This window comes from Setaria italica, chromosome II (assembly GCF_000263155.2).
Source record: "Setaria italica strain Yugu1 chromosome II, Setaria_italica_v2.0, whole genome shotgun sequence".
Taxonomy (NCBI): Eukaryota; Viridiplantae; Streptophyta; class Magnoliopsida; order Poales; family Poaceae; genus Setaria; species Setaria italica.
The window spans coordinates 48,052,752-48,105,631 of NC_028451.1; the positions used below are offsets into that span (position 1 = coordinate 48,052,752).

Genomic DNA, 52,880 nt, shown 5'->3' on the forward strand with positions numbered 1-52,880 from the left:
CTATAGAGCCACGACGACCCCACGATCTCGAGCTCCGATCGGATCAATCGCACTCCGATCTGGTCTCTGACAAGCTCGTCGACGACTCGACGCGGAACACTTCTCGCGGCCCTCTCCCATCCACCGCAACGCTCCCTTTCTTCCTCCTACCCGTCCTCTTCCTCGAGTTCGCGGAAGTGGTTGGCCAACTCAGCCTCGTCCGGCCACCGACGGAAGCTACGAACTCGGTCCCCTTCCGCCGGCGTCGAGCTTTTCTCCGCCGTCGACATTACCAGCCACCGGACGCAGACGATGTATCCGATTTAGGGGGGTATATGTAAAATTAATCGCGATCCATTTTAGGGGTATATTTGTAAACTATTGGATCGCGATCCATTTCATAGGGTTTTATAAAAATATCCAGGGGTGCATACGTAAAATATTTATCCCCGATTTCGCCGTCCCGGCCCCCTTCCGCCCCGATCGCCATGGCGGCCCGTTCCAGCCGCCAATGCCGGCGGCTTCGATGGAGACAGCCGACTCCTCGCCGCGGAATAGGTAGCTGAACGCCGCCCTCTCCATGGCCCTTCTCGTTCACTAAAACCGCCTCCCTGGTACAGCCCCCGCCGTCGCGGGCTCGTCATCGCCGCCGCGCGCCTCCACCTGTAGCGCAAGGTCAGCCCTTCCCATGGCCGCATCTCTACCCGGAAAGCGCGAGATCCTCCGCCTCCGCGAGGAGCCGAAGGCTGAAGCTCATCCAAGGTGCGCGCGTGCTTGTTAGATTGGACGACTCACGATTCCCATTTGCCCGATTCCTGCAACTTGAGTGTGATGCTTAATCAGATGGGCATGCTGCGTGGTGCTGCGTATCTGATTATGCAAAAGCAATCCATCATTTAATCTGTTGCAGATTGCCAACAGGAGCAGCTATCTCGACTTTGTTTTCTGCTGGCTGCCTGCATCCTCGTTAGGTCCTGATTAAGCATTCATATTCAGATACTGCTCTGCTATACTAGGATGCATGGACTTGTGGCGCAATGGTTCACTCTCATGAGAAGCTGCGTATGGCATTGCGATTGACTGACATGAAGGCTTTGTTTCCATTTAGCTTGACTACTGGAAAAAAAAAAGTGCAGACAAAATGGTATGCCAATAGTTCATGAGGTCTGTTCCACAATGCTGTACATTTTGTCCCTTGGCTTGCCAGTTCATTTCTCAAAAGTACGGTTCAGTTTTGTACGAGAAAATGTATGTTCAGTTCAGTTATGCACTGGCTTACACATGTGACTGTCTACAACTCGCGCAATTGTTATAGTCGTATTCGCTAGTAAGCAATTCTCAAATAGGCATTCATGCAACGCAAACTGAAGAAGAGTTGACATCGCTGTACACCTAGAACGCCATGCCGGTGAAATTTCGCCTGACTCCTGAGTCCTCTTGAACTGCACAAGAAATGAAGAAACGATCACCATTCACCAGTGATCTGTTGATTCCCCACGAGGTGTCGGTCGCCGTTTGCTTTGGTTCCTTGATGCATGTTGCACGCTGTGGGGGAAAAGGAAAAAAAACGAAGGGGTCTAATATGTAGCTTGCCGCTAGGTTTACATGCCAGTACAGCAAGATGCAGTGGTATCCTGAAGCAGATTCCCTCTATCGCGCAAGCCATGCACGCCGTGAACATCAGGACCCTCATCCCTTACACGCTGGACGTGGAGGCGACGTTTTGCGATATATGGCTGGACATCGAGGCTGTAAGCGACGAGGGCCTGATTCTCACGGCGTGCATGGCCAGCGTCGTCGAGGAAATCACAGGAAACGCCGTGGGGGGACCAGTGGCACTGGCCGGTGTTAACAGATATGGTTGTATACGTTTTGGACTCGATGGAATCCTGAACCGTGGGGTTGTGATCTTAGGGCCGGCAATCTTAGGCCAACGGTTTGCTTAGAGATAGTTGATGTCCTGTTGTAATTCAAACATATGAAGCAAACGAGTCCTAAGTGATCACAAACGTACTCCTGTATATTTTTTTGTGAATTTCACCCCTTTATAAACACGTAACCGTGGTGAGTTAAGATAGGCAACCACATTTGCTCCTTTTCTTTCATGGTAATCAAAGCATCCTCTTCCTAAACATCCCAACACCCCAACCTCCTACGCGAGAAACATAAACTTCTGTGCGTTACCGGAAGCTCCTGCGCCAGCTCAATTTTCTGCACGTCAGCCAGGATAATTTTCTGCGACAGAAACAGAAATTCCTGCGCCAGCAACTTGCTTCCATGGCGTCGACATCAACTTCTGCCATGCCGGTGCTAAGAGTAGTCTCGGAGAAATTAACCTGAGATAATTATCTTCTATGGAAGGCTCAATTCCTTCCTGCTATATGAGGAGCTCAACTCATGGGGATTCTAGATGGATCTACGCCGGCGCCGCCCAAGACCTTGGAGGTGGTCAAGGAAGACGGCAAGAAGGAGATCATCCACAATGTTGAGTACAACTCCAGGATTGTGAGAGATCAGCAAGTGTTGAGCTACCTGCTAAATTTTCTCACCAAGGATGCTTTGGCGCCAGTAGCAACAGCAATTACGGCAGCAGAAGCTTGGGAGGTGCTGGAAAGAATGTTTTTGGCGCACTCCAAGGCGCGGATAGCAAATCTACGCGTCTTACTCTCCACAACAAAGAAGGGTAACATGTCCACTTCAGCTTATTTCACCAAGATGTGTTCTTTCAAAGATGAATTAGCCACTGTTGGGAAAATTATATACGACGATGAGATGGTTCACTTCATTCTAAACGGCCTTAATTTTGACTATAATCCTTTTGTATCTTCGATGCTTGGTCGTGTTGGCTTTCTCTCCTTAAGTGAGTTGTATTCCCAGCTACTTACTTATGATCAACATATGGAGATGTATCAAGAAGGAATCAGTTTTAGTCGTCAGCTAACATGATTGGTAGAGGACGTGGCTTTGGTGGACGTGGCCGTGGTGGTCGTGGACGTGGACGTGGTAGTGACTGTGGCTAAGGTGGTGGCCAACAGTACCAAGGTGGCCGTGGATCTAGCTCCTCCAGTTTAGCCAAGCAAGGTCCACGCAACAAAATAGTCTTGTCAAATTTGCAAGAAAGCGGGACATGAAGCATATCGTTGTTGGTATAGATATGATGAAGATGAGGATCATCAAAAGGTGGCAGGGGCAGCTACAACCAATTATGGCTATGACACAAATTGGTATGTAGACAGTGGAGCGTCTGATCATGTCACTAGTGCACTCGAGACTATGACAATGCATGATAAGTATACTGGACGAGATCAAGTACATGCAACTAATGGAACATGTATGAGAATTAGTAACATTGGTCATACAATTTTACATGCCCCTAGCAAAAGCATTATTCTGAAAAATATTCTTCATGTTCATAGTGCTAGTAAAAATCTAGTTTCCATCCATAAATTAACCCGAGACAATGATGCTTTCATAGAATTTCATCCAATTTTTTTTTAATAAAGGATCAGGAAATGAAGAAAGTCATCCATCAAGGTAGATCCCGAGGTGGTCTCTATCCTCTAGGGTCGCACCTACCTAAAGAAGGTTCCAGAAAACAAGTTTTTTCAGTCAATAAGCCCTCTACCACTCGGTGGCATAGTAGACTTGGTCATCCAGCTTTTTCCATAGCAGAGAGAATTTTTAGTTCAAATAAGCTTCCATGTGCTATTGAAAATAGTTCAGAGTCTATTTGTAATCCGTGTCAGATGGCCAAGAGCCATAAACTTCCATATCCTGTTTCAAATAGTGCATCTAAAGCTCCACTTGATCTTGTTCTTTCAAATGTATGGGGTCGGCGCCTCTATCCATTGGGCGCCATAGCTACTACGTTAGCTTTATTTATGATTTTAGCAAATAGACTTGGATCTATTTGCTTAAGAAAAAATCTGATGTGTTTCAAGTCTTTCAAGACTTTCAGCAGCTCATTGAAAAAAAATTTAGCTACAAGATTAAATCTCTTCAATCAGATTGGGGAGGAGAGTATGAGAAATTAGACTCCTTTTTTCTAACGAATAGGGATTACCCATCGAGTATCTTGCCCTCATGCACACCAACAAAACGGTGCAGCGAAAAGAAAGCATCATCATATAGTTGAGGTAGGCCTTGCTCTTCTCGCTAATGCATCCGTACCTTTGAAATATTGGGATCATGCCTTTCTTACAGCCACTTACCTCATTAATCTCCTTCCCAGTAAAGTCATAAATTATGATGTCCAAGTTGTGCGCCTCATACAAGAAACTCCAGATTATTCCTCCCTTCGAGTCTTTGGTTGTGCTTGTTGGCCAAATTTGCGACCATATAATTCTCGCAAGCTTGCTTTCCGCTCTCTTCGCTACGACTTCCTTGGTTATAGTGCCATGCATAAAGGTTTCAAGTGCTTTGATATTTTCACTGGTCGCATATATATCTCTAGAGATGTTATCTTTGATGAAGGCATTTTTCTCTTTGCACACCTCCATCCCAATGCAGGTGCCCAAATTCGCCAAGAAATTAACCTCCTTCCTTCACATTTGTTTAGCTATGGGGATGTAAGTTTTGTACCTAATGTTACTAATCCTCCTAGTGAAGGTGTTGACAGTTTGCAGGAACCGGTCGTGCCAAATTCTGGAGGAAACACCGAGCACAACAGTGCATATGCTCCTGTTTCAGCTACCAACAAAGTCTCGGCCACAGACCATCCTGGCGGTGCAGTCCAAACAAATTCACCGATAGCAGGTGCGTCTGTGCCAGGTGCGCCCTCATAGATGGATCCACCTGCGCTCGGGGCTTCCCAGGATTTTGCTTCGCCCGCTCCAGATTCGATGGGGGGGGGCAGACATTTTTCCCAACTGCACCTCTGGAGTCCGATCGCGCACCGCTGGTCTCCGTGCCGAACTCTGCTTATGCGCCGCGTGGCGAATCGAGCGGCTCGCCTTCACCTGTGGCTGGTGCGTCTCCGATAGCGCCTGGAGGATCTGTTGCGCCGGCTTCTGGATCATATGTGCCGGCACCTCAAGTTCCACCACCGGTTCAGCGACGCACACGTCTTCAGCATGGCATTGTCAAACCTAAGAGGTTCACAGGTGGGACTATCAAATATGGGATTTTTTGTGCTGATGGCTGCAATTTAATTGACTGCAAATGGGTTTTTAAAGTCAAAAAGAAAGCTGATAGAACAATTGATCGATACAAGGCACGACAAAGGATTTCGACAAAGATATGGAATTGATTACGAGGACACATTTAGTTTGGTGGTCAAGATTGCTACTGTGAGGCTTGTCTTATCTTTGACAGTTTCTAGAGATTGGTGTTTACGACAGTTGGATGTTCAGAATGCGTTCCTACACGGTGTTCTAGAAGAGGAGGTTTATATGAAACGACCTCCAGGGTTTGAGAAAGATGGCGCCCCACATCTAGTGTGCAAGCTTGATAAAGTTATTTATGGTCTTAAGCAAGCTCCACGTGCCTGGTATGCAAGGTTGAGTACTAAGTTAATTGCGCTTGGTTTTGTTGCTTCAAAATTAGATACGTCGTTGTTCATTTATCAAAAATCAGGAGTAACAATTTATATGCTCATATATGTTGATGATATCATTGTCACTAACTCTTCTAATGAAGCAATATTAGCTCTATTATTGGATCTGCGCAAGGACTTTGCTCTAAAAGATCTTGGTGACTTGCATTATTTTTTGTGTATTTAAGTTCAAAGAAGTAATGATGGTCTGTTACCCTCTCAAGAAAAGTATGCGCATAAAATTTTGATGCGTGTCGGCATGAATAAGTGCAAAGGTTGTACAACTCTGTTGTCCAGTTCAGAAAAACTCTCAAGCTTTGAGGGTGATTCGCTTGGTTTAGAAGATAGCACTCGTTATAGGAGCATTGTTGGGGCTTTGCAATATCTGACTCTCACTCGACCAGATCTTGCCTTTTTTGTGAATAAGGTATGTCAGTTTTTGCATGCACCAACTTCATTGGACTGCTGTTAAAAGAATTCTTCGTCATGTGCAATTTACGTTGAATATTGGGTTACATATTGCGAAATCAAGCTCTATGGTTTTGAGTGCTTTCTCTGATGCTGATTGGGCTGGTAATGTTGATGATAGAAAGTCTACTGGAGGATTTGCAATCTTTCTTGATCCTAATCTTATTTCCTGGAGTGCTAGAAAGCAGGCTACTGTATCTAGATCCAGTACGGAAGCAAAATACAAGTCTATGGCTAATGCTACAGCTGAGTTGATTTGGTTGGAGTCGTTACTGTTGGAACTTGGTATTCGGTTGGTGCAACCCCCTATTCTATGGTGCGACAATTTAGGAGCTACTTATCTTTTAGCTAATCCAGTTTTTCATGCAAGAGCTAAGCATATTGAAATTGACTTTCATTTTATTCAAGAGAGAGTAACTAAGAAGCAATTACAAATACAGTTTGTATCTACTCATGATCAAGTTGCAAATGGATTCACTAAAGCACTATCGGCTGGTAAGCTAGAAGAATTCAAGAGCAATCTAAATCTCAAGAGAAAGAGAAGTTTAGATTGAGGGAAGGTGTTAACAGATATGGTTGTATACGTTTTGGACTCGATGGAGTCCTGAACCGTGCGGTTGTGATCTTAGGGTTGGCAGTCTTAGGCCGGCGGTTTGCTTAGAGATAGTTGATGTCATGTTGTAATTCAAACATATGAAGCAAACGAGTCCTAGGTGATCACAATCGTACTCATATATATCTCTCGGTGAATTTCACGTCTTTATAAACACGTAACCAACACGTAACCGTGTGAGTCAAGATAGCCAACCACGATTCCTCCTTTTCTTTCAGCCGGTGGCCGCCGAGGAAGAAGAAGAGGCGCCAGAGCTGGTAGTGTTCATAGATGGCTGATGAGCAATGCTTATATAGACATCCATGGCCATGAGTTCTTGCAGCGCCAAACGGAAATCAGAGTGAAGAGCGCTGGACGGGACGTTCACGGGTAACAATAGGATCGGATCGCAGATCCTGTGCATGCGGATCGGAGGAGCAGGGGCTATAGCACACCAAAGTCGCCCGAGAGGCCGGGTCGAGCCGAGAACCCCGGAGATCCATCGGAGTGGGCCGCGCATCGCTACTAACAGCGCATTTCAGATGTTTCTCAAGTCAGAGATAAAATGGCAGCACGCATCTCATGTTCCTGAACCGCATGCGTCGACATTGCACGGCCCATCTGTTCTTCTGTCGCTCTACAGTCTGACGATGCAGTTGCGTCTACACAGCGCAACCGATGTACGCCTGACGGAACAAGATGAGGATATGTTCAGTGAGATGTAGGACACCTGGTACTTACTAGTAGACTGACACTGACGCTGCTTAAAAGCTGTTGACTGGAGAGCTCATGTCTCCAATCAATGGATATCGCCTTGCTCAAGTGCAGCTTCAGGTAAAAACGATGGATGGTGAACAGTCCCTTGACGGGCTGGTAGGTTGGCACGCATCGCCGGCAGATTTCAATTCCGAGCCCCAAAAGTCAAAAAGCCGTCTGGCACACATGACAATGAACCATTATGTCTGACGGAGTATTAGTGCTCTCCATTACCAACTCTGAACTTTCTTAAACAGGGATTTTAAAACGCAAGCCTTGATCCTCCCTCCGTGACCTTCACTGCGCAGAGAAGCTTCATCTCGATCCAATAAACATCTCGCCTGGCGATGCCCCTTGCAATTATCAAATTAAGCGCGCCTCACATGATCAGATTCGTTCCATTTCTCTGTATGGAATATAAAACTGCAAGAGGTGATAGCTGGTAGCACGTTGGTGGCATCAACTAAAGCACATGCGCATAATGTGCTAATAAGCTATGGAGGTGATGGGTGAAACATCAGTGTTGCTTCCAACATTAGGTGCTGACGAGTGAATGGAGCCCTCTGCTCTCCTCTCCTTTGTGGTGGTGGTGCTTCATCAGCTGGTTGTAAATGTAATAATTCATTCATAACTTCAGGAAGAAAGGGGCCAAAAGGGGATGTTCCTATTGGCGATTTGTGGTATCATAGTTATCATTGTCCAATTGGACCAAACCTATAGGTTGCTTCCTAGCTTTGCTGCATCCTCTGTAGTCTGTCGGTGTCTTCATGTACATCTTCAGTGTGCTGGAAGGATAGTAGCAGAAGCGGCTGGGCAGTTCCGTGGTTTGTTGCTGAATGGCATGAAGTAGGAGCCTTGCAACATACTCCTACACGCCTTTGCAGATGATAAATTGATAAGTGCAGCATTTGTATAGATGAAAAATCAGATCGTAAGGTGGAGATGCACAAGAGAAGGAAAGTGTCAGAGAAACTAGCTAAAAGTTCAGAAATGGTGTAACAGTTTCAGGACACAAGTGAATGCCTTGTTTCAAGAAATAAATAAAAGAGAACAAGCAGGTCCATGCTTTAAAAATGGACCTGACTGACTCAACATCCAAAGAAATTCAGAAACAGAGACCGCGCCTTTGTTTATTTACCTGAAGAAGATTTATTTACATAAATCAAAGAATTTTGAGATCTCGTAGCAATCGAATCTCCAAAGCATTACTAGTTTCTGACAATCAGCTTAGTATAATGTGGCGACCTCGGCCAAAAATAACAATAATAAAGTCTTGAGATATTGAGCTCGCTGTCAGCATCTGTCAATAGGGAACATATGAACGTACAGGACGGGGTCGTCGTAGCGAGGCATAGTTGGTGACCTAGTCTAGTGATCTGCAGTTCTATGCTGATGAACCATGAGGAAGGAAATAATTGAGGGACGTGGCCCAGTTCAAATCCCCATCACCGCTTCCCACCAACTTCATAACGGCCTAACACCCTTGTCTCTTTCTCAACTTGCGCTTTGCCTTTCTTGACCCTGCATCCATCAATCATGAAGCAAAAGGAGCAGGCAATGTTCAGTGACTTCAGCAGGATACAATGATCCTGAACTCTTTTTCAAGTCTCACAGTGTTGCAGCACATCTTCTTCAGCTTGGACAGAGGACGTGCTATTGGTCACGGTGAGTTGGAAAAGGATGGAGCATACAGCACGTATGATACCATCTCGTTTCGTTTCCTTTTTCAATCCATGCTACGAACTGGGGTACGGTGCTATCTAGCCACCATTGTTTATCTCTGAAGAACTCTCTGCAGCTTTTGCTGAATTTTCCAGATCGGACAGTCAGGCAATGATCCCCTGCCTAACTGTACTGCCAAACTTAGATCCACAGAAAGAGCAAAACACACAAGTTCTGGAGTAGCTCTACACACAAGATATTGTAATGCTAAATTACAACATGGACTTTCCAGGCTCCAGATCTGGAGAAGCAGCTCCACACACAGGCGATCGATGAGGCAACAACCGATCCTTTTACACAAAACCGGTGTGCATGCATGTTGGTGACACCAACCTGTATGTGTCTTTGCGAAAGCCTCATCACACTTGCCATTTATTGAATGTGGGAGGGTTTGGTCATAGTTCAGATGTTCCTGTTGAGGTAGCTCAGGCCTAACCGCCGATGAAGCATCGTGGAGATGTTCGGCGGTGGTGGTGTGCCGACACTGTCGTCGCCCTCGTTTTAATTTCCGGCGATGGATGGATGGTTCGCGTCTGGTCTCGTCGTCCAACCGGCAAGTTTCCCGGCGAGCTCTGACTTCACCGGGGACTTATATTAGCAGTTAGCATGCCCTACCGTTCCTGCAAGTTTGGCGTGTGGTAGGGGACGGGGTTGCCATCGTCGCAAGCCACATTTTCTTTCTGGTGCCTAATTTAATTCGCCGTGACAAATGGTAGACGAAACTGGAAAGCAGGGTCCCGTTCCGGCCTTCCGGGTCTACGAATTAATTAGGGCTCGTTTTCGTGCAGCTCGATCGCCTTTGCTTTTCTTGATCACCGTCCTTCAATCGTTCTTCTCCTGGAAAGCAATGCATAATTGCATTCGCTGAAAAGGTGTCTTTTTTTTTGTTGAAATGATATTTTCGTGGAAAAAATGTACTAAATTTTTGTTTGCGTGTTGCGAGCTTCGCAAGCACTTGAAGCGTACCACGTATGGATAGACTCGTGCATTGGCCTGTGGCCGACTTAGTTTCCCCGGTGGAAAGGCAACACGCCAACGTCCTGCAACGTGGAGCATGCCTTTTTTTTTCCTCTCTTTTGTGAATCATAAAGCTGATTGCTCCAGATGTTGTGGTTATGGAAGAGGCCGGGTGGTGTGGTGCGGTGTGGTTTCTTGTCACGCATGAAAGGTGAAACCCGTCGTGTGGCTGGATTACTGTTAACCGACTACACCGTTGGATGGGGTGTCCCTCTCGCCTTTTCGATAATACCACTGCCGTTCACCAAGCCATCAAGAGATAGAAAACGACTTTGCCTGCAGTTCACTGCTACGTTAGCGGAACCCTGACGGCAATCACCGGTACCCGTCCCGGCGCCAACTTCGGCGAGCTCGATCGCGTTCCCAAAACCAACGGAAAATCTGCACGCAACGCATGCACGTCCTCTCCGACGAGGCGGCGGCGGCGGCGACGGGTCGACTGTGGACGACGGATACATAATCGATCGACCGGTGGTGCGCGGATCCACTGGAAAGCAAAGCCCTCGAGCGCAGGACTCCCGTGCACGGATCTACCCGAATCCGACCAGCCTGCCCCGCCGCCGACGAGCGAACACGCGCGCGCCCTTCCAACCGCCTCAGGCCTCAGCTCGTGGCAGACGGATCCGCCCCGCCCGGTTTATTGTTTGGTCAATCCCGGACGCTGCCGAGAGCGCGGATCAAGGGATTAGATCGGGAGGCAGAAAAGGCCTACACGAGATCGAGACCAGAGCCCGGAGGCAAGCAGGTCGCAACTGCCACCAGTTCGCCTGTTGTTGACGTACGCTCATCAGCACTCAGCAGTTTGGTAGTCGCGATGGTCGCCAACTTATATCGGGCCAGAGAAACGTTGGAACACTCTGGGAACTACTAAGCCGTAGTAAAGCGCACCGTGCGTCTCGTCCTCTACACGTCAAAACAAGGCATCGAGACTCTTTCGGCTTCTTTGGTTGCGGTCCTGCCTGCCTGAACCACGCAGTGCTTCCAGGCGTTCGAACGCCTGGCGTTGGATTGAGTTGCCTGGCTCCGACATCTCCGACCGGGCTGAAACCAACATGCCTGCGCTTCGGGTTTTCTAAATACTTTATAAGCATGATTTTTCCCTAGGATTTTCGCGTTTTTTCAGAAAATACGGTTTGCTCCAAATATTTTTCAATAAAAACTCTAATGAAGCTATAATACTATCACATGCAGAGTTTGAATTCTCGACTCAGCACTTTTACTCGCAACCTTTTTGAATTTATTTCAGAATTTAACTAGCGGTATTTTTTTAGTGGTAGGTGACGTACCTGTCGATAGCGATGTGCGAGCGATGACTTTGCCAATCTTGAAGATTTGCCGATCCAGTCTCTCGGAGGTGCTCGTATTGATAGAATTAAGTGTGTGTATTCATGATAAGGTGGTTGAGTGTTCGTTTATGTGAAGTATGAGACCATCCAATTTTTTTGCTAACAGTAGTATGGGAAAACTGAAATTGCTATATATCCTCACGCGTGCTCACACGCGTGCATTCTGTCAGAACCTGCCAAACGTGAATGGGCAGGGCGGACCACATGGAGAATCGCACTATTCGAAACGTACTTGTCAAACACGCTGCGTACGTACAGAGATATTTCGTTTGCCCCTTACCTCGTATCCTGCCACGATACAGAGGGATCGGACGAGCTGGTCCTCCATCTCGATTCCCTCCGATCCATCTCCATCGATATACACACATGTCATCGTCGCTGTTGAAAGTATCACAGGCATTAGCTGTTCAGAGTTTAATTTTCTTCTATCATGGCATATTGACAGCGGGAAAGAACTGGTAAATATATATGCAGCAGAGACATTAGCTGTTCAGAGTTTTCTTCGTTCTGTCATGCTATATTGACAGCGGGGAAGAACTGGTAAATACAGCGCAGACATTAGCTTTGATGGGAAAGAAGAAAAGAACACCACCTAACATGAGCAATTCCAATTGGCAGAATAACAGTATCAAAAAAAAAAAAGAAAGAAAGACACGACTGGTAAATTATCTAGGCGTTTTGCAAGTCCTAACCACCTGACCGTTTAATTGCCATTCTTTGCTTAGAAAACTACAACTAAAGGATACTATTTCTATTTTTTTAAGACGTCCATAGCACGTTTTTCATTAAGAAGAGGAGGATTACAACGATGCTACTTTAGGAGAGACCCTAAAGCGCAGAGTTACAAGAACCACCACCCACGACAGGTAACACAAACACAACAGAAAAGAAAAGAAAACCACAACACCACCACACTAAACACGACCTAAGACGACCGATACTTGCAGGAGAGAAGGGCACTAAGAACACACGCACATCATTAATTGCCTCACAACCAGGAGCTAGCGGAGGCAGAGCGAGAAGGTCATGCAAGACGATACCTCCAAGGAGGAAGTGACGCCAACACCGCCACCGTCCGACTGTCCACGGAAGAGCAATTCAAGTCTTCACTTGGCGAAACCAAATGGATTTGGTAGCCAATACAACGCCCCCCCCAAGCGGGGTAAGCTATGTTAAAGGACGCAACTGTTGTTGGCATCGACGAATGTCAGGCAAAGCTTTCGCCAAAGACGCCTAAAACCATCTCCACGTAGCAGACCGTCGAGGCCTGGGTGAGAGGTAAAGCGATGGAATGGCAGCGAGCGATCCATGGCGACGACGATGAGAAATATCTATAGGCACCTTTGAGAAGAGGGAAGGCTCCAGACGACCATGGACGACCATGGGTGACCAAGAGGCGACCGTGATGACCCAACATCGATCCAAAACATGCTAGCAAGCAGTGGAGGAGCACGCCACCGCCGTCCGATGACCAAAATATCTACGACCAAGCTAGTGCAGCATCATCCGGAGAGAGGTGCCAGTAGATACGAGCGGCAGCACAGGCCTAGAACTCCCACCACCAGAGCGACCAAAGGGGGACAAAGGCCCCACGATCAGGGGCCCGGCAATGGGCACCTACACGACAAAGGATGGGCGGCGGAACAGGGGGCTCAAGGGCACCAGCGCCTACATGGGTAGCGCAACAAGTAGTGGCAGCGACGACGATAACGGCTCCCGAGGCTCGACGATGACGACCAGCGGTGGCAACGACATCTCCTGAGTCGCCCCAGCAGCCCGACGACCCGGTGAGACAACCTCCACGGCCCCTCACGGGCACCGGTAGCAGCCCCAAGGGCCACCGGCGGACGCCAGTGACAGGGAGCCGCCTTGGGGGAGGGGAAGGGGGCAGATCCGCGCCGTTGGGGGTGGATCCCCGCTGGCAGGGGGTGGATCCGGCAACGCCGGACCAGGCAGCGACGTACGCTGGCGACGACCGGCGGCAACGACGTTGGCAAGGGTGACCAAGCAATCGGTGGGGTGCAGTGGGAGAGGGAGAAAGGAGAGACGCGCAACGCCGGCCACTGCACTCCGTCGATGGTGAACGGCCCCTACCCACGTCCTTCTCGCGCCGCCGCATGGCGGTGGCGGTGCCAGGTAGGCTTGCGCGACCAGGCGACCGGGGAGGCGCACCCACGCGGCTGGCGACGGAGTCGACAGCGTTGGCGGGGCAGATCTAGGGTGGGGGGAGAAGATAGAGGGGACCGAGCTGGCCCGCCGCCGCCGCCGCCCTCTTCATCGCTCGCTGGGCTTCTGGCTCACAGCTCCAGTGGCAGGGGGGGCCGAGTGAGGCGGCCTCGCGGCAGGGAGGCGCATAGGCCGCCTGAGTCGCTCGGCTTAGCGACGTGGAGGCGAGAGATAACCGCTCCCCGAACTAAGGATACTATTTCTATGTAAAATAAGCACGTAGTAGTGTTAACTACTAGAAAATCACTAAACTTAGTAGAGCTATGATGCATAGTATGAAGGCAGTTGCTGGTATGGTGGGCACCACGACTCGGTCACTCACTCCATTAGACATTAGTAGTGGTACGATAATGCCCTAGTCAAAGCAACGACGTACGGGTGGCAGGTTCAGCAAATTCGCCCACATCGAGGGTCGAGCTGCGACGTGAGTGTGCGTGCTCGGCTGCTCGCCACCCGGGGGCGGGCGCCAATAACGGGTCCACGTGGGCGGCCCGATCGCGCCTTACTGCCCACGCGTCCGCCCGCGAGCCCACCAACCTCCGCGCCTCCTCCTCGTTCCTCAAATACTCTCGCCTCTCGACGACTCGCTCCCACGCAAAGCGAGCCGCGCTCCTCGGTTGCCACCGCATCGGCCATCGGATCGAGGGGCACCGCCGATTCAATTCGCCATTCACCACACGCGCGGGCGCCGGCGCGGGCCATGATGATGTCTTCGTCGTCCATGGCCGCCGGTGCCGGCTCCTCGGAGCTGATCTACCGCGGCGGCCACGACGCGCCGGCGGCGGACGAAGCCGGCGCCAGGTACTCGTCGTCGGCCAAGCCGCCGCCGCCGCCGCACGGCAACAAGCCGTGGCTGGCGCGGCCGCTGCGGTACATGATGGGCGAGCAGCGCCTGGCGTTCGCGCTCCTCGGCATGGCTCTCGCGTCGCTCGTCTTCCTCCTCGCGCCCTCCGGCTCCGGCTCTGGGTCCGCCGCCGCCGCGTCGAGCGGCACCACCAGAACCAGCAGCAGCGTGGCTCACCTCGCGGCGGTGGGGCTGGCGTCGCGGCAGTACAGCAGCAGGGTGGCGTTGTTCGAGGAGCCCCGCGGCGGCGTCCGGCCCGGTCGCGTCCCGCTGGGCCTGAAGCGCAAGGGCCTCCGCGTGGTGGTGACCGGCGGCGCGGGGTTCGTGGGGAGCCACCTGGTGGACCGCCTCCTGGCGCGCGGCGACAGTGTGATCGTGGTGGACAACTTGTTCACGGGGCGCAAGGAGAACGTGCTCCACCACGCCGGGAACCCCCGGTTCGAGATGATCCGGCACGACGTGGTGGAGCCGATCCTCCTGGAGGTGGACCAGATCTACCACCTTGCGTGCCCGGCGTCGCCCGTGCACTACAAGCACAACCCCGTCAAGACCATCAAGACCAACGTGGTGGGCACGCTCAACATGCTGGGCCTCGCCAAGCGCGTCGGCGCGCGATTCCTCCTCACCAGCACCAGCGAGGTCTACGGCGACCCGCTGCAGCACCCCCAGGTCGAGACATACTGGGGGAACGTCAACCCAATCGGTAGGAATTTCCTTTCCTTCGTGTTGCATTACTCTGCTATTTGCCGTTTCGAATTCAAATCCATACCTGGTCATTGATGTTTGCTGTCCACCATCAATCGCATCGAACGCCTTAATTTGTATAGGAATTTCCAATTTTTTCTTTAATTTGTAGGAAGCAGACAAAGTTCGTTGTGTTTTTGGGTTGATGCATGATTGAGCTTGCTGACTGACTGATGATTGTCGGAGCAGGTGTTCGGAGCTGCTACGACGAGGGGAAGCGGACGGCGGAGACGCTGACCATGGACTACCACCGCGGCGCCAACCTCGAGGTTCGTGTGCACGTCGCCCGGGCCCCGCCACCAGGACGCTTTAATCATTCAGCACTCCTCCTCCAGTGTTAAAAATTACTACTGCTAGAGTCTAACTCTATATAAGTAAAAAAAAAAGGGGATTAAAAATTATAGACTGGGACGATCGAGGTCTAGCTAGCTGTGATCGAGTATGCATGCAAGTAGCTAGCTAGGATTACAATAATTAATAAACAAAGGTAATTGTAGCAAAGCTACTAACAATTAGTTAACCTTTGTTGTGCATGCACATGCAGGTTCGGATTGCTCGGATCTTCAACACCTACGGGCCGCGCATGTGCATCGACGACGGCCGCGTCGTCAGCAACTTCGTCGCTCAGGTAACAAAGAACATCTAAACCGCTTTGTTGCGTAACACCTTTCCTATTATCGTGGTACCACTGGCGGTTCCAGATCTCTAGACATATATGGAAATCTTCTCATGGTTTAAATTGCGAGAGTACAGTACATAATCAGTTTATTGGTAAATAAAGTCGTCCATCTAATTATTCAGCACAACAAGTGTTGTGCTCACTCCGTCCCAAATTACTATTTATTATCTAGATGTATAATAAAAAATATGAATCTAGAAAAAACTAAAATAAGTAATAATTTGAGACGGAGGGAGCAGTTCACGTTAAGGAAGCAAGCAAGAGGATGGGGTTGTTTATTCACCCAAAGTCCTGCAACACGTGGCCGTCACCCGTCAGCCTCCATACAAACTTGCTTTCACTTGAATCCTGACACGAAAATCCCCACCACTAACTGATGCCTGATGCAAATTGCAAAGGAAGACAAAGGCCCTGATGTTGATACACACGGAGAAACACGGAAACGATAGAGCACGTCCAGTTGCGACCTGCAGAACCAGATACCTGCACACCTAATCGATCGGTCCACACGTGAAAGCATGATAGGAAACGAGAGGTGGCGGTGGCCGGTTACTAGCACAAGCCGACCACATGGCTCCACATCGATGTCACGACGAGCGATTGCTGCATTGGCTAATAGATCGGCTCTTGTGTTGTTGCCTGCCGCGACAGTACTGTAACCGCTGGCAATGGCTTCTGTTGCTGAATTCTGATTGATTGACTGGTTATGTTGATGTGGGCACGTGCAGGCGCTGAGGAAGGAGCCCCTGACGGTGTACGGCGACGGCAAGCAGACGAGGAGCTTCCAGTACGTCTCCGATCTGGTAAGCTCTCCCTCTCAGAACTCACACACTAGCTAGCTGCTCTCCAAAGCAAGCCAGCCAATTGGCCTGTCTTTTCCTCCTGCAACTGCAAGCAAACGCATCCAGCGCATTGGCTTGCCAGCCTGATCGATCGATCCTAACTATGCTAGCTTCCAGTCTCCCTACGTTTGTTTATAAATTCAATTCAATTCGCACGCGATGCACCGTTGCTTTAGCTGCAATTCTGCAAAGAGCTTTTCCATTGCTTGTTTACTGCTGGTCTGCTACTGCAAAGATTATACAGCTAGCAGCAGAGGCTTTCGCGTCTTCTGAGACGCAGCTAGCAATCTCTGCCTGCACTGTAAACTGCTAGGCTGCGGTTGCTGTTGCGGACCCGTGCTCCCAACGGCACGCGAGTAGGTATTTACTGAAAAATCTTTTTTTTCTTTTTGGTGAGGATGAGATGGAATGTGAACAAACTTTTCGTGCCAATTAGTTGATGGGTGCGTTCTGGACCACCCGGACGACGGACGAACCCTAGGAAAGAAGGAAGGAAAGCCATGGTGATACGGACCCGTTCGGCTTGGTTGGTTCATGCTGGGCCTCACTGCCACTAAATGCTGATGCCCGTACACAACTCCAGCATCCTACTCCCACTAGCAGCCTGGTCCATCGTGTTGCTGCCGCCTGCTGCTTCAACGCAAAGCGAGCTACAACTACAAAGCTGCCTTACCCTATACGGAGTGTATGCGATGCCTAATTCGATGCAAGTACTTACTGACCCAGTGAGCACAAGATACGTACATGCAATGCACGTACATAGTACTTGTTGTTGCACAGAATTGGATACGGTTTGGACCGCGCAGTACAGGCAGGTTGGTTAGGTGCTACTGCTACTTCTGCTGCTACCTCACTTGCTTTCCAGACTGTTTGGTGGTTGCTTTGCTTGCTACCGACATGGCAGCCTCCTCCCACGAAAGATGGAGCTGTGAATAGTCCCTGTTCTGTGCGGCACTGTTCACGTCCGATCGATCGCTTAACTCAACGCAGGGCCATACCAACATGTCCATGTCCTCGATCCTCCTTTGCATCGCCTCATCGGCACTGCTGTTTTTACTATACCTTCTCGTGTTGTGATCCAGTGATCCTGACAATTATTCACTCCACATCAGCAGTTCCTGGCTTTACAATTAGTTACCGTGGGCGTAACCCAGATCAACTACTGAGAGATGCAATTACCAATTACCACTTATATGCAGGTTGAGGGCCTGATGAAGCTGATGGAGGGCGAGCACGTGGGCCCCTTCAACCTGGGGAACCCCGGCGAGTTCACCATGCTGGAGCTGGCCAAGGTGGTGCAGGACACCATCGACCCCAACGCGCGCATCGAGTTCCGCCCAAACACCGCCGACGACCCGCACAAGCGCAAGCCCGATATCACCCGCGCCAAGGACCTGCTGGGATGGGAGCCCAAGATCCCGCTCACCAAGGGCCTGCCCCTCATGGTCCAGGACTTCCGTAACCGCATCTTCGGCGACCAGCAGCAGAAGGATGCCAACGCCAATGCCGGCGACAACTGATATATGATCCACACCGACCGGATCATTGTTTTCTTTTTCAGTGGTACCTGTAGCTAGGGAAAGATCCAGTTGAAGGCCGGGAAGGAAAGATACTGGTAATCCATGATCGAACTGAATCAATCAACCAAGGATCGAATCGATCGATACATGTGTGTAGGATAGTTAATTAGAGGATACGTGTAGCTGCTGGTCTGCTGCTGCAAGAGAAGAAAACTGATGATGAGCCATTGCCAGCAGCAGGAGGTCGAGGCCCCAGCTCACGACGACTATGCCACCGACCTTCGTGTTATTAATTTGTTCTTCTTTGTTAGTCCCTCTTATTGGTAGCCACGAGTTCATTCTTTCTTTTATTTTCCATGTGTTCTTCTTTGTATTTCTTGGAAGAAATGTATCTTGAGATCTTCTTAGCCCTTGTTCTGTGTCTCTGACCATGACGACAATTCTGCAATAACAATACCTGTATGTGGATGCCAAAATACACCTGTTCACTCTTTTGTCCTGCAAATTCGTTACTCACTCTATTTATCCCGTAGCCTGCATTTTTTTTCCTGTTGTTCACTGCAGTATGTACAATAATTTAGAGATTTTCAGAAAGTGGCAGTTTCTGATCAGCAGAGTGCTGTAAAATATGGAAGTGTGCGCAAACAGATGGGTGCCAGAACTGTAATATGTTCTTCAGGTTCAGAAAAATGACATCAGACTCTATCTGCTTCTAGCCGTTCAGGTTTCAGCTGCACTTTAAAATTTCTGTTGCACACTATGTCAGTTTGCTTCGGCGTTTACACAGAAAGCAGCCATATAAACTGTAATATGTTTCTTCGAAGAAATGTACCTTGAGATCTTCTTAGCTCTTGTTCTGTGTCTCTGTCGATGACGATGATTCGGCAATAACAACACCTGTATGTGGATGCCAAAATACACCTTTTCTCTCTATTGTCCTGCTAATTCTCGTCGTTCTATTTATTCCGCAGCCTACATTTCTTTGCTGTTCATTGCAGAATGTAAAACAATGGGGAGAATTTCAGAAAGCGGCAGTTTCTGATCAGCAGAGTGCTGTAGATTGTGGAAGTATGCGTCAAACAGATGGTGCCACAACTGTAATATGTTCTTAAGGTTCAAAAAAATGACATTAGACTCTATCTGCTTCTAGCAGATCAGGTTGCAGCTGCAACTTAAAATTCGTTTGCACCCTATATCAATTTGCTTCGCAGTTTACACACGGAGCATGCTTACATGTGTGTACTCTATGCTTATATGTGTGTACTCTAGAACTTGCTAAGGTAGCAGTGTAGTACCGGGGAAAATTTCCAAAAATCGAGTACTCCCTCCATCCATCTAGAAAAGCCAAAGCGAATAGTAATTTGGGATGGAGGGAGTAGCTATCACATGTTTTTTTGGAAGGGGGTATTTGTTTTGTTTTGAGAAAATGAACATCGGACAAGCACATGTTAAACTCAAATTGTTACCCACCAAAAACTCCGATAAGGCCCAAAAAAAAACTCCGATAAGACCAAAAAAAAAACGAAATTGAAATGTTAATCCAATGGGCCATTTCAATCCGTTAAACTCAGCGGAACCCACCACCAAAAAGGAAGGAGTAGGAAGCCCAACCGATTACGAGTGCTCCATTACTGGGCCCAATAACGTGGATCATCAGAACGTAACGGCCCATATAAACTCATATTTTACTGGTGGGTGGTCCAGTCCAACCAACCCAACCAAAATCACTCCTCTCCAATAAACCGGCCCGCCAACTCGCAGCAATCGAATGGCAGCCCACGTGGCCTATATATATGTCACCAGCCGCATCAGCCCCGTCTCTCGTCTCGGAAAACCCTAGCCGCCACACCTCACGACCCACCCGAGCACCAGCCGAGCGGAGGAGAGATGGCGCGCGGCGTGGTGGCGGCGAAGGGCGGCGCGGCCGCGGGGAAGAAGAAGGGGTCGGTCACCTTCACGATCGACTGCACCAAGCCCGTGGAGGACAAGATCATGGAGATCGCCTCGCTCGAGAAGTTCCTGCAGGAGCGCATCAAGGTCGCCGGCGGCAAGGCCGGGAGCCTTGGCGACTCCGTCACCGTCTCCCGCGAGAAGACCAAGGTCACCGTCACCTCCGACGGCCCCTTCTCCAAGAGGTATACCACGCCTACCTTCTTCACGGTGCTTGCGTCGTACTGTTACTATCTGTTCCTCAGGTCGCCATTATCCTTGTGTAGATCTGTCTAGTTTCAGCTCTGTGTGTTCACGATATTTCAAGGTCACTGCTATGTAGGAGCTTGGTTTGGTCCATTTTTCAGTTCTGTTATGCGAATCGATGGTTTTTTTTTTCGGTATGGAGGAGCTTTGTGACTGCAATGCTACATGCGGATTCGTCAATGACCGTAGACGTTCACTCGTTATAGTGTACTCTATTTTGATCCTGTGTAGTTTCAAATGGAAACTCCAGTGACTTGGTAATTTTAGCATTTGTGTGCAGGTATTAGGTGGTTTTTGATAATTTTCAGCTGCAAACAGTCATTGAAACTTGTAGCATAGCAGATGCCATATGACAAATTACATGGTAGCATTATTATGTTCGATGCTTGGAACATTGTGGTTAGTGTAGTTTCAAACTAACCTGTACTCAAGTAAACACTTGAATGGGACAGTCAATTTCATCCTGTCTTTTCTTTTGTTAAGTGCGTCTTTGAGCATCCAGAACGTGTTTGTTAATAATGATTGTAACTAGTTGTTTAATCTGATGGAATCATTCTCTGTTTTATCAGGTACCTGAAGTACTTGACCAAGAAGTACTTGAAGAAGCACAATGTGCGGGACTGGCTACGCGTGATTGCGGCCAACAAGGACCGCACCGTGTATGAGCTCCGGTACTTCAACATTGCCGAGAATGAGGGCGAGGAGGAAGATTAGAGTGCATTCCACTTATATCTTAGTTTTGAGCTTGTTGAATTTTGATACTTGTACCCGGTAGTCATTTGCACCTATCTTCCCATGTTATGCTGTGGTGAATTTTGGATGGTTAATTTGAAGAATCCTTACATTTGATCGCCTCAATTTTTGTGCCTACTTTGTGTCTGCAAGTTATCTGTGACTGGAGAAAATGTCATGTTTAGAATTCCTCCGACTTCAAGATTGTACTCTGATTGACGCCAAAGGTGATACAGAGAATATTGCGTTGGTGTGAAAATTATGAGCGGTACTTATTCTGCTTCCTTCCCACCGTCTGAAGTCTATTGACATTGTACCGTGCAAGCATATCAAAGAGTAGGATTGTAGGAAATTGGAGGTTGATTGTTTGTATCTCTCGCAAGCTTTTGTTGCTTAGTTGGAAGAAAAGAAGCTATGAGGCAGTTCTGATTCGTGACGATACATTTTGCAGAAAAGTTATATTGGTTCAATAAAAAAATGTGACTCATGCTTGTTCTTTTCGTGAGGAAGAAAATTGACTTGCTAGTACTCTAGGCCAAAGGACTGCTGTTCTTAGGTTTCTTATTACTTTTACCCTCTTCCAAGCTGCTGAATCGAAGCTTCAGTCACTTGCAAATGTTCTCACCATCTGATTTTGTTTCTCTATGGGAGCTGATTCAAAGGGAGTTGATTCTTTGAGAGAAGTGATTCTGTGGCTGAGAGTGATTCTCTCTGATTCTCTAGTATAAAATCTTAAAATCAGGATAGAGAATCACTTCACAGAATTAGAAGAAGCTACTTTTTTTCAACTCACAGCCTCTTAGTTCATCTCAGAGAATTACTTCACAGAATCACTAGAGAATTACTTCTCTCTGAAAAACCGTTTGGCAAAACTCTAATTGAAATCAGCAGAGAATCAGCTCTAGAAGCTCTACCAATTGCAGCCTCTTCCAAGCAGCTGAATTGGAAGCTTCGAAGTCAATTGCAAACGGCGGTACAACATGTACGTGCGGGTTAAGTGCAGGCCCATCCTTCGTGCAAAAGGAACAAATGTCGACATAAAATTAGCTAGAAACAACACTCCGTGAATCAATTATGACTCGATACTTCTCTTATCCAGGGAAAAGGAAGCAGTAAAACAGTTTTCAGCATGCTAGGTATGTGAGCATTGGTAGTAACTATCAACGAGACCATGCGAAAGCATCAACTCAGCTTAGCCAGCAATATGCAAGCAAAGTGTTCTGGAGGACTGCGGCTCAACTTAGCAACGGGACAAACCATATTTCGCATGCACAGGCCAAGTACGGAGGTATGCTCCATCTCCATGCCTTACATTTCCAGAAGAGACTGCTGAAGCTCATACAGGACACAAAACTAAACCCGTTCCTTGAATGAGCCATTTTCTGCATGCTTCATGTGATCAAATCTGATACTCTCCCACTGAACCTATATAAGGAAAACATACTGTTAAATTGTACAGTTCATCACAGCAGATATAACACAAATCAAACAAAGTATACAGAGACTGCTGCATTTATGCATACTGATCATCTAGCAGACATAACACAAATCAAATAAAGAATGCAAAGGATTTGGGCTCATGTTTAACTGGAGCTCCAGTGGAAGGCTATAAAACATGATGCAGAGAAATTCTTGATGAGAGTTCCTAACCATGAGAGAGTTAAAGCACTAAACTGTTCCTTGTTACATCTGGTGCTTCACTGAAAGTATCCAAGTGGTCTAACCGAGTCATGGACAAAGGTAGATTGAACTCTATAAGGGTGATAAAAGGGTCTAAATGATGAAATGAAAATGTACCATGGTCTGCATGAAGTAGTTCAATGCTTGGGACAGTAGAAATTTACGGGCAGTGCTTGGGAAGTTGACATTGTGACATTTTGCTATAATCACAGTTAAGCCCTTCTTCTATGATTATTTTTTTTCTGATTGGTCACCGGAGGGAGAGAATCCCGCCTGAATTGCATTGATAAATTGTGGTATAGCCACATATCAATGACCTTTTTCTAGGAAAAACAAGGCAAACCCTACAATTGAAGAATATGAACAATGACCGATCCATCTTGTTGTATATAGCGTCGGAAAGTTTTATGAAAATTGAAAAATTGCTAAGTTATAAACACAACGATAATTGAAAATCAATGGACACATGAAAGAAATTGAACATTTTTGTTGAATTCGTTGGGAATCCTTACCCCAACTCCTGCTTCAAAGCAGGCAATCCCCTCTGGTGCAAAGAAATACATCCAGCAATTTGTGTTGCTACCATATTGCTTTTTCCACTTAGATCACTGACGACCTTGCATCAATACAAGACATATAGACATATCACATTACATCTGAAGACTAGAAAGAGCAAACTGGGCTGTATTAAAGGTACCTATATTTCTGGAAATTATAATTTCCGATGACACGAATTCTTCATGAACACAGAGTTGTCAGCCTACTTGCAGTTGTCAGCACAATCTAACTGAAGAGTTTCAGTTTGCTGATTTGTTGTCCTCCAAACTAGTCTTCAGGGAGGACTAGAAGCAACACTCTCTACAGTATCCCAAACACCTTTTTTGCTACTCTAGAGAGTGGTTCTCTTATTAAAGGTTGATTATCTGGCTTCTTAAGCCCATCTCCCCAAGTTATATCACCCTTGCCAACTTTTGTTCCCCTTGTTGGATTGGTATTATCTGGTGGTTCCTCCACAGTCATTTTTGTTGAGTATTCAACCTCCTCAGCCTTGGCTTTGTTATTATTAGCCATATGTGTTAAATAACCAACCTCTTTATTAATCTCAGCAGGGCTATTATTCTCATTAATTTCATAGACATTTTTGGACGACGGCAAAGGCGGCAGCAAAGGCATCTCTTTAGTCATGATGAGAGGCTCCACTGTGTCATCTGCATAACTTTGACCTACATCAGCCGTCGGAGGCTGGTGCCCCTCTTGTTCTTCCTCTTCATAGTGATGCAATTTGCCAAGAATCCTCCAAGTGACAGCATCCGGTGTGAGGCCATTTCTTTTCATCTCCTTAACTAACAGATATGCTTGCTTCTTCAATCCCTGCTTGCAGGCAGCATCTATGAGTATGTTGTAGCACACTACACCGGGAGCAACCCCACAATCCACCAATTCATACAAGAAATCGCATGCCTGTTCCAGTTTCCTATGTTTGCAGAGACCTCTGAAGATTGCACTGTACACATATTCATCATGTATCCCTGATGGCCAGACGACATTGTCCCATAATTCCTTTGCCTTCTCAAGCTGCCCCACATCACAGAGCCCTTTGATCACCACAGTATGAGTCACAGAATCAGCTGCAACGTTATTGGCATTCATATCCTCAAGCACCTGCATTGCTGTATCAACTTGCCCATGGCCAAACAGTCCCTTGAGGACACAATTGTAAGTGACAACAGTAGGGGAGCACCGGCGCCTAGGCATCAAAGTGTGCAGCACATTGAGGGCTTCTGCATGATCACCTGCATCCAGATATCCAGATATGAGAGTGGTGAAGGTAACAACATCAGGAGCACAAAACTTTCCGTTGAGCATGTCGTTGAGGATCCTCCTAGCCTCCTGGGCCCTCCCAGATTTGCAGAAGCCATGGATGACAGTGTTCATGGTGATCACATCCGGCTTGCATCCAGCCTGCAGCATGGATACAAGCACGCCAAGTTGCTCACTTGGGTTGTCCATGGCACGCAGGGCTCCAAGAAACACATTGTATATCCTTGTCCTGGTTTCGTCGCCAGCATCTCCACCCTCGTCCTGGCCACACTGAATGGTGTGTTGTAGCATCAGCTCCAGGACATCCTTCGCCTTGGCGAGCTCATTCTCACGGCACAGCTTGTCCACGAGCACCTTGTATGTCACCTCCCTTGGGCGATACCCAAAAAGTGTGCCTTCCATCACCAGCTGGTGCGCCCTCAGGCATGCCCCAGGCTTTGGGCTGGTGCACAGCCCGTGAACGATGCAGTTGTAGGAGACGGCGCTTGGGCACAGACCCCTCTTCCTCATTATGTACACTATCCTGGACGCGCCATGGTGCTGCCCTGATCGGCACAGCGAGTCAATCATCTGCGCGTAGGCAAACTCGTCAGCCACGTGGCACCGCCTCTGCGGCATCTCCTCGGCGATCCGGAAAACGACGTGGAAGAATCCCTCGTCGCACAGGCACTGCACCAGATTGGCGAACGCGGCGTTTGTGACCTCCTGGTCCTCTGAAAGCTGATGGCCGTCTGAGTCTGCCATGGTCGGCCAGAGATTGTTGTCGACGAGGTCCATTGCGGCATAGACGTCGCGGGCGCGGAGGAACGCCTTGACGAGGAACGAGCGTGCGAGGGAGGTGGGGACCAACCCGCGTTGGGGCATTTCGTCGAGCAGCTTCTGCGCGGCGCGGGGGTCGGGGACCCGCGCGTATCCGCCGAGGAGCGCGGCGTAGGATGAGGCGTTGGGAGGCACGCGCATCCGGAGGTGGAGGCGGTGCGCGAGGAGGACGGGGATCGCCGGCGGGTCGGCGCGGCAGAGGTGCGCGAGGAGGCGGTTGTAGTTGGGGAGCGAGGGGACGAGCGCGGCGGCCTGGACGAGACGGAGCGTGAGGAGCGGCGTGCGGGCGCGGAGGAGGCGGCGCAGGAGGGCGTCCGCCGCGCGCGCGTCGAGGCGGGACGCGGCGGAGAGGAGGAGGAGGGAGACGCGGTGGTGCGCCTCCGCGGCGCGGCCCGACGCGCAGAGGTCGTCCACCAGGCGGAGCAGGTCCGGCTGCTGGTGTTGCGGTTGCAGGGATGGCAATGGAGGATTCGCGGTACCCATCGCCGACGCCGAGCCGCGCCCACTAGTCGGCTAGGCCACCATAGCTAATGCCGCCGACGAGCAGGCTGAAGTCGGCGAGCAGTTTGGTTGGCGGGCTCCCGGTCGGCCGGCGGCCATCAGTCGTCAGTTCAGACTTAAGAGTTTCAACAAGCTACCCGGCCGTCGAACCAGCCCGAAAATGGAGGCTCACGGCCCAAAACGATCGACTCTCCCTTTCTTGGGCCAGTTCAAATCGCATGCTGGACAACGGGCTCCAATTTGCAGCCCAAGACATTCGTGTTGTCCAGCCACCAGACAGGCTGTTGGAAAGGAGATCAGAGAGCCCGGCTGGTGCGAGAAATCAGAGACGTCCCTGGTTGACCGCAGGCCTGCCAAGGCGCAGCGAGGCAGCGACAGACTGGCAGGATCAGCGGTGCTGTGACTGGGGGTGACGCCGAGCGACAGTGCGCTTGCGTCGTTGCGTGGCGTCTGCCCCACCGTTGCCCTAGACCATTGCCGCAAGCTACATGTCATTCAGGAGCCTGCCCCTGCCTCTGCCTGCGTGTGAGATGGAGATGGGCGCTTTCGCAGAATCCGACGCGCGCGGTGACATGGTAGCATGGAGGGGAGCGATGGAGTAGACCGACAGACTCGACGCAGCCATCCATCATCAAGCACTCACTCACTCAGCAGGCACTGGCAGAGAGCTTCCTGTCAGAGTTGACGCACTTCCACTCACTCCATCAGAGACACACCACCGTCGCATCAGCCAATCTCGAAACGAAACGAAAGCTTTTTTTCTCCGCTTCACTGCAGCCCGCGTACAGTGCAGTACAGTCGCTTGATGGTTTTGGCGTGGATGGAAATGGAGAGCAGTACGTTTCTGAATTCCGAAGGCAGCGCAGCTGTAGACGTTGCAGTTTCTCTCTGCAAATTCAGAGGCGGTGAATGCTGTAAATTCCGTCAGATCGCCCCCCCCGCGAATCCCGGTTTCCATGGCTCGTCCGTGGAGGCTACGCTGCTTGCTTCAATGCAATGCTTCTTCCTCCCTGCGTCCCCCGGGAGACACGCATGGAGATCAGTGCACGCAGTACCTGACCTGATTCGATCTTGCCTTTGCGTGCGCGTCTTGCAATTGCTTTTCATCTTTGGCTAGTCGCCTACTCCTGCATGCAGGAGCAGGAGGACTGGAGCCCCGGCCTCCTCGTTGATCGGGAAACTGAATTGGACTGTGTAACCTGCCCGACAGCGGAAAGGAAGATGGCCATGCTCCTGCAAGTACGTGCACTCCTCGGTTGTTCCTTTCTGTGCTTTGCGCCATTGCCACAGCGAAAACGTTGCGTGCTGCATGCTCTCTCTCTCTCTCTCTGTGTGTGTGTGTGTGTGCAGTGGCTTGCACTTTTCCACTGAATTTTTTTGAAATTAACCAAAATTTGAAAATTTTACCATTGCTGCCCCCCCCCCCCTAACAATGAAAAAAGTGAGATCCTGGTTATGCCCCTGCGCGCGCGCGCGCGATCCATACGGTGCTAGCCCTGCTAGTGCTGCATCGATTTACGAGCAGGGTAGCAGGGAAGAGAAGATAGCTCAACAACCAGGCAGATGCGAATTTACAGCATTTCACAAAAATCTACAAATTTACTTGAACATAATTATAAAAAATTACATTATTCTAGTAACACAATAGTTCAAATTTCTGTGGTGACAAACAGAGCAAAGCAGTAGCAATTCTGTCTTATCTTGTATTGGGAAGCAAATAGATGTTACGATGCGAAACTCAAACTATAGCCAACAGATAAGTTGCAATTTCTTACGTTGAAGCTCAAAAAGTAAAAGTTTTACAAATTAAAATAATTCACTCTTTGCAGAAGATGTAGAGCTTTTATCCCTCTTTTCTCTTCATTTTATGTTTGAACTCTTTTATTTACAGTTTTACGAGCAAAGGCTTATAAGCTTCCACTACATCTTTTCCACCTCTGGGTGTGGGTGATTTATTAAGACACTTACTTTTCATTTTATCAAGCGCACCTATTTTTAGTATATGCACATGTTTCTACATTAAAAAAATAAATTAACCTTATATATGCATAATAACAAATGACATATGTACATGCAAATTTTTGTACAAAATTATGATCATGCATGAAGGAGATAATTAGCTTTGGAAAACATGTTCTCTTCTGTATTAGTTTAGACACATACATGAATATGTGTTTGTACAAACTTTTTAAGTGTGCATATTCTAAAACAGTGCACCGCGTACAGTTTTACTTTTCTAAAAAGAACTGTTCCGTAATAGGTGTGAATAACCGTGCGTGCGTACAACCAAATACATATGTATCGTTTTGTCTCGAGATCTAGATCAGTGTAATTTTACCTATGTTATTTTTTAGGCTTTTTAGCTTACAAATGTCTGAGGTGTAGTTACATCATATCTAAGCTTTTCTGAATTTCCGTAAAATCATATACCATTTGTATTTTGTAATGTGAAAATGGATTGAATTATTTTTACATCATGGATCGGCTTTTGTGTCTTTGCAAATCGCAAAGGCAAAGTGATTTCAAAATTGGATAAGTAAATGCTAACTTGGCTATATCGTCCCACACGTATAGAAGCACTCTCTCTGGCTGCGGGTGCACGCATCCTTAGTTGCATCCACCTTATTGCCCCTCCGCCATGCTAGAGGACCGTGTCACTTGAGTTCCAACACGTCCATAGCCTCGTCCCAAAAGCCCACGGTTCATCGCCAACGCCAACCAGTAGAAATGAGTTGACTGAGAATCGAATTAGTGGGTGAACACTACTACTAATATACTCAAAGTTACTTGTGATTGTAAATGGGCACCACAATTGCCACAAAGTTAATTGCTTATGCATAGTATATGCACCGTACCACTTGGTTCCCAATGTCCCTAGACTCATGCGAAAAGCCCAATGCAGATGATGCACCACTAAAGACAACAAGTCAGCCAATAGAAATGAGTAGTAGACGAATTAGTGGCCATGCATGGCCCATGGGTTAGTCGTTGTACAATTTCCTGGACTGGATGGCGATTTGGTATCACTTGATGACTTGATGTTCAACGACCAAATACCTTTAGCTCATGTCAAAAGTCCATGGATGATGCATCATCAACTAGTAGGAAATTAATGAGTGGAATAGAATTACAGGGTCAACAGAGATGGTTTATACAATTTCTCAGAAGGTTATTCCAGAACAGGCTACGGCTATACTGATACTCCATAGCATTGTTTTTTTAGTGTCATTAGTGTCTCTCTTTCAGGGCAACAGGAGTAAATTAATTACCGACACGAATAGGAATGAAATGTTGACTGCTGTTTGGCTTCGATACTCCGGTCCTAGTACTTGATTGCAAGTTTAACCAACCTCTGATGACTCATCTAATACATACAATCTCTTCCTTGATGAAAAATATTACCGGCACGAAGAATTAAAAGAGATAATCAAATAGAGGATCACCGGTAGACGACTGGCGGGTAAAAAATATAGAAGTCTGTAATGTGTAGTGCTGCATGCATATGCAAGGTGTGGACGACTGTTGCGAGCTGATTAATTCGCAACGAATTTACGTGGTACGCAATAGAACGCCGATCAACCATTGTATTGGATATCGAAAGTAATTGACACAACAAATCACGCTAGGTCGCGCCACGACGATATCCGGTAGACACTGAATGCTTGCAACTGACGCATCCATCCACCGTGCAGTTAACAATCGTCTGCTTGAGATAAACTAGGGTTAAAAAAAAAGCAATGCAGCACCCTCATCATTTTTACTTTGGCTGATGGTGTAATCATTTTCGGGCGCGCGCACTTGTGCGTCGATGACGTGCTCGCTTTTCAAATCTTTTTTTTTTTGGAGAGGTTGAATTTATTCAGTTCTGAACTTCTGATATAGCAACATTCACCACTTGGACTACATTTAAGTTTGAGTTTGACAGGATCAAGGACAAGAATTCGACAGGCCGTGTTTCGGATTTTTCTACCTACTGCGTCATAGTCGTACAATAAACAAAGGGAGACGGAAAAAAGGGGAAAATGACACATCTGATTTTCTGCTGCGGATGAGAAGAAGCTGCATGAAGCTACGAGGAGACAAATGGCAAGTAATTCTTCGCAGCATACTGCATACGTACAGAATAAACCATTAAGAAGAGCTAACAATTCCACAAAGCATGCATGCGCAGTGCAGCGTCTTTCTTCATTGAGAAGATGGATGAGCATGAATCAGTGTGCTAGTGACCACGAACTGAAGTTGTTGCATACCTGAACATGAACATGAAGGCGAGGGGTTCGTTGATGCTTGCAATTCAAGAATAGCGGCGAAGTGAGGAAGACCTTGATGGAGAAGGAGAACACGTGCAATATGTATACTAGCTGCTCCGGTCCATGGAGAGGAGAGGAGAGCGTATCCATGCACGTGCCCTGCTTCTCCAGCGTGGTCCTCCTCACTGATCTCATCCTCTCTTGTGCTCGATGGAAATGGTGAGGAGGAGTGCGGAGGAGGAAGAAGCCCCTCCCTTTTTATACATGTACGCGAGGCGCGGGGAGAGAAACGAGATGGCGGTGGTGCGGGGTGTTGGAGCAGGTAACCAGTAATCTGCCTGGGTCATGGGAGGTGGAGGGAGCCTGTTGCCTGTTGGGAACAGAGAGAGGCTGTGAAGCAGAAGCAGAAGCAGAAGCTTTGCTTCGCTGCAACCTCTGTCGGGCCACTTATGCGTACGCGAGACGGCGAGAGGAAGGCGACCCCCAAATAATCCCTCCCTCTTGCAGTTGCACCTCACCTGAGACACGCAAGTATATAATGGCCCCCTGCATACGTGGACAGTGTGCCACGCAAGCCTCAGTCTCCCATGGAGATGTAAGGTGAGCTCGATCGTCGCTGACAAAGCAGCAGCCAGCAGTGGCCGGCTGTTGCACGGTGGATCGATCGATCAGCTTGTTACAGGCGGCCACGGGCCAACAACAAACTCGCTCAGCCATGCCATCGCCATGTGTTGGATCCTATGAGGACAGCAACGCAACAGAGCCCGGAGCACGCCTCCGGTGACAGCGAGCGGTCATCATGCACGCAGGGCTTTTGCCGTTTGATAATCCGCTAATCTCCACATGCTGTGCCGTTGCAACCAAGATCGCCGCGGATTTTTCAGTCCTGTCGACGTAGTAGCTTTAGAGGTGTTTGATACCAGTAGACGTGTCACATCAGATATTCGGATGCTAATTAGAAGGACTAAATATGAGCTAATTATAAAACTAATTGCATAACCCTTAGACTAATTCCCAAGACAAATCTATTAAAACTAATTAATCAATCATTAGCAAATGGTTACTGTAGCACCACATTATCAAATCATGAACTAATTAGGCTTAATAGATTCGTCTCACGAATTAGATTCCATCTATGTAATTAGATTATGTTTAATACTTATACTTAGTATCCAAACATCCGATGTAACAGATGCTAAAGTTTAGGACGTGGGGGCCAAACAAGCCCTTACAAAGTTGGATCGAATTGAATTGGATGGAGCGCCTGCTGTTGCGCTCACTCACTAGCTACTCAACAAGGTCACGGCGCCATCGCGTACGATCCTGACCGCGATGGTTGGCCTGGGAATTGAGCGGCAGCAGGGACGTGGATCGAATCGGGACCAGTGGAGGCGACGCTAGCTGTAGGCGAGGCGGCCGGCAGCGGCCGTCCCCGTCCGGGCTGCCGGCGAGACGAGAGCATCACTTAATTCAGAGCGCTAGCATTTGGCAGACTCTGGTTTTGTCCGTTGATTAGGGACAGTTAAGTTTTTTCAAGAATTAAGATGCTTGTGGTTCTGGAAGATGATGGGAGTAGACCGTATGCATATGCAAAGGACGAGACCTAACTCGGTCATGTCATGGCTTGTATAGCACTATAGATGACCACGACCGCTGTTTCAGAAATTAAGGAACTGTTCGGATAGTAGGCTGTGTCACATCGGATGTTCGGATGCTAATTAGAAGGAATAAATATGAGCTAATTATAAAACTAATTGCAGAAACCCTATGCTAATTCGCGAGACGAATCTATTAAGCCTAATTAATCCATCATTAGCAAATGGTTACTGTAGCACCATATTGTCAAATTATGGACTAATTAGGCTTAATAGATTCGTCTCGCGAATTAGAGTTCATTTGTGCAATTAGTTTTATAATTAGTCTATATTTAATACTCCTAATTAGCATCCAAACATCCGATATGACAGGTGCTAAACTTTAGTGGGGTGTATCCAAACACCCCTAACTAAATAAAAGTGTGAATGATGATCACCACTTTTGTGTAAGACAACTAAACTACCTACTCCTGTGTTGTCCGTTCATGCGTCAGCATCCATGTGTATGTAATTAAGCAGTAAAGTGCAGGCCATGCATTATGCATCAGCAAGGCCTGTTCCAATCCCTTTTTGACACGCACAGCTAGCTAGCTGCTGCTCGATCCAGCCGAAGCCCCGAGCGCAGGGCGCTGTCGCGATTAGCCACGACCCAGAGGAGTGGCCTCGACCTCGAGCGCTGAAACCCTGGTGGATCTCACGGGACACACACGCAAAGAAAAGAGTTGGGTTCCATCGGCAGCGGATGCGGGGAATGGATGGATGGACAGCGAGAGTGGGAGACGGCCGGCTCGGGCGGAGGAAAACCACAGCAACAAGAGAAGGGATGGTGACAGTGGTGGACGGGATCCAGGGCCAAACTCTCGAGACTGATTGGCCCGGGGCGCGTAACGTTTTCTCTTTGCGCTCGAGTGCGGAGGCCTTCTTCCCATCATCTTCACCCATCCAACTCCATCGATGTGATCTGATCTCATCCAGGGAAATGGATTTATGACCGTTTACCCGACGCACGCCACGCCACGCCACCCCACCCCACCAACGGGGGAGGGGAGACCTACCGCCATCAAATCAATTTATTTGGATCTGGCGGACGGACGAGTTATTTGGATGCGGGATGCCGTGATGGCTACCGCCTGACACGACACCATGGATGAAGAAGGATACGGTTAAACCGAATATTAAAATAACCATTAGACATCGGCCTCTTGGAGTTACCACGCGGATCACTGCATATCATTACAAAAGAAAAGGCCGTGCAAAATGCATCCCAGTGTTTTTTCTAAGAAAAAAGTTAGCTCATTCGTTGTTTCAGAGTTTACAACGGCATGGATACCAACAGGGATACATTGCCGGTAGATAGAATAAGCAGCAATCTAGCCAACAAATGAGCTACCTCATTAGCAGTGCGGCTTACATGAACAAAAGCAACATAAATAAATTCACTCACCAAAGATTTTGAAGTCAGCGACAATAAAGCCTGCAGTGGATCTACCTTTGGCAGCAGCATTCAGCCCTTGTTTACTTCACCCCCAACTCCCAACTTTAGCACTATGCAAAAAGAAGATTCCCCATCACATCAAACTTGTGGTACATGCATGGAGTACTAAATGTAGATGAAATTAAAAACTAATTGCACAGTTTTGTTGTACTTTACGAGACGAATCTTTTGAGCCTAATTAGTCAATGTTTGGACAATAATTCACAAATACAAACGAAACGCTACAGTGTACTACAGTGCCAGCACAGTAATTTGGCACCTCCCAATTTAGCCAACTAAACAAGGCCTCACCTTCTTGATCAAGGTCAGACAATCGGATTGAAAAACCAACTTGTTGAAATCTTCCACCCGAGCAAGATTGACAGCAGTTCAATGCTAGTGCTTCAGCAATCTACGGTGTGGTAACACACCGTGAAACGACTGACGACAAGCTGCTAGAAACATATTTTTATGGTCCCAAATCACCACACCACACGCCGAGCTTGAGGAAGAAGAAAAGACTGACGCATCAACATTCACACAAACCAAGCTAAGTGGAACCCACTTCTGAGGTTGCTTTTGGGTTGCACACCTTAAAGAATGAATTGGTTTAAGACAATGGCATCATGATCATATCCACATATACTTGTGTCTTCTTAACAAGTGATTTGTGGCAACCTTTACTTTCAGAATTCCTAACATCATTGCGGGCCTCCCACGTACGCTAGCACACAACTGCGAAAACAACAGCTTGAGTTTCATTGCATCTTTTCAATAACCATAGTCTTGCATTACTCAGATTCTTCCTACTTAGATAGTTAGATGTATGTCATACTGATGCTTTATAGGATCCAAACTGTCGAGGCAAATTGGCACATCAAAAAACAATGTTCATCCCAGTGTTGGTTGCCGGGGAAAACAAAAGAAAAAGGAAAGGGATCAGCTGCTGCATGCAGCGGACTGCTTATTCCGTGGAACATTTTGTTTTTGGGGTGGTCGGGCCGCCGGACTCAATTCGGTCGGGCTGCGAGAAGCAGCAATTGCTATACTTTTGGGCCAAACTTACTAGCTGGTTTGAGCCCACGCTCAGCCTGGCGCGGCGTTCCAATGTTTTCTTCACGACATCAATGCAGGGCCCAGTTGAAAGAGAGAGCAGGGCCGTTTCGACATCAATGCAGGGATGCCACTGCGACACCCTCTCTCTGCTGCTGAATTCAGCAAGGATCATCACGACCCTCTCGAATGCAGGGATCACGCTGCGGAAAGCAAAGCACCCCACCCGCATCATGATCCGCCCACCCCCTGGGCAGTGGCACGCCTGAAAAGCTCGCGACCACGACGACGAATCCAATTCTTTCTCCCCGACAGGAGCGACGCTCGATGGACAGACACTAACAGCTTACCATGGGGGAAAACCAAAACCATTCCTGCTGCACTGCACAGTAGCTCCAATGGAAAACTGCGTCACGAGTTGGCAGCCGCGCACAAAGCACCAGTGGAGAGTACACCCAGCCGGCCAGTCCTCGGAGTGGAGTGGGGCACTCGTTTCTGATCTGATCCGTGACGGCCTCGCTTGGCTCGGATGCTGCTAGTGCCAACAAATTATGCCAGCACCCGCTGAGCCTCATCAGTCTCACTGCCTGAGCATGCCAACCGATTAACTGTTTTCCTATAGCGGCATCATCCCTAGATCGCCCAGCTGGCCGTGCTGTTCCTGATGCTGTTTGCCGGAGTAAACAACTGCCGACATGCGTGGCACCTTGTCGTTTACAATTCCTCGAGCAGTTGAGCACCTAGCCCGTGAGTGCAGTGCACCAACCGCAGCACGGAGCATCCAGATCTGCTTCAGAAAAGCGTAAGGATCGAATTTATCCCAAACAAAGTTGGCAATCATCACGAGTTCACCACTGCATTCCCATTCTTTTCTGAAACGATAGGTGCTCTCATGCGAGACCGTGTTTTAATTTGTGCTACGCGGCGCACATCTGATAGTTGCTCCGATCCTCAACCACCACCGATTGACTCGACCGAGGTCAAAGCAAGACGACGCAGTTAAAATTGCTATTCAACCCGGTGCTGTTAGTTATCTTGAGTAAGTAGTAAAACTGGTGGTACTAAGTGCGTGCCTTTCACTACCTGCTTTCCGGGTCTACATATAGAGAGTCCTTCCTTAAACTAGCAAGAATCCAGGCGACCAAAGCAAAGTGGCATCCGGTTGCATTGCGCTCCGACAGATGGCATCCAAGGCCGTCCTTCTCCTCGCGGCGGCCGCGGTCGCCGCGGCGTGCGTTCTCGGCACCTCGGAGGCCAGGCTCGGCAAGCTAGGCCGGCTCGTCATCACCGGCGTCGTGCCCTGCAACACCGGCAGCCTCATCGACATCGCCACCTCCCCCGTCTTCCCGAGTACGTGCTAGCTGCTCATCACCACTTCTACTCAGTCGCTCCTGCTCCTGGAGCTAGCTTCTTTGGCTCACGCCAAGCTCTTGGGTTGTTTTCTTCGATGCTGCATGCAGACGCGGACGTGGAGCTGCGGTGCGCGGGAAGGATGGTGGCGGGCGCGACCACCAACACCAACGGGACCTTCTCCATGGAGCTGGACATGACGAGCGCGCTGGCGGCCTTCATCGGCGGGTGCACGCTGGTGGTGGACACGCCGCTCATCAAGTGCAACGCCGACCTCACCGACGTCGGGACCCTCGTCTCCTACCTGCAGGGCCCGCTCACGCGGCTGCTCGGCGGCATCTTCCACCTCTTCCCCGCCGGATTCTCCTTCCACGCCCGGCGAGAATAATCAGCTACTAGGATGCAACATGGTCTCATGTTCTCTCGTCTGTCTCTACCCAGCCTTCCTGGAAATGGATTCATACAATGGTCGTACTTGTACTCTACAACAGATGTGGTGATCTCTGTAAGTCCAAGGTTGTTCAGTCTTCAGTGTAGGTATATGCTACTGTAGTACGCAAGATTGTTAGTATCGAGTCACAATCAAACTGGATCGTTGGGACGACGATTCTCATACAGTTATACTGTAACTTAAGAAGCTTATTGGCAGCGGTAGTCCTGCTACCCGCTATCAACTGCATGTTTTTGGACATTCGTGTGTACTAGAAATCATAGGGAAATTGATCCAAGTTCTGAAGTTTTTGTTGCGTCTTATGCATGCATGACTAACATCGATACCGTTGGCCACCATTCTTTTCTGAAGATAAACCTGTCCCCCTGCATAGTAATCTTGAGCTTATCTACCACCCTAAATAAGGGAAATTTGATGATGCTGGGAAAACACGTTACACGCCTGATGATTGTTGCTTGCTTGGAAGAGAATCTTCTTGTGTATTAAGCGGGACTCGCTAGTGAGTTCGCCTTTTGGCTGACACTGGGATTTTTTTTTTCTGAACGACTGGTAAAAGGTGCGCTGGAAACAAAGATATCCTTTCTTCCTTGCTTTCTAAAGACTAAAGAAAACATAAAGGCAAAAAAGAAGAAGAAAGAAATAGCACTACTCACAAAAGTTGAGTGTAGCATGCGCCCTTACCTAACTGCAGCACTGCTTTTCATCATTTCACTTCCACCCTCTGAAGACAAATAATACCAAAATTTAGTTACCATATGATGCTGAGGGTACGCTTTATTTTTCAAATCAAATTGAAGACCCAGTGAGGATAAGAACAACAGAAGCCAATGACGTTCTGCACATGCCCGGAGACCGGAGTCACAGTGGTTAGCTACTCATCCTGCACATATTTGCAGTCACCGCTCAGCACTACCACCAATCTTCCGCCGTCAGAAATGCAGAAGTAAAGACTAAAGAGCACATTCTTTATTTTTGTTCTGTGCATCACGGTCCTACGTGACAAGCGCTAAATCGTGAATAACCGCACTTAATCAAAGCCGATAGCATAAATAATCAAGAGATGAAATCAAACTCTGCCTCCAAGCTGTATCATATATACACGCACACTCTCAACTGAAGAACTGAAGTACGCGCAGTTAACATACAGCTAGCGCACAACCGCTTCTCTTCCAGTACCCATGGCGTCCAAGAGGGGCCTCCTGCTGGTGATCGGGGTCGCGGTAGCGATCGTGCTCGCATCTGGCGCGCCGCCTGTCCAGCCGCCGCGCATCCAAGCCGACGTCGTCGTGATGGGCTTCGTGCCCTGCAACAACGGCACGTCCATGAGAACGGGCTCTGCTCCAGGGTTCGCAGGTCCCCGCGAGCTCTAACCCAACCGTTAGCTTGCTTTTAGATTGGTGCCCGATTTGTCGGTGACCGTGCTTGTTACCATGGCACGTGCAGGCGCGGTGGTGCAGCTGCAGTGCACGGACGGCGCCGACCTGGCGGCCAACGCGACGACGGACGGCAAGGGGAGATTCCGCATGGCGGTGAACACGACGGTGGCGCCGTCGAGCGTCGCAAGCTACTGCGACCTCGTTGTGGACACACCGCTGGCCTCCTGCAACCCGGCGCTCCCGGCGACCGGGATGCTCCAGTCCGACCTCCGGCTCCTCGTCAGCATGGTCTTCTTCCCGCGGGGCTTCTCCTACGTCTCGGCGCCGTCGACCGATTAGCCACACAGCTTCTATCGAGTGGGTGTCACGCGCCGGCACTCTTCAACAAATCGATGATCGAGCAGTATACAGGCACGGGGTTTTGTATCGGCTTGAACAACTAAATATTTGGCCATTTGCAAGATGCGAAATAAAATGGCACTTGAGAAGAAATTCCCCAACTATCCCATTAAAATGATATATTCTGGTCTCTCCCTTTCTGCGGAAGTGGAGCTCCGTGCTGAGAGGAAACAAAAGAGACCGGGTTCCTTGATCGAGTGATGCGCTAAGATTCAGGGCTCAAGGTTGGGTATTAGCTGTAGCCCCTGCGCACCTGGAGAGAGCTTTGGGGTGGCACAACGGCCGACAATGGAGGCCGTAGAGGTGGCGGAAGAGGGGAGACGGTCTTAATGATATGACGGCCGACATAGAATTCAAAAAGACTTTCTTACAAGTATATTTTTTACCGCATAAATAAATGTTTAGTATAGTAGTTTTGGTCCAAGTGTTACCCTACAAAAGAAAATAGTAGGACTTGAAAAGGTCTACTAAATTTGGCCTAGCCAAAAAAACCCATCATATCATTCAAATCACACGAGCTAAAAGCCTAGCCCATCTCAGTGTCTGGAGACCTCCCTTTATGATTGTGTACACTTACAGAATTGTTGATTTGGTATGGCAAATTATATAAAAACAACTTCGTCAGCAGTCTCTGAACTGAGCGCAGCTCATCTGGTGTGATGGAACCTGCCCGAGGGATAAGGGTACCTATTGCTCCCCACCGATCAGGATACTGGTCGGTCCTGACAGGTGAGCCCGTCCGACCACGCCGTGCGGGCCAAGGCATGAACATACGTGGAGCACAAGTTCGGAGGTCGGGTGAACATTCTGTCCGGATATCACGGGATACTTGTTGTAAACCGACTCAAATTGCTTTCCATGTAATAACCGACTAGGATTAGATCCTATCCGATTGTAACCCTAGGTCATCAGCATATATAAGGCGGCCAGGGGTGCCCCTCGAGGTTAACGCAATTTACCCCATGGCACGTTAACTCTTCGCACCTGCGATCAACAATACAATCCACCAGAACACAGGACGTAGGGTACTACTCTCCGGAGGCCCGAACCTGTCTAAACCTTGCGTCCTGTGTTACATTCAAGTTCTTGGTCTTACGATCTCCCCCGCCTACAAATCTACCACCTAGGTAATCCCCTGGTTGACTGCTGGTCACTAAATCCGACAGTTAGCGGGCCAGGTAGGGGTGATTGTGAGATCCTCCCCAGCGAGCTCGATGGCATCCCGCCCCGACGTCATTTTCCCTGAGAACATGAATGACTTCCTCGCCAATCCTATCTAGCTCCGCTTTGGGAGCATGCCAGTGGACTCCAACTCCGCCGCCTCCATCGCCGACTCGGTGTCTGCTACCAACTCAGCATCCGTCGGACCTGCATCAACGGAGTAAGATCTTCACTCGAGGATCATCAAGCCGCTTGCCTAGCAGGTCGGTGATCTCTCTCTCCTAGAGAGGATCCCGCGCATACTCATGGCAACCCGCCCACCCACACCCTCCGATCTAATCGCGGGGCTAGATCGCATCGGCAACATCATTGCTGAGTGCATCAACCTTTCTGATGCGGTACTACGCCTCGGAGGGTCGGCACAGGGCTCTCCCCATGCCCCTTTTGTCATCAAGAACTCGGCTGTCATGTTTTTCGAAAAACCCGTGCAGTCTTTCTAGATTCAATCTGACGGCCCACCCAGGTTCTGGACTACGGCGAGTTCCAAGTCCCTCGCTTCACCCTAACCCCAAACCCTTACGGCGAGGGCGACAACGGAAGCTCTACGTCAGTAGGTCGGGAAGTCTTCGCTGTCTTCGCCGACGAACCTTCTCATGATGGAAAAACTTCCTCCCAGGAGGAAGGGCCAACGAGAGGAATTGAGATCACGGCAGGCACCGCCAACAGGAATGAGACGAGCAAGTTCGTCAGCCGTTTGCCGCCCCTGCAATGGTCGGCATACCGCCCGTCCCACCGGCACCTAACAACGGCAACTATGGTGGCCAGGACGATGCAGGAGGTCGGCAAAGGCGCCCTAACCCCCTGCGTGCTCGCAATCTACATGCAGACTTAAAACAAGCCGGCTACAATGTCTTTACCACACCCTAGGCCAACCTGGGGGTGTCTTTGCCGATCTGGAAAACCTTCCGAATTCAGAGCAACTACAGTGGATCCGGGTGCACCTCCGTGTTGCTAATGCCCAGATAGAGGAAAAGGCCCAGTCCCTAGCGCGCTCAAGAAGCTGATCGTCGCACTCAAGATCTACATCTACCCGGCATTCTCGAAGCCGATCTACTCAGAGTAGATCCGATCATAGTCGAGCTGACCACAGTCGCCACAAGGGAGGCCGGCTTGAACCCATTCAAGAGGAGGAGGTGGTCCAGTCCAAGGCAATGACCACCATCCTGACGACGACGACCACTGACCAGATAACCACCACCGCGACAACTGCCGTCATGACAGCTAGAAGACGGTGAACGCCACGGTCGGCCTAGTCGTCAACCTGACCGCGATCTCTACGACCGCCATGACCTCCGTGGTGAGCTCAAGGACCGTCACTAGGAGTAGGATGAGGCGGAGCTCCAGTGGTGCACCCAATACAACTGTGACTTCGGTGCTCTAGGCGGTCGTCAACCAGCCAAAATGCGACGTGGAGTAGGAGGCCCGCAATCGGGAGGAGGAGCTACGCCACCGCGACGATTACGACCGTCGCTACGGCACCCCTGGCAATGCCTACAACCCACCCCAGCATGACAACGTGTGACATCTCAAGTAATTAAGAGCCAAATCAAGAGAAATTAAGAAATAAGTCAAAGAAAAATCAAAATGGTTGTGTTAAACACCCTTGTAATGATGCTCACTTAGGAAGCAAATAAAAACAAATTTTATACAAGAACTCAATTTTTGTCCAATATAAAAGTGATAGATCTCTTCAAATGGAGCAACTTTTATAATTGGAACTTTTCTTTATTTTGAGTGGAAGGTACTCAAAAATTGAGAAGAAGTTTGGACGAAAATCAAATCATTTTCAAACCCAGTTTTGGCCGGTGTTCCACCAAACTTCTCCCAAGTTTATCTCCAAGTCCATCAAGTTTTTTCATATGTCAGATTTTACAAAAGTTGTAGCCTATACTTTGAACTCCAACTTTTACATTTGGAGATTCAAACGTGTAGTTCAAAACTTGTGAGAAAACTCGCGTTGAAGACGGCACCTTCGCATGCCACGCGCACGCGACGCGCCCTGTGCGCGGTCACCTCGCTCACCGTCGCCACGCGGCGTGCGATGCCTGCCGCCGTGCCGTGCCAAGCCAATGGTCGACGGTGAGGCAACAGCACAAGCGCGCGTAGCAGCTCGCCCAACCCTTGCGCGCGTGATCTCCCTCCCTACACAACAAAATCCGCGGTCGGCACGCCAAGCCACTCCCTGCGCGCCCGGCCACTACCTTGCCGCACTAGTGGGCTGCGAGGCTCAACCTCAACGCCTCGCCCCTTCCCTTCCCCTAATGGCCTATAAAAGGGCCCCGTGTCCATGCCTTACCGGCTGCCCTCACCACCACCGCTCTGCCATTGCCGCCGCACGACGAGCACCCCCTCCCGGCCATCCCCGTCGCTACCCAAGCGCACGAGCGCCTTCCCCTACAACCACTCCACCTCCCCAGCCCCACAAACCTCCACCCCTGCCGCTACCATCACCGGAGCCGAAGCCGAAGCGGCCGCGCCGCCACTGCTCCACCGCGAGCCATCACCGGCCCTCCTCCGAGTCCTGCACCAAACCGGCAGCTGTTAAGTCCCTCGTCGCCCTCGTGACCCTAGCCTATGCCCTCGTGGACCCACATCATCGGAATCGAGCTCCCCGAGCCGCCGGCCGGCCAAGGACCCCTTGTAATCTAAGTTTTAGTTTCAGGGACCTTAAGTGCAAAAGTCAGGGGTTAGTTCATAAAATGAAGGGCGTATCTATCGGGAAAAAGTGTTTCGGAGAGTTTTCTTGCAAAAAGTGTTTTTCCTTTTTCGGGTTTAGTTTTAGTTGAAATGGCTGTAACTTTGGAAATCCGTATAAAATCATAGAGAAATGGTAAAAATACGAAATAAATTTTGTTAGCTTTCTGATGCTCATATCTAGCTAGTAAAAATACTTGATCTTGTGAAATATGTGTTTTTGTTGCTTATCAAAATGCATATTGTTTAATCTCCTTATTATGGAATAAATAGTTTTCGTACTCATAATATCCTGATAAATTCATAGTAGTATATGATAGTGTTGAAAACCATTCTATAAAGTTTGTAGAACTAAACTGATGATAGAACTCTAGTTATAAATCATTCTTCATATCTGTAGTGTAACCATGTTTGATTTTTAGTAAATTCTATAATTGTCAAATCCATCTTAAATTTTGATAGTAGATTTCTTGTGTAGGGGGAAAGCTCCTGTAAATTATTGATGTTCATATACTAGCAGATGTTTCTTGAATATTTATTCATGTTGAAAGCTAGTTTATTTTGTAAAGATTATTGCTACTAGGATTTGTAGGCTCACAAATGATTATTTATGCTCTTCATCAGTAGCATGATCATTCCTAAAATTTTTTTCTAAACAGTACCAGAATAGCACAACCTGTTGTCTTTTGAATAATAAATTTTTGAGAATTTTATATGTGTACACAATCACCATCAAATTAAAACCTATATTTTTTTCCAACCAATCTGTTTTGTGAAGAAAGGAAATGTTTATAAACTTGTCTAGGTGAATGTGGCCAAAAGAAAAGAAATGTTTATGAACTTGTCTAGGTGAATGTGGCCAAAAGAAAATACACCCCATGTTTTTGTAATGGTTAACGAAATAAAACCTACGTCACAAAAGATTATAAAAGAAATCTTATGCATATGCATCTCGTGCAGAAGCTAACATCACCGACGGAATGTACGAGCTCATCCCGTAATGCGAAGAAGGACAGAAGGAGGGTGAGCTGAACGTGATCGAGGCAAACCGAGGCCTGAACCAAAGTTTGGTAGATCCCAAGGCTGATTCAGGGCGGGAAGGCAAGCCCCGGAGTATAACCCTAATTTCCAAATTTATACAATATTCTTGTTACTTATGTGTGTGCATTAAGTCCGTAGGAGTTGTAGCGAAACCCTAGTTGCATGCTCCTAATACCCATGTTTTGAATACTAGCATGTTAGGTCGCTTAGTTGCTATGCTAAATAGGGACATGGTAAATGTCAAGTGATTTCCTGTCACTCGTGAGATATAGGAATTGCCTGTTTACTTATGTTGGAATCATAAGATCGACGAGCGGGTCTTTGTGCGATGTTCCTGAATTTGTTGATGCTCCGTCTGTATAGAGCAAATTGCTAAGGTCGAAATGTGTCGGTGTTCGTGGTCAAGTTTTTGAACGTACTAAACACATGCTGAAGAATATGGTAATCGGTAAGCCTAGTACCTGATTGAACCGGGCGTGGACTTTTTCCCCGCTCTCTCTGGAAACAGTTCCCTTAGTATATCATGTGGGTACAAGTGCGACCATGACATGGCGTCGTTTCAGGGACCGGTGGGGCCTTGTATCCAAGGGAAGTGGGCCCTGGACATGCACCGGGGATCGATGGGATCCGTTGATAATGGGTGGACCCATCGCGGTATGTGCAAGTCGTGTGTTTAGATCCACCTTGCAAGGTTTGTTTCTCGCAATTATTGAGACTGCTTGACCACTATGCTGCATTGAGTAAAAAGATGAACAAGGATGATGTTTAATATTGAGACTTGATTAAATGGATTGTTCTACCATGCTTGCTTAGAATAGATGCTTATTTAGAATGGTTAATCAACTAGAATTTGATGCTAAAACTTGAAAACAAGGACCCATTTTAGAAGTTTTTGGCAAAAAACAACCTTTCAGCCAAAATGCCTTGCATGTCCAGGAGTCGGTGGATTGGATACCACTTGTTAGGTAAGCCTTGCGGAGTATTAGTATACTCAGCCTTGCTTGTGGCTTTGTTTTCAGGTAATGAAATTGATGCAATGGTTGCTAATTTGACTTGTTCTTGCCAGCTCCCTCCGGGATGGACGGTTGAGTGGGACACGTCCTCGATGGGTGAGGACCGTGGTGAGTGATGTCATGGGCGGCTTCACCATGATGTCATGTATCGTCGTTAGACTATCGATTATTTTCGCTGCACTTGAACTCTGAATCACTTTATGAATTGAACTCAGATTGTAATACATAAATATGGACCTCTGTGATGTTTTCATCTGGATTGTTGTAATCTCTGGGCTTATCTTCGTACGAGTATTTGTATGCTTGTTTCGATCTTAAATATGTGGTTGTATCGGGTGAAACCTAACAAATTTCCATCTAGATCTAATTAATGTGTCTGATCGCATTTAAGGTGATGATTAGCACACTTAAGCCGGATTATTTTAGGTGGTTCTAGCACACAACGGTGCATGCCCCAGGGCCCCACCGATACACTACTGCCTTATGGAAGACGACGACATGGACATCGATAGGTTCGTCGCATTCACCCCCTCCCCCGCCTCAGGGCTGTCCAGTGGCCACCCACCTTCAAGGCAGCCATCAACGAGAAGTACGACGGTCGCTCTGACCCGAAGATCTGGCTGAAGACGTACTGCACCACGGTCAAGGCTGTGCATGGCACCTGCGACCAAATGGCCTCCTACTTTCCGGTGGTGATGGGAAATGCAGATCTCCTATGGCTCGAAAAACCTCCCGCGAGGCTGCATCGACACATGGGGACAGTTTGCTAGAGCCTTCACCCAAAACTATCATGCTACATACACTCGACCTAAAAACATGGAAAACCTCGGCCAAGTCCGCCAGCGGAAGAACGAAACTCGCAAGTACGTTAACCGCTTCTTCAACAATCGCAACACGCTTGCTGGTGTTGGAGACCGTGACATCATCTGGTACTTCCGTACCGACTAGTGATGGACCTAGAATTTTATCATAGGGTATGCTAAAAACAATCTTATGCAATTTGAACGGGGAATGGCCCGGAGAGGCCGAAAAAAAATCTCCTCCGGAAACGGCCCGGAGAGGCCATTCTGCGACAAATCCAGGGTCATGAGCTTATGAAACCTGACACCGAATCGTGGTGCACGGCTCCCGTCAGGCTGTTCATGGACAGGTCAAGAACCTGCAGCTGCTCCAGCCCGAAGAAGGATTCGGGGATCGCGCTGGCGAACCCCGACCCCTGCAGGAACAGCCACCGGAGGCTGCTCATCTCGCCGATCTCCGGTGGCAGCTCGGACTCCGTGAACTGGTTCCCGGACAGGTCGAGGAGGTGCAGGCCGGTGAGGTTGCGGAGCAGCGCCGGGTGGAGCACGCCGGAGAGCCGGTTGCCGCCGAGGTTCAGCACCTCAAGCCGGCTCCCCAGCGCGGCGAGGCCGGCGGGCACCTGGCCCTCGATGCTGTTGCCGCTGAGGTCGAGCGACACGAGCGCGGCGAGCTGCTCAGGGAACGGGTCCCAGAAGCCGACGGCGCTGAGTCGCGAATAGTGCCAAGTGCCCGAGAGAGATGGGCCGACGGGCGTGACACACAGAAGCTTCCTATACGCGTATCCATCCATCCATGCCTGGGCCCCAGGGTATGCCGCCCCTGGCACCGGCCAACACGTGCACCACCCTATAGTTTGAGTCATCTCCAAAACTTTAAATCTAGTGTCTATATCTTCTAAAATGCAATGAAATCTATTTTCTCCTATGTATAATTGAGGGTATTATTTTGAAATTTTTTAGATCTAATTTTGCAACCTCGAGGATTATTAGAGGTTGTGTGCTGGCATGGGATCAATGAGAATTACACCAAAACTGGTTGGCATGGCTGGATTTCACCTTTTTTGAACGATTGGCTAGATTTCACTTAGGTACCAGTTAATTATTACAATCATCATCAAGAAGTTTTGTTAACAAAACTAATTGTCAATATGGTATGTAGCCAGTTAACTTTGGCTAGGAACTAAAGAGTCGATGAGTTTAGCCATTCGACCATTTGAACCAAGGTGAGCTACGGTCTTTCCGTGGTGTACATGTTTTTTTTTGGTACTGTACAATACAAATTAAATGGAAGCTAAGCCATAGTTCAGCTTCTCTCTCACTAAAAAAGTCAAACAAATTTGATTAGATGACCAACGTCCACCAGGAGAGAAACGAGCATTAGTCCCGATTGGGAAACCTCATATATCTCGATTCTCCCAATCAGAACTAATCATTCAGAACTAAAGGTCCTGGCCTTTAGTCCCGAGTCTTTCACCCGGGACTAAGGCCATATCTTTAGTCCCGGTTGGTGATACCAACCTGGATTAAAGGGTTTTGCGTCAAAAAAATATCAGAAATTTCCTAGGAGGTGAGCATCGTCATCGACGACCCTAAAGCTTTCTACAACAATCACAAGCACAAGTTGCAAAGGTAGGAAGTGCACTCCATCTCCGTCGTACTAGTCCAGTATCTGCGGTGGTCAGAGATGCCCATAACCTTCTCCAGGAAGACCACTGAGTGCACATCCCGGACCCTAGGTCTTACCCGCTGGTGGTGTGCCCCACCATTGACAGAGTCCTCTACTCCAAGATGCTGATCGATGGCGGCAGCGGCCTCAACATCATTTTCACCGAGACCCCTGAAGCGCATGGACTTCAACTTTGAGCAGCTCCATCCCTACGAAGACTATCCTATCAATCCTGCCGGTCACGTTCGGCACCCCCGACAACTACCGCACCGAGCACCTCACCTTTAAGGTTACCTGGTGGACTACCGATCACTAAATCCGACACTACCTACCCGGGTTCGAATCCTCGACTCTGCATAGGTGCTCGCTTTTTTTTGGATTTATTTCAGGATTTATCCAGCGTTATTCTTTTAGTGGTAGACGACATGCTTAGTCTTTCGGAGGTGCTCCTAGGGGTAGATTTGCGTGCGTGTATTTATAGGGACGAGCGTCTGTGCGTGTATGTGGGTGTCTGCATCTGTACTGTGTGATTCAAAAAAAACTTCAGCAATAGTCTCTAAATCAGACCCTTCAAACACTAAATGGGACATGTCTCTATTTCTTGAGGGTCTTAAAACTTGCTCCAACCCTAGCAATAGCCCTCAATTCTTACCCTCTATTTTTCTTATGACAAGTGAGACCTGTTCATTAGTTACTAAGCATTCTATTTTATTTAGTTTTCTATTCTATCTCCTCTCCTTTTTGCCTCTTCTTTCTCTCATTCTTGGTCCGATGGCGATCTCAGCTCACCACAGTGGGCGAATGACCTCGAACCGGCTGGTGGATCCAGACGCTGCGTGGGGCGAAGGTGGGTGGGATGGAGTTGGACGAGAGACGCAAAGGGCAACAAGGGCAAAGTCAGGTAGCAGGGAAGGAGAAGGAAGAAGGGTGGGTGGGTTGTGCCCATTCCCTAGAGAGTAGGTATGAGGGTGGACAGGGGATACGAAAACATCTAAAAATGGAGGGTCTATAGAGAGCCCATTGAAATACTTTTTTTAAAGCTTGATTGTTTAAATTTGCGGTAGAGTGTTTAGAGCAAGTACATTGCTACACGTCAGCGGTCTCATAGGTCATCTTCTAAAGTGCCACGTAGGATTTTTGATGATGTGGAGGAGAGAGAGCGAGGAGAGAGAAAGAGGTCGTTGTTTCGTGAAACAACCGCCTCATAAGAGGAATTGTAGGACTACGAGACAACTTAATAACCACCCTATAGTTTGAGTCATCTCCAAGATTTTAAATCTAGTGTCTATATCTTCTAAAATGCAATGAAATCTATTTTCTCCTATGTATAATCGAGGGTATTATTTTGAAATTTTTGAGATCTAATTTTGCAACCTCGAGCATCATTAGCGGTTGTGTGCTGGCATCGGATATGAGAATTACACCAAAACTGGTTGGCATGGCTGGATTTCAACTTTTTTTTTGAACGATTGGCTAGATTTCACTTTGGTAACAGTTAATTATTACAATCATCGTCAAGAAGTTTTGTTAACAAAACTAATTCTCGATTTGGTATGTAGCCAGTTAAATTTGGCTAGGAACTAAAGAGTCTATGAGTTTAGCCAATTAGCATTCGACCATTCGTGTGGTGTACATATTTTTTTTTGGTACTGTACAATACAAATTAAATGGAAGACATAGTTCAGCTTCTCTCCCACCAAAAAAGGTCAAACAAATTAGATTAGACGAAGAACATTCACCGGTAGAGAAATGAACAGGTAGACAAACGACCATTAGTCCTGATTGGGAAACCGTTACTAATCATTTGGGAGTAAAGTTCCAACCTTTAGTTCATATATCTCGATTTTCCTTGCTGTTTTGGTCCAGCCTGAGTTGCTGTAACTTCTACTGTGATTTAGTTTGGAGCGGTTAAAAAAAATATTAGAAATTCTCGGAAGACCCCCCAACACGCACGTCGCAAGAAACGCGATTTTTTTAAGCAAAATATGCTCATGCATGGGATTCGAACCCACAACCTCAAACCACGCGTGTAGCTTCCTTACCATCTCACTTACACAACACATCTAATTGAATAGAGGATGCAATCCTTTTATAGTAACTTGTGGGGACCCTTTAGTCCCGATCGTGATGCCCGTGAGGCTGACCTCGGCACAGCATCTGGACGCCCTGATGAGCAATGGCAGCGGCAAGGCGTTCGTCGTCACTCCGCACGCCTGCGGCGCGCCAAGCATTCCTCCCGGGATGGCGGTCGCCGCGGAGGTGCACCCAACCGATGTGGTGGTTTCCGTTCCAGGTGGGCTATTCGGTTCGATGATCAACGGCAGCCTGCATGCAACGACGAACGCCGGCTCCGCCGCCACCAGCCACAACAAGGGCGCCGGTGACACTGTCCACGCGCGGATGCCAACCATCGCCGTCTCAGATGGGCTGGCCCCTTCCGTACGTCGAAATGGTTTTTGCTAAAGTCATAGATCGTTTCGCTTGCCTGCTCCTAGGCATATCTTCATCCCCTTAATAATGAAAGTGAACCTCCGCCAGTATATAATATAATGAAAAAATAAATCTTTGATGAAGATCAGGTATATGTGTTGCGTTGCCGTGCCATCATTACTAGGGACTTTAGGGACTTTAATACCGGTTTCGCAAACGGTACTAGTAGTTCGATATACCGGTTGAAATAACTGGTACCAAAGGGTATTAAATATTAAAAAAATCATCCTGCCGCCGCCCTCCGCATGCCCAGCTGTGCTGCTTTCCTCCGCCCACCGCCACCGCCCGCCCCCGCCTCCATCCGCCCTCCACCCCCCGCCCACCGCCCCCGCCGCCTTCCTCCGCCCGACCCCGCCGCCTTCCTCCACCCGCCCGTTGCTTCTCCCGCCTCCATCGTTCGCTCGGCCTCGCCGCCTTCCTCCACATTCCCGCCGCCGCTCCTGCCTGTGCCTTCCTGCCACCCACCCTCACCGCCTTCCGCCACTCCCGCCTCCGCCCTCTACCTACCGCTGCTCCCCACCCCTGCCCGCCCGCCGTGGCTGCTACTGCCGCCGCCTCACCTCGTCCCGCCGCTGCTCCTCACTATGCCGGTAAGGGGTGAGCGGAGGGTGAGGGGAGGGGAGGCAGTGGATAGAGATCTAGCTAGCAGAAGGGGAGATAGAGGAGAGAGAGATAGCAGCCGTGGTGGGGGGACGGATGGTGCATGTGCAGATAAGATAGGGGGCGGACGATGGGAAATAAAGACAACAGAAGGAGACGAGCGGCTGATGGAAGGCCTTTAGTACTAGATGGGGGCTCTACCAGGTGGAGCTCCCACCCGATACTAAAGGGTGACCTACTAAAGGGTGACCTTTAGTACAAGGTGAGCCCCAACCCGGTACTAAATGGGGGGCACGAGGTCCTCCTTGAAGACTATCCGTTAGGTCCGGTACTAATGCTCAACATTAGTACAACATTAGTACCGTGCCAAAATACAACCGGTATTGAACCTCGGGACGAAAGACCATTTCTCTAGTAGTGCACAGTGCATAGCCTATACTAATAAATCGATGAGAAGTGATATCTCTGCAGCTAAAAAAAAGTAAAAAGACCATCAAAACGTCGTCCTACATTCGCCACAATATACAGTAAGCAATATACGTACACATACATATTGTGTACGGTCCCATGGGCACATGCATATTATGACAAATTATTCTGTATGTGCACTTACGCTCCTCCCATGACTTTTCATGCTTTTGGAGCCAAATATAGAATGTACATTTTTGAAACATTATGGCGGTTACATGTATAAGCTCTTCCTTTTCGAAAGGAAGATCGAGTTTGTTCATTCGAAATGTTAAAACAAATGTTCATATCAAAAGGTTTTAGAAAGTCAAAACCAAACGGTACACTGGCACCACCCTATAGTTTGGGTCATCTCCAAAACATCAAGGGGGTGTTTGGGAGGGGGTGCTAAATTTTAGCACCCCTATTTTAGTCACTTTTAGCCCCTAGTGCTCCCAAACACCTAGGTTAAAATGGAGGGGCTAAATTTTAGCCCTCATAATCCATTAGCCTCTCAAGAGGTGCTAAAATGGACTAAAAGTGCTAAAAGTGGTCCCCCTCATCCAAAATTCCACCCGGTACCCTCCCCTCTCTCCTCCCCCGCGCTCTTCTCTCTCCTTCGCACCAGATCCCACGCACGCGGCGCCCAGGCTCACCGCGCAGTGCCCCGCCGCCACCGCCGCGGCCGGCACCGGCGCCGGCACCTGCCTGTCCATGTCGATGGAGAACTCGCCGCCCTTGTCGCTGCCCAGTGGCGCCTCCGACACCAGCACGCAGTCGTCCTGCCCGTCCAGGAGCAGGTGCAGCCGCAGTCGCACCGTGTCCCTGCTGCTCGCCGCCGACTCCTGCCACGCCTCGAGCCGGCCCCACGTCTGCCAACTGTCCGACGACCCCGTGGTGCCGGTGCGCACGATGATCCACGCGCCTGGGTTGGACCGCGCCACTGTGCCGCCGCCTCCGCCTCGCCGCCGTCACCTCCGGCCGGCCCCGCCCGCCCCTGCCGCCTCCGCGCCGACCCCCGCCTCCTCCGGTCGGATCCGGCGGTGGCCATGCCGGCGCTGGCCATGGCGCCGGCGCCCGCGGCTGCGGCGACCGGGCGCCTCAATGGAGGGCAAGCAGCAGGCCGGCGCCCTTCTGCGACCGCGGGGAGCGCTTCGGATTCGGCTTGTCGGCGGCGGCAGAATGATGCAGCGAGGTGGCGGCGGTGGAGACCGCCAGAGCAGTCCGCCTCACCACCGCCGCTACAGCTGGATCCGCGCCGCGCCGGCTCATCCCCTGCCCTGCCGCCGCGTTACGCCGCCTCCTCGGCGTGCTCGCCGGTGCCGCTGCTGCCGGCCGCTTGCGCCCCGCGGCCACCCGAGAAGCCCCTGCTGAACACCGGCGGAGAGGAAAACGGTAGGAGGGGCAGCACAGCAGGGGCAAAAGGGACATTTTACAGAAGAGGTGCTAAACTTTAGCCCTCTTCCCAAACACCCAATGTGCTAAAGTTTAGCCCTTTCATTTGAGAGGGCTAAAGTTTAGCCAGGGCTAAATTTTAGCCCCTTCCTCCCAAACAGGACCTAAATCTAGTGTCTATATCTTCTAAAATACAATGAAATCTATTTTCTCCTATGTATAATCGAGGGTATTATTTTGAATTTTTTTAGATCTATTTTTCTGGCATCGGATCAATGAGAATTACACCAAGACTAGTTGGCATGGCTGGATTTCACCTTTTTTTGAACGATTGGCTAGATTTCAGTTTTCATCATCAAGAAGTTTTGTTAACAAAACTAATTCTCGATTTGGTATGTAGCCAATTAACTTTGGCTAGGAACTAAAGAGTCGATGAGTTTAGCCAATTAGCATTCGACCATTCGTGCGGTGTACATATTTGTTTTTGGTACTGTACAATACAAATTAAATGGAAGCTAAGCCATAGTTCAGCTTCTCTCCTACGAAAAAAGTCAAACAAATTTGATTAGACGACGAACGTTCACAGTAGAGAAACGAGCATTAGTCCAAAAGGTTCCATATATCTCGGTTTTCCCAACTGGTAGTAAACGTCCAGCCTTTTGTCCCGAGTGTTTCACACTAAACGCGATTTTTTAAGCGAAACATGCTCGTGCGCAGTGCGTGGGATTCGAACCCACGACCAAAAGCCTCGCGCATAGCTTTCTTACCATCTCACTTACATAACACATCTAGTTCAATAGAGGATGCAATCCTTTTGTAGTAACTTATGGGGATCTTTAATCCCGGTTGGTGGACTAAAAGTCACCCTTTAGTGCGTGATGGCCGTGAGGCTGACCTCAGCACAGCATCTGGACGCCCTGATGAGCAATGGCAGCGGCAAGGCGTTCGTTGTCACTCCTCCGCACGCCTGCGGCGCGCCAACCATTCCTCCCGGGATGGCGGTCGCCGCGGAGGTGCACCCAACCGATGTGGTGGTTACCGTCGGTTCGATGACCAACGGCAGCCTGCATGCAACGACGAACGCCGGCTCCGCCGCCACCAGCCACAACAAGGGCGCCGGTGACACTGTCCACGCGCAGATGCCAACCATCGCCGCCTCAGATGGGCTGGCCCTTCTGTACGTCGAAATGGTTTTTGCTAAAGTCATAGATCGTTTCGCTTGCCTGCTCCTAGGCATATCTTCATCCGCTTAATAATGAAGGTGAACCTCCGCTAGTATATAATATAATGAAAAAATAAATCTGTGATGAAGGTCAGGTATATGGGTTGCGTTATCGTGCCATCATTACTAAGGATTTTAGTACCAGTTTCGCAACCGTTAGTAATAGTTCGGTACTAAGTACTAAAGGGACCCTTTAGTACCGGTTGAAAAACCTGGTACCAAAGGGTATTAAAAAAATTAAAAAAAGCAAATCCCCCGCCGCCGCCCTCTGCATGCTCAGCCCCGCCACCCTCCTCCGCCCTCCCGCCTCAGACCTCCAGCGTATG

General features: G+C 48.9%; 5 protein-coding genes and 1 long non-coding RNA gene across 7 annotated transcripts; 4 read left to right on the top strand and 2 right to left on the bottom strand.

The window, feature by feature from the left end:
• The first annotated feature begins 14,215 nt into the window (after positions 1–14,215).
• On the top strand, positions 14,216–18,756 carry LOC101771817 (UDP-glucuronic acid decarboxylase 2). The gene is made up of 5 exons (XM_004958613.4): positions 14,216–15,186; positions 15,417–15,496; positions 15,772–15,855; positions 16,635–16,709; positions 17,948–18,756. Exons 1-5 carry the CDS (start codon positions 14,340–14,342, stop codon positions 18,266–18,268), a joined length of 1,407 nt encoding a protein of 468 aa, XP_004958670.1. The 5' UTR covers positions 14,216–14,339; the 3' UTR covers positions 18,269–18,756.
• A 1,324-nt stretch (positions 18,757–20,080) lies between these two features.
• LOC101772226 (60S ribosomal protein L22-2) lies at positions 20,081–21,334 on the top strand. The gene is made up of 2 exons (XM_004958614.3): positions 20,081–20,403; positions 21,034–21,334. The coding sequence occupies exons 1-2, from the start codon at positions 20,156–20,158 to the stop codon at positions 21,176–21,178; spliced, it is 393 nt and encodes a 130-aa protein (XP_004958671.1). The 5' UTR covers positions 20,081–20,155; the 3' UTR covers positions 21,179–21,334.
• An 855-nt stretch (positions 21,335–22,189) lies between these two features.
• LOC105913892 (pentatricopeptide repeat-containing protein At3g18020) lies at positions 22,190–26,094 on the bottom strand. 2 transcript variants are annotated; one of them, XM_022823737.1, is made up of 3 exons: positions 23,574–26,094; positions 23,389–23,484; positions 22,190–22,621 (listed from the first exon to the last, which is right to left on the bottom strand). In XM_022823737.1, exon 1 carries the CDS (start codon positions 25,997–25,999, stop codon positions 23,735–23,737), a length of 2,265 nt encoding a protein of 754 aa, XP_022679472.1. In that variant the 5' UTR covers positions 26,000–26,094; the 3' UTR covers positions 22,190–22,621; positions 23,389–23,484; positions 23,574–23,734. The 2 variants fall into 2 exon arrangements, with proteins under 2 accessions (XP_022679472.1, XP_022679471.1); XM_022823736.1 differs by having other exon boundaries at positions 23,389–23,492.
• A 3,802-nt stretch (positions 26,095–29,896) lies between these two features.
• LOC111256509 lies at positions 29,897–30,756 on the bottom strand. The gene is made up of 2 exons (XR_002676620.1): positions 30,268–30,756; positions 29,897–30,125 (listed from the first exon to the last, which is right to left on the bottom strand). It is a non-coding gene; the product is annotated as an uncharacterized LOC111256509 (long non-coding RNA).
• A 4,740-nt stretch (positions 30,757–35,496) lies between these two features.
• Positions 35,497–36,478, top strand: LOC101773035 (phylloplanin). Its single transcript, XM_004958616.2, has 2 exons — positions 35,497–35,739; positions 35,850–36,478. The coding sequence occupies exons 1-2, from the start codon at positions 35,571–35,573 to the stop codon at positions 36,125–36,127; spliced, it is 447 nt and encodes a 148-aa protein (XP_004958673.1). The 5' UTR covers positions 35,497–35,570; the 3' UTR covers positions 36,128–36,478.
• Positions 36,479–37,287: 809 nt separating this feature from the next.
• LOC101772630 lies at positions 37,288–38,069 on the top strand. The gene is made up of 2 exons (XM_004958615.3): positions 37,288–37,543; positions 37,634–38,069. Exons 1-2 carry the CDS (start codon positions 37,369–37,371, stop codon positions 37,903–37,905), a joined length of 447 nt encoding a protein of 148 aa, XP_004958672.1. The 5' UTR covers positions 37,288–37,368; the 3' UTR covers positions 37,906–38,069.
• Positions 38,070–52,880: the final 14,811 nt, after the last annotated feature.

What these genes read in the sequence shown, in the direction of transcription:
- LOC101773035 (XM_004958616.2), top strand. Translation starts at nt 35,571, where the DNA reads ATGGCATCCAAGGCCGTCCTTCTCCTCGCGGCGGCCGCGGTCGCCGCG. An exon ending in CACCTCCCCCGTCTTCCCGA is followed by an intron (nt 35,740 to 35,849) that starts GTACGTGCTAGC and finishes TGCTGCATGCAG; the next exon opens with ACGCGGACGTGGAGCTGCGG.
- LOC105913892 (XM_022823737.1), bottom strand. Translation starts at nt 25,999, where the DNA reads ATGGGTACCGCGAATCCTCCATTGCCATCCCTGCAACCGCAACACCAG.
- LOC101772226 (XM_004958614.3), top strand. Translation starts at nt 20,156, where the DNA reads ATGGCGCGCGGCGTGGTGGCGGCGAAGGGCGGCGCGGCCGCGGGGAAG. An exon ending in GACGGCCCCTTCTCCAAGAG is followed by an intron (nt 20,404 to 21,033) that starts GTATACCACGCC and finishes CTGTTTTATCAG; the next exon opens with GTACCTGAAGTACTTGACCA.
- LOC101771817 (XM_004958613.4), top strand. Translation starts at nt 14,340, where the DNA reads ATGATGATGTCTTCGTCGTCCATGGCCGCCGGTGCCGGCTCCTCGGAG. An exon ending in GGGGAACGTCAACCCAATCG is followed by an intron (nt 15,187 to 15,416) that starts GTAGGAATTTCC and finishes TTGTCGGAGCAG; the next exon opens with GTGTTCGGAGCTGCTACGAC. An exon ending in TCCAGTACGTCTCCGATCTG is followed by an intron (nt 16,710 to 17,947) that starts GTAAGCTCTCCC and finishes ACTTATATGCAG; the next exon opens with GTTGAGGGCCTGATGAAGCT.
- LOC101772630 (XM_004958615.3), top strand. Translation starts at nt 37,369, where the DNA reads ATGGCGTCCAAGAGGGGCCTCCTGCTGGTGATCGGGGTCGCGGTAGCG. An exon ending in CTCTGCTCCAGGGTTCGCAG is followed by an intron (nt 37,544 to 37,633) that starts GTCCCCGCGAGC and finishes TGGCACGTGCAG; the next exon opens with GCGCGGTGGTGCAGCTGCAG.